The sequence below is a fragment of the Amblyomma americanum genome, chromosome 5 (assembly GCF_052857255.1).
Source record: "Amblyomma americanum isolate KBUSLIRL-KWMA chromosome 5, ASM5285725v1, whole genome shotgun sequence".
NCBI lineage: Eukaryota > Metazoa > Arthropoda > Arachnida > Ixodida > Ixodidae > Amblyomma > Amblyomma americanum.
Genome location: NC_135501.1, coordinates 57,972,115 through 58,043,974, shown reverse-complemented (window position 1 = coordinate 58,043,974; position 71,860 = coordinate 57,972,115). Strand labels below are relative to the sequence as shown.

The following is a 71,860-nucleotide window of genomic DNA, read 5'->3' as shown; positions in this document are numbered from 1 at the left end:
TCATTTCGGCACAATTGCGGTTGCCGCTGCAGCAAAGATAACCATGCACCTTATAGATGAATAGTAGCAGAACAGGCTTTGCCAGGTATGGTTCGAGACCCTGAAAACAGAAATGTCAGCGGCCCCAGGTAAAGGTTCGAGAAAGGCTTCCGCAATTGCGCCCATGTGTGCCTGTATTATTAAGACAGATTATTTCATGACCAAGAATCCTTTCATTGAATATACTGAGACCTTCGGGTGCTGGCGACGCTGTTTTGTTTGAATAAGCTTCAGTACAGCGTTGTACCACCTAGCGGCAAGAGAAGCAGCGTACGCTGCTTGTGAGTGTGCGCGCTAATCCGTGATCGTCTTTGTAAGCATGTAGCAGTACCTGGCCACTGTGTTATACAAGTGATCGAGAAGCAGATGACATGGTGTTGGAGACTGATAGCAGTGCATTGTGTAGATTGGCTTGAGATCACTGTGGCAGCCGATCTAGAATCGTAGAAAATTACGGCAGCATTTTGCTTAAGCTGAGAGTTGGCAGTGCGCAGTTGAAGGACTGATTTCTGGGGCAGGCTTCTGAGGCAGCTTTGCGCGCAATAGGGCAGGTCTTCAGCTCGGAAAATCAGCTGAAATCGTTTGCTTTCCTTACACATTTGGTGCAGTAAACGTACACATTCCTTAGCCGAGACAAGCGAACGGAGTTGATAATAATATTACCGACTGAGTAGCCTGATTAAAACAAGATATGCGGCCTGCTTGCATTCAGGAAACATGGTCGGGCAGGGCTTGCAATTGCTGTTGGACAAAAGCGAAGTTGTACTCATTTGCAGCGTACATGTCAGGTATGTTCTCGATAATGTCCACGAAACTTTCAATGCGTATTCATTACTACGTAGCAAAAGTTTTGAGCGTTTCTTTTATCCTGGCTCCGTTATACAAATAAATGCGGATTTGTACTTCCCGAAGTGGGAAAGAGCAGGGGGTGCCTAACTTCAGGATGCGTCATGATGTCAGCACTGATGCGGGTGCCACACGTTCAAAAATTCCTCCATGCTTTTGCGCTCATTGTGTCTTCCACGCATTTTGCAAGCGCTTCTGTTCTTTAAAACCTGCTCCAAATTTACATATTTAAATATTAGTGGCAGGCTGCCTATTACGTTAGGCTACTGAGACGAACTCCCGGTGGAAGTAACTGCCTTAATTCAAGCTTTAAATAAAGAAAAAATGCAAAACGCGCATGATTTCACATCTCGTTACAAGTTAAAAAACCATAGACACACTTAAGGAGTGAGAACCCGCCCCCTTCCCCACACATACACTTTCACACACAGTTTAAAGGATCCCAAATCCCCACAAAGTGGTGCGACTTGTAGCCCACATAATTGCTTTGTTACGCCAATTTCGAAAAATCGATCCAGCGCACCTTGGCTTCGTGCATAGTTTTAAGCATTCGACAATACTCATGGCCATCAGTAATCTGAATTTCGGGACCGATGATGCTCTTCCCAAGGAACCTATCCCTACCAATCATAAGTTCAAATTTCACCTGTCACGGTGGTCAGTTTTCTCTCCCCGGTGGGCAGGTTGTGATGACACCGCACGCTCATGTGACCGAGGTTGCCCACTTGTCTCTTCTGTTGCTCACTGGGCACCATCTGCCAGAGACACGACCGTGATTTTAACACAATATCCTTCAAAGCCCCGTTACGCAGACAACCCGGCAGGGCGTTGTCGGCGTTGTGAGCGGTAAGTAGGGTGGCGTTGGTTGGTCCAGGTGTCAAACCGCCGAAGAAGCATCCTAGGTGGGCTCCATAGCTCATTGGACCTTGTGGCAACGTACCAACGTACCCACCGGATTGTGGGCAAGCTAGCCCCCTCTCTGGTGGCAGTTAAACGAACGGCTGATCACGAAAGGTTGCTCGCGACGATTAACCTGGGTCGTGTGAGACCCACCGATGGTAGCACATATCAGAAAAAAACAGCGCACAAAAGACAGAGAATCACAGGAAAGACAGGGGATGAGCGTTGACTCAAAAATAAGCCTTTGTTCATAAAGCCTCGGTTATATAGAGAATGAAGGATGGCCGCACCTGCCATCGCAGGGCAGCAGTACTTCTCAACACCTCTGCACCATTGCGCAAGGAATGGTATGAGGACGCCCAGGGACATATGAATGCAAAGTTGAGGGTGACCAGTGGCGCATATAAGGGCATTATCTCATGAAAGTCATAACGTCATATCGTTAAGGCGGAGCTTAAGTGTCGTTTTCATTTTTTTTTCGCTCACAACGCCGACGCCATCAGCGCCGACACGGGATTTCCTTTGTAAAGAACCTCTACGAAGACCTAGTGGGTGGATACGTGTCTGCTTCTAGGTCTGTGTTTTCGCTTTTCGCTGTCTTCTCGTGTGTGGCGTGGGTAGGACAGTGCCCTCCGTGCGACCGAATGCTGACGACGCCCCTACGGAGAAATTCCCGGCACGGCGGGCGCATTCTCAAGTGAGAAAACCCAACCGGAACCCTCAGGGGCAAGCTAGGCTTAGCTCGGCGCTGCCGAGCGAGGCCGCGCTACGCGTCTGCATGGATTCTGCGTTGTCGACGACGGCTACGCGGATGCCCGCTGTGTTGCCACCTGACGCAGCCTCCACGTCCACGCAATCGTCAGCGCCTCTAGGCCTCCAGCCTGCGCCGTCTTCCGATGCTACGACTTTGGCCTGTGACATGGACTGCTCTACCGCCTCCGTGCCCGTGGCACTCCCTCAAGAAACTGTGCCCGTCGCGCCAGTTCAGTATTCCCACCAAGGGCCGTCACCAGCGTCTGAGCCTCCTCCACAGATGCCTCCCGTGAGTCAAGGCTCTCTTCCGCCTGCTGCGAACTCGTTCCGCGTTACCATCAAGCCTACATTGCGCTTTGATATGACTGCCATCCCTGCCCGGAATGTTCAAGCCACAATTGACCATGCCCTTGGCTCTTCGAACTACTGCGGGTTTGTCGTCCATCGCCCATCGAACACCATCACGGTAAACTTGTCATCCTTGATGGACGCCCAGAAACTTTGCGCAGTTACGCGGATCCCCCTGGATGACAGCAAGCATGTCCCGGTGCAAATATATTTTGCATCTGGTCCTGACACACTCCGCTGCATGGTTTATCATGTCGACAGCACGAGCCCTCCCGAGGAGGTGCGCGCAAATATTCGCTGCTCAACTCATGTTGTACTGCAAGCACGGCCTATGGGTCGCCGGGGCTCATACCTGCTCATCCTGCAAGGCCCGTTGACTCTCCCGAAGTACCTTACTTACTACGGTGCGATCGTCAAACCACAGCCCTTCCGACCTCGTCGTATTTTTTGCTATCACTGCCACAAAGAAGGACATATGCAAAATACCTGCCCTAATCCCGCAGCTGTGGCCGACATGAATGAACCAACAGCTCATTGTGCCCTCTGCAAATCGCCGGACCATGACATTCGCTCCCCCGCTTGTCCAAAGAAGAAGCAAGCGAAGAAGTTTCACAAGTCGCCTGCAAAAATGGATGTCCCTACAAGTAATCGCTTTGCAGCTCTCGCATGTGACGACAACGACTTCCCTGAACTTCCTTTATCTGAGCCTGCTGCTCACCATACGTCTCCTCGCCAGCGTACATATGCACAAGCGGCTCACCTTCCCGGATCAAATGGTACGCCCAAACGTCCAGTGCATCCATCACATGTGGATACTACAGATGAAGACACAGCTTTAGACAATGCAATCGCGGAGGCTCGCCGCCGACTAGACGAACTCACCCAGCGCCGGGAACAGCGTCGTTCTCAATCCTCTCGAAGAATTCTCATAACTCGGGAGCAATCATCAGAGGAATCACCTAGGGTAAGCACTGGCCCACAATCAGGTGCCGACCACCTGTTAGCCGTGACTACCCCGACAGTGGACAAGATATTAGCGCTGATGAAGCAGGTGACATCCCTCATCGTGGAAGCTCTTCGGCCTCGTCATGGATAGCGCATCATCATCGGTGGTGGTGCAGTGGAACTGTCGAGGTTTCGCTAATAAGGCCTCTGAAGTGAACATCCGCCTTCGCGACGGAAAGCTGAGGGCATGGGCGTTCCTACTGCAAGAGCATAATGCACTCCCACGCCTTTCAGGTTTCTGCGCATACCATTCACCATCTATCCCTGATCGCCGTTGCACCGCCTCCTCCCTCAGCCCAGGTAAATCTGCAATTTATATTCACAGTTCAGTTCCGCACACACCGCTCGACCTTTCACGGTGGTGCAACACACGTCAAGAGGTTGTCGCCCTTCTCGTAAAACCTGCACGCACACCCCTTATTCTAGTTTCTTTTTATACTCGTCCTGGCTCCGCATCTCCCAATCTGGGATGGGTTCGTTTTCTACGTTCTACCAACTCGGGTATCCCTATTCTAGTTGGCGGTGACTTCAACGGCGCACACACTGCGTGGGGTTACCCATCGGATTCCTCAAGGGGTTCACACATCCAAGGGAGCTTTTCAGATCATTCCTTTCAACTTTTAAACCACCCGAATACTTCTACCCGCCCACGAGGTGGCCCGTATTCACCTGATTTGACTTGGTGGTTAGGCCCCGGTAACCCTCGTTGGGCTGTTGATTCTGATACTTGGGGTAGCGATCACAGCCCTATTTTTATCTCCCTCACGCCTACGCGTCTACGAAAAATACGCCGCACTGTACGAATAACATCATGGGATTCTGTACGCGCAGACAACCATTTATCTACATTCAACCCCTCTTCAGCATTGTCTACTCTATCTGATGTTCTCGCTACTCACACTATTACCACTACTGTAAATGAAGATGACCCAAACCCGGACATACATCTCTTGAATCTGTGGGCTCTTCGTCGCCAGGCGGATCTTTACGCTACTCGTCACCCCGATGACCCTTCGGCTCTTCCTACTCTTCACCGCGCTACCGCACGGGCGCGACGCTATGCAAAGCGGCTAGGCAGGCAACGCTGGGCTGCATGGTGTGCCCGCCTGTCCTCTACGCAGGGCAATCGACATCTTTGGAGAGTGTTTCACGCCATGGAGCGCCCTTCTCAGGTTGCAGATTACACAGAGAGCATTCGCCTCGCGCTAAATGTGGATGAGGACACATTTGCACAACAAGCGGCCCGTCAATTTTTTCCAAACCATGACTGCACCGCTACATCTCCACCAGACTTATCGGTAACAGAGCCCCCCGATGGGATTACTTCTGACCTCACCATGGCAGAGCTGCTGGCCTCCATTGACCGTTTAAAAACTACTACTACTCCCGGGCACGACGGCATACCTAACTCCTTATTCCGTAACTTGGAAGGGAGGGCTTTGGAAACCTTACTTGCTACTTTTAACGAAGTGTGGCTTTCTGGCATCATGCCGGGAGACTGGAAGCATTCTATTGTGGTTCCAATCCCCAAGTCAGGTCAGCCTCCAGTATCTCTCTCGGCCCTTCGTCCAATTTCCCTTACCCCTACCATCTGCAAGCTTTATGAAAACATTCTAGCCGCACGCTTATCATGGTGGCTGGAATCCCATGATTGTTACCCAGATTCCCAAATTGGTTTCCGCCCACATATTGGAACGGAGGACGGCCTTGCTACTTTGGCTGCTGACGTGCTTGACCACTCTCCACAGAGTCACCTTGTACGAACCGTAATCGCTACAGACATAACAAAGGCATATGATAACATCCTTCACTCTGCCATTCTTGCCTCCCTTCAAACTCTTGGTCTCCCTCACCGGTTCCTCCTCTCCATTCACGCCTTTTTAGCAAATCGAACCTTCAGCGTGCGTGTCCACGGAAAGCCCTTTGGTAATTTCACTTCCAATAGAGGAGTGCCGCAGGGCTCCGTTCTCGCCCCCACATTATTTAATGTGGCTTTAATTCCTCTGGTTCGAGCCCTAGAGACCATCCCTTCTATCCGCGTGCTTGCATATGCCGATGATATCACCTTGTGGTGCTGTCATCCAGATGCGTCTATTCATCAGTCGGTCCTTCAATACGCGCTGGATGTATTGACATCTCGCCTCCCACCTTTGGGTCTAACACTCTCTCCTACTAAATCATGTTTCATTCGAATTGGAAATAAAGCCGCCTTACGGAAAGCTCCCCCTTTAAATTTTACGGTACATAATTCTCTGATTCCTCAGGTAGAAACTGTTCGTATTCTTGGTCTTCTCCTCCATACATCTGGGACTGGCACCCCGTGGCTGACAGCCACCCGTAAATCGGCTCACGCTACTCTAGGTCTGATTCGTCGCATAGCTATGCGCTCTGGTGGCGCACGTGCTCATACGGCCCGCCAGCTTGTGCGCTCTATCCTTCAGCCACGGATAGTATATCAGGCTCAATTTCAACGTCTCACCCGCAGACAGTGGGACTCCCTTGAAGCTATCAATCGTGAGGCTATGCGCGTCATAACATATCTGCCTCGTTTAACACCCATACCTGTGCTACAGGAGTTCGCCCAACTTAATACACTCAGTGAGATCATCGACCAACGGGTGGCAAATAGAGCTCGCAAACAGTCTCTCAAACTTCATCGTTTAAAGACACTTCCACCGTGGTCCTATTGCCAGCTCACTGACAATCGCCCCACTGTTTCCCCGTCGGTATCAGCAGCGTATCTGCCTGAAGGGTGCATATTATACACGGATGCATCTCATTCTGCAGAGAGGGGAGTTACTGCTGTGTATAGTCCATCTCATCCGCATCTCAACTCTCGCGCGACGTATACTGCGGATACGTGCACTCCCCTGGCATTGGAACTTCAAGCCATTTACAATGCCATTGCTTCCCTTCCGCTCGTTCCAACATTCAATACAGTTCACATTTACACCGACTCCCGCGCCGCCCTTAAACAGCTGAAGGCTGTTCGACGAACGTTCCAGATTTCACAATCTATTCATGTGCTCTGCGCAAAGTATCCATGTCCTGTGCGCATACACTGGATTCGCGGCCATGCCCAGGATCCACATAACATTCAAGCGGATGCTATGACTCATCTTCATACATTAGACGATCCGCCACCTTCCCCTCTTCCCCCAGATCCGTTCCTGTCCCACGTTTCCGATTCCGAAGTTCTGCGCCAGCGAACACGCGCTCTAATTCCTCCGTGTTCGCACCCTCTCCCCCGTAGTCTTACTCGGCAGGAGGAGGTATCCGTGCGCCGGATTCGGGCAGGGGCGGCTCTGACACCATCTGTCCGTCATCGGTGGCGTGCCAAAGATCTGCCACTACCTGACAGGTGCCCTCACTGTGGCGCTGCACCGGACATATGTGATGTGCGGCACTTGTTGTGGACGTGCCCAGCGACGGCTGCTATCAGAAAACGGCTCCTCAGGGAGGTTGGCCTGCGGTGGAACCGCGAAAGTGACTTCGTGAAGTGGACAATGGACAACCGTTTCATTAACAACCTCTGCGACTACCTCAGCGCAACGGTTCTTCACTCCTTCTTTTAACTTTCAATCCCGTGCATTCCTTCCCCCCTTTCCTTTTTCAACTTATGCCTCATGGCACACTTCTCGAATAAAAAAAAAAAAAAAAAGAACCTCTAACGCTGTCGCATTTAAACTTGCTTCCCTTCTTCCCTTCTCATTCCGTGCTTCATCTTTCAATGCCATTCTGCTGAAGATACTGAGATAAATTGAGACCAGCGCTCCTGTTCGTAGCACAAACTTTACGGCTCCCTTTCTGCCACCTATGGATGTCCTAAGACTAGGCGGATGAATTCGTCATCACCAGCCATGAATAAAATTAATGCAAGCCCACTTTTAATCCTGGAAGAAATAAGAGACTGCAGAGAGGGAAAGTCGCTCTAGCTTCAAATTCAGATACTACCACTGCTTGCCGTTGAAGGCCAACAGGCCGCCCGGTAACCCTGGCATCATCCCGTCATATGATGAGGGAACAGTTCTGCTGAGGATGGCATTGGTTTTTCGCCTGAAGCCACTAAATGTTCTTCCCAAGTCATTTATAAGGAAGTAGGGCCTGAACCACCACCACTGTAACTTGAGACGCGAGTTGGGTTCACGTGTTTGACTGGAGACGTGTGCCTAATAGCAACGTTTCCGTGGGGCCCACATGGCACTGTGCCTTGCGTGCTAAGTGCTCGCACAGTAATCCTGCATCTCATTGTTAGCAGTACATAGCAGTGTCTTCAAATCTCTTTCGGAACTTAGCTTACGCCTTTCTTACAGCCTCGTGCATTCCTTCGCCCTTATTTTCGAACGCGCAATGCCCTTGCAAGCTATGCAGGAAACGATAAGTTTGTTTCTTTCTAGCCAGTTCCCTCCATATCTGATGATATGATTTTGTGTCATTAATTTTTGTATGGGTTCTTCTTACGCCTATTGAACAACGCACGTCCGCCGGGGTATAATTAGAACGAACGCTCGAGCGGATGGGGGCGGCAACCGGTATCAGCCATAAACTCAGAATGGGCGCTTGACCTTGCGAGCGAACAACTTCTGCATTTTCAGACATTGTGCTTATTCGTTACATAGCTGCAGCTGAAAGAGGATAGCGCAGTTTTCATTCTCTGAGTAAAGCGGCATGCCTGCACAAAGTTTTGTCGGTATGCGAACAGTATTTTGCGCTGTTGCATTCGTGCTAAACTTCCATGCCATCATCACCGCCGGGGAAGGTGAGTACTATGAAGGGAAAGTCGCTAGGTGAGGTGTTTTTTTCTGGGATAACTTGTTACTTGAACAGAAGGGAACTTTCACGATAACTGACAGTTCATGTGGCTAGAAAACGCACAAATGTGAGCAAATAAGTAACTTGCGTTTAGTAGGTCCCTGCCAAGAAATGCCAGTACAAAAGTGGCGAGAAGAAGATATTTGTTGCTTCTGCAACGCTAGCTCAGATATCCTTGCATGAGCATAGCATAGCAACTCCAACAATGAGATACATAGTTTTGTTTACACAAAACCATGCTTTCAAATACTAAACATGTATATCAGTATTTTCTGCCTGTATGAGTCTATTTTAATGAAATACTGTGGATCTCTTTATAAAATCACCGGGTTCTAAAGCAAACGCTCGTCCCCTTCCGGCGTAGATTTATTTGAAAGATTCTCTTGAGGATCAACTTAAGCAGTGGTACGAGAAGACATTTTATAACAAGGAAATGATATGCAATTATATTAAATTCAGACTTAGTAGGTGAAGCTAATGGAACTGAGGCGCATCATTATTAAATTTTGAAACATACTGCTAGCGTCTGTGCGAGCAGAAATTGCATGCACAAAAGATGTAAAGAAATATTAGAAACGAAGAGTAAAAAACCGCCTGCTCTAAAGATGCAATGAACTATTCTAACAAAGGCAAACAAGAGGGGGTACACAAGACTTCGGTGCTGTAAGTTAAAGCTGCAACCCTCATATGTTGAAAACCAGCAATAAATATATGATAAAGGAAAAATTGGGAAACACTACAAGCTAAGTTCCAGCGTCGCCACGAACTGGAGATGGTAGGCAGGTATGTCATTGCAAACAAAGATCGTCTTGAGGGAAAAAGAGAATTCGTGCTGGTAAGTCCTTAAAAAGAATGGGGGTTAAAAATACCAGACTTGTTCAGAGTGACAGATATATCCAGTAGCGAGGGGACAGAATTGCGCGCTCGGACCAATCGCAACGTGTTATAGAAGTGCGCCAGAGAACCCAAAGGCCTTCGTCTTGATGGAAGTTTGGTAACTCGTTATGTCATATTATATCAGTCACAGTACCTCTTCTAGTGTACTTTGAGGGAATAAAATGACCTCCCACATCTGAATTTTCTGGAGAGTATATATATTGCAAACTTCGTGGCCCCCAGAAAATACGGGCATACCCTAACTTAGGATTTGTAAATAATGTAGATGTATGTTGATTAAATACCTGGAAATAGTTTTCAGGTTGTACTCTCATGATCCTAGTTATAGAGTGGTAGAGGAACACATGTTATACCCAAGGGTGTTTTCGTTGCAGTGACTTTAAAAAGTCGCTCTAAAATGCATGCACTTATTGCTGACTGGTAAGGGGAGACCTAAATAAAATAAGAATATTGGTGGAATGTTTTCTCAATTACAAAGTGTACAAAATATATATCTGCATTAAAGTTAAATGCCCTTGTACTGCCTCCAGGCCTGTGTATTTTGAACTCCACCGCTATACGCCTGCTGGTATTCAGTTCCTCTGATTTCATTTAAGACAGCGCATTCGTCGGCAGTGAGTTGAATTTTGACAGGTCTGTCGATGATAATAAGAATCTGTTTACCAACAAAAATAAAGCAATGGCCCGACCTCGGCACCCTTTATTACACGTGAATAGACGGGGAGTGCCTTTCGGAGGACGGCAGGACTTATCATTTAATGAACAACGTTTTTGTGACATGCAGAGGGCCAGCATATATATATATATATATATATATATATATATATATATATATATATATATATATATATATATATATATATATATATATATAATGCCACCTGGTGTTCTCAGGTGGCGCTGAAGTGTCTTCGAAGACGTTGAAGTGTCTCTCGCTGGCTGGCTGGCTGCTTGCTGTATTCTGCTGGTTAGCGACCTGTCTCCCTGTTTTCCGTTACAATATATATATATATATATATATATATATATATATATATATATATATATATATATATATATATATATATATATATATATATATATATATATATATATATATATATATATATATACGGCACACTGTCCTTTCAAATGCATGAACACCATGGGCTACACTCACAGCCAAAGGAAGAAAAACATATGTAACTTGGCACAAAATTCCACTTTTCTCAAAGATAAAATCACTTACAGCCCAAAGCGTATTACTATTTTGTTGCCTGGGCAGACAGTACACGATATTAGAAAATTTATGAAATTAAAATTGAACATCTTCAGAAATGTAAGTTCCGTGTTAAATGCAGAGTTGCACCAAGAAACCAAAGTAAAAAACAAGGAAAAGATTTGCCAGGAACAGCAAAAAAAAAACAAGAATAGGAAGGAAATACAAGAGAGCCCTCAATCTTTAGAGTTCATGCCATCCCCTCTCATCTATCAGTTTCTTGGGCAGCACATGTATTTCTAATTGGCTTTAATACCTTATTTCTTGTTTTAAAGCAGCACATATTTCCTTTCGGCTTAGTTCGCTGAATATTGCATTTAGGCAACAATTTCTTCTATTGTCCTCGTGACTGGTAAGTGGAGTCAGTTTTAGATAGTTTCGTTGTCTATTTTCTTTGATGCTACATATTTCTGTAAACCTGCTCTGGGAAGTTGTGGCAAACTTTAAGAGAGTTAACTGCTCATCTAGTTGGTTTTCAAACATATTAACGGGATTTTCAGTGCAACAAAGACAAGCAGGTGTTGTCCTCTTTTTTGTGTGCGATTTCGTTGCGTTGAAAATCCCGGTAATGTGGCAAACATTATTGTGTTATCGACGCGAAACAATTACCGCACAAGTTATTTGATCCAGTGGACATCCGGCTGTCTTTGTTTATTCAACGCCGCATATTTTTTAAAGGAATATATCACCATATTACGACGCGTAAACAGTCTGACACTGAAGTTACTTACACACCATAAGGCATTGCATCAAAAAAAAACCTATTTTCTGCTTCATCCCAGAAAAGCATCTATTCATGATGACCGATATACGCAAGATTAATGCACGTGCCAGAGAACCGCAAGAGTGAAACAAAACGGAGTGTGGACTAAACAAAAGTAGTTGTCCATTCTTAGACTCTTGCGGTTATCTTGGACATAGAGCGGGGGGGGGAGGCAGCTTCTTCCAACCTTAGCCATTCTTTTTTAGTGCTGAAAAAGAAGCGGCTTACTTTTTACAAGGCCGTTGCTTTCCAGCAGCGATCATTTAGCCACCTAATAGGGGACGGTGCTCTTTACGACGGGCGCTGTGCTTCTAGTGCCGTATTCTATAAGCTGTTCATTTTAAAGTGGCCATTTCACGGCCGTCTGGACCTCTCTCGTCGGTCACTGATATATTGCCGCGGTTTCCATGCGTCTGGTGAACGCTACCCGGTCATTGAGTGGTTGGCGACCATACCTACCATTGGCTGACATTGACTGTAATATGCAGCCATAATAAGGTGAACTGCAGGTGAACGGACCTGCCCACTGGCTGCATATCTCAGCCAACGGCAGCCAGTTGGTAGGTCCGGTTGTCTGCTGTTGACAAAGCTCTGCCTCACCTGTAGATGCCTATCCCAGTCAGTGCCAGCCAGGGGCGAGGTCCGGTCGCAAACCACCAATGATTGAGTTGTTTTCCGCGCACGCTTGAAAACTGCGGGTGTATCTGAGTGACCAATGAGAGAGGACAGGACGACCGTGAAACGGCCATTTCAAAAAGCACAGCTTATGGAGTACAGCATGTAGTAACTAAAATCAGCATACAGTAACGCCAGAATAATTTAGCACGTCTGACACAAGAATGAGCAAACGAATATGAGGAATAAGGCTGCTTTTCTTGCGGACATTTCGGCTCCATTTGTGTCACGTGAAAGTGCCCCAATCAAGATAATAATGTTGTCCACGGATGATCAGTTTGCATTTGTCAGTCCACTTTAATACCCATTATCATACTCTTTTTTTCCCCTTCAGTTCCCCAAAGCACAGTAGCAAACCAAATAATCGGTCAGGGCAACCTCTCTTCATTTATGTCTAAATAAATATTTCCTCTTCTGCGTAAAATGGGTTCATTTATTTCGAATTAGGCAGCGATTGACCTGTTCATTTATCCCCCAGCATGGTATACAGCATACTGCATGTACATCCCTGTGATGTCCTTGTTTCAGCTCCGCAGTTGACGGAATGCACAAAAGAGGGAATTTATGACTGCTACACAGGGTATGACAATGTATTTCAAAGGCCTGAGCTTCAGAGGAATGACGAAGGCCAGTTCAATGAGGAAGCCTACAGAGAAGCTTGCAGGTAGTCATTTCTATTATTTTTTACATCGATCACTGCCTATATTTATCCCGAAAAATGGGCGGAATTTTCTGACTCCTGCTATTGAGCTTGCTGAGCGCCTCAAAGTCAGAAAAATAAAAAGGAAATGTGTTTTTTCTTTCCTGAATGCTGCCACCTCGGCACCAAACGGCATGTACGAAAGACAAAAAGAGGGGTATATGGTGTGGTAAAGTTTTGGCTCCTGCTTTTTCTTTTGTAATGGCATTGTAATGGCATTGTGAAGCACAACTGTGTTGTGCAAAGTACAGCACAACAACAGAACACCAATAGTCCGGGAAGCCGGGGGTGGCATATATTTAGCTGGCCAGAATGTTTTATCACAACAATGAAGCGAAGGCGCGCAAGAGACTGCTGTTCAGAAATTATTTCCAATGCGTTTCGTTTTGCGATTGCTTAATGCGATGTGATAAAATTAGTTTGGCCATCAAGAATGTGGCTAAATAAAGCGATACGCTCACGAGACAGCAAAAGTAGCAAAAGCTTGTTTTTTATTTCACATAAAATTTTTATCTTGTTTCAACTTTTTATTGTTTCCTGTAGCCAACGCAATCAGGCTCTCGTTTTACGCATCAATCAGTTCGCAATACGAACAGATGTTTTTTAAGGCTGTGTGTTGAACGCGAGTGAGATGTGTGCCGGAATAAGTGCTGCATATTTCAGTTCTCCCTTCGAAACGCAGTTCGTCTCATGCGAGGTGGAGTTGAAAATTGTGATTGTATTTTGAATAGGGGAAGAAAAAAAGTGCTTACGAATTGCCATGCCTAATACCTGCTAAAGAAAACTGTATATTGGAAATATTGCAACAAAAAAAAAACGAATTTTTTCTTGGAACACGCACATGCATCTGTTTGCAAAAAAAAAGTTATTTCTGCAAGTGTGAAAACGTCGTGCTTGAAACGAGCGTAAAAAAAAATGGCTGTGGCTCAGCTCAGCTCAGCGAGGTTATACGGAGGAAAAGGCGACCGCGCCAGTGGCCGATGTCGACAAGGAGATGTTCGCAGAATCCGCTGCCCTTTACCGCTTGAGATACTGTTGTTGCCTCCCGTTCTTCATCGGTTTCATCAAATCGACGAGCCCGCTTTCGCGCTTTATCTTTAGCCAACGAAGTTTCGTTACGCTCTCCATCGTAGGGATCTCTACAATAAGCCCGGCGCCTCCAATGCTCAGTCGAAGAACGCGTCCTGGTGACCGGTTCTGACTGCATGTCTGGGCGCTGTTGTTGCTGTTGGTGCGACTGCAGGAAGGATGAAACGGAAATTGCACAGGCCTGCCCACTGGCTCAAGCATAGCCACAATCGCTGCCACGTGCAGACAGTTGGAGAGTTGAAAGAGATATGATAGGAAATATTGAAAAAATGTACACGCATTGCAACAACCGTCTCATCTGAAGCGACGACAACGGTTTAACAACAGATATCCCCGGTGACATAGAGCCCTCACCACATGTGTGAGGGCCCTTAGATCCCAGCCCCGTAAGGCCACGAAGCCACCCGCTCGTCCGAGGTATCTAGGCGGCGAACGCTGGCATTTATTCATGAAGAGTTAATCACGTGGTTAGTCACGTGGCACAACTGGAGAGAGAGAGAGCGCTCGAAGCGACGTTCGGCGCAGCGGCGGAACGAGCGGCAACAGCTGCGACAATTCACGTAGTATGGCGTCAGAGCCACACCTGTGGCGAGCCTCCAGTTAGAGGTCAAATCCAAGCGTCATCCAAGGCGCTGAATCACACGCTCCCGACATGCGGCGGATGGAAATAAAGGGACAGATAGAACACAGCAAGGAGTATAGAAGGCAGCGATTGACCTAGAGAACAGGGGATAGATTCATACACGGTGTAAAATATTTACAATAATATAAAAATATAAACAAGTTTTCGCTTCAAGCGCGAGAGTACAACGTGAGTGTCCAGGTACTGTCAGAATTCTAACCGCGCGGGAGCGACCACTGCACATATTTGCGACAACATAGAAATGCTATTTTAGAAAGGAGTGCGCGCGTTGCGTCCTGTCGCTAATTAACCGCGCGCGCGGAGCACTGTACAAGCGGCCGGGGTGACACTGCGCGTTCCCGTCAAGTGCGCACTACCTGGCGATGACCAATCGGGGCGTGAGGCCCGTCTGCTCGATATGCACCAAGGCTCACCATTGTTCTGTCGCGGCTGCGCGCACTCCCACACTGCCAGAGAAGTGTCTGTGCCTTGTGATCTTTCAGGATGATTCCCAGCGCCCTGTAAGCCGCGAGCATCTCGCGATGTGCCTCTGCGAAAGCAGAACATCGCAGGAGAAGGGATCAAATGTTTTCACCGCGCCGCAGTCGCTGCACTCGTCACTGAGCGAGAGTCCGTGGAGCACCTTATTACACAAATTCTCCGGTGCAATAATCTACACCCTGTTTCTTCAAGAGAGATAAAGATATGTCCTACCGCCCGCATATCAATGTAATGTTCACCAGTGCATTACGTTTTTGAACATCCGGTAACGACACAATCACTAATAAAATGCGTAGCAAGTACAACCTGTTGTTTGTGCCGCAAATGTTGCCTCACCTTTCCGCAAGTAATTTCCACGAGCTTAGATGCGAGCAGTAACTGCTTACTGGCTACTAGTCCCATGCCGTCACTCGCTTGGCTTCGCAGAGCGCAATCAAAGTTGTGTAATGAATTTTAGTTATTATTTTCTGTATCCTTAGTACTACCTAATAACGCCTAGCGCATCGCAGCACCGCGTGAGAAAAGCACGTGCCATGTACTTGGTAAGCAGCGAAATGGCAGGAATAGGCGTAAATTGGAAATAAACTTTCAAATCGTTATATCAGCAGGTTCCTGACTACACGTCAAAGAACATTTCGCACATTCAAAGTTTGTTTCTACATCTCAGCGTCTCATTTGAAAAAGCTTCGAGACGCCACCTAGTAAGGACTTCTCGCCCGAATAATAAGCGCACACCCTGCACCAAGACGTTAGTTTTGGCACTAAATGTTTTTAACACGCGATACTATTGTATCGCAGAAGCAACGGGACATTTTGTGGCAGGAATTTTCTGTATAAGTTTCTTTCGTAGCTTTTAGATAATGCATTCTGAAATGAAGCGTTGCTTATGCAGTTTATTAAAAACCACTTATATTCGATCATACGCATAATTTCGCTTTGAATGAATATCGGCGCTGCAGTGATGAACACAAGTCGAAAAAAAGAGAGACGACAGGAAACCTCATAGTTCATTTAGTTACTAACCGATGAAAAAGTCCTAACTTTGCCTCACAGTGTTAGCTTGCAGATGGAAATAATTCACTAACTCTTATCTGTATGATCCGCCGTGGTCATCACGGAGATGCAGGATTTACAATGGGAAGAATTCTCCGCAGTAGTATATTTACTTTAAACATTTTTAGGCTGCTCCTGTGTGTGTTGGAAAGAAAGAGGAAGAACTCGAGAAATAAACAAACGTTTTAGTGACGGAAAACCAGAAACCATCTTTTGCTATTGCTTTTGACAGGTCACTAGTTTTTCAATTATATTCATGCAGGCAAAAAACGTTTATTCGCCTGGCATGAAATAAAATCGTTCATTTTGAAGCACTGACCACTTTTCGTGAAGGTGGTACGAAGCTTGAGCAGTTTAATATATCATTGCAGTGGCTTTACTGAGACGTCTTCCTGCTACGCTGGTTTCACTCACTGCCCCGAGTCCATGAGAAGCAACTTCACTCGAAGGGAGGGAGGTTACAGAGCGTTTCGCGCTTTGGTCTGTGATACTGAGGCCTTGAAAGGTGAGACTATGAGCCCATGTTGCCGCTTCTTTCGCTTCATCAGGTCTAGGCTGGGGCTCGCTTAACCACGAACTGTGAGTTCATATTTCTTAACCCAGAACATCGATGATTTCTTTGACTGATATTCTTGGTGTGCTCAAAATTGCAGCTCATGTTTGAATCCAAAATATGTAAAATTATTGAAATTCAAGCGAGTAAGAAGTTTATTTTATTGAATTGGGTGCCAGAGGACCAACCCACCTAGGAAAAAAACTGGGAGCAATGCTGAGCTTGAGTTGCGGGATCTTATTATTTCTTATGGTTCAGCGCAATACAATTTTCAATTGGTAATTAAGACTAAGTTTCCTGCTAATCACAGGTTAAGTACTTAGTATTTTCTTGTGCAAAATGGTGGTTAAAAAAGTAACTGTCATTCTTCCATTGAAAACACTGTTGTTCCATGTGTCGCCGTCATTAAAAGGCGGTCGTAATCGAATCGACCATAAATAAGGCAATGAGGTTATTTTTGGTTGCTATGTAGCGGATCAATCTCCACCCAAAATGGCTTATAGCTAAAACAATAACCAAATTATATGAGTACACGTTTCTTAACCTTTTAGAGAAAATCCCATTGTGATTGTAAGTTCAGGAGAATCGACCTGGGAGAATGTTATTACGCGTGCTAACCTTCAGCCTAAATTTTGCCTCATGAGTAAACACGCACCGCATTGGACCAAGTATTGTAGTTTTGTGGAGTATTCTTATGAAACAAGGATAAGGTACACGACAAAGCAAATAAAAATAGTCAGCGGTTACGATAGCAACGGTCGTAAGCGTTACGTGTGCAAGCCCCCTGGCCTATGACATATTAAGCTGATATTGCTGCTCACACATCGGTACCTATTGATATATATATATATATATATATATATATATATATATATATATATATATATATATATATATATATATATATATATATATATATATATATATATATATATATATATATATATATATATAAACATAAGGATTAGTAAATCATGGTGCGCAGAATACAGTGAGTAAGTTATAGAATGGGCACATCGCAGGCAAAATAGACCGCACACCAGGAGGAATGCAGAAAGAGGCAACCTAGTTAGATTTTTCACATTTCTAGATGCCTCATTCATAGCTAGTGGGACTGAATTAATCGATAAATATTGCATTCGCTGATACACTTCAGCACTCCTGCCAGCGGACTTCTAGCTCTGCCACCTTTCTGCATGTGAAAGAAAAACTACAGCTGCCTTCATCTTCGCCTCTTTTACACAAGGAGATAATGACAGCATCATTACTGCGTAAATTCTGGCGTGGAGGAGCCGTTTTAAGGCACAGAAGAGGCGAGATCAGTAATCTGCTCAATTCGTCATGCAGGGTGAGTGAATGAGCAGGCCAAAGTCATATTGATGAACCTTGCAGTAATACAGTACCGAATTATCACGAATTCCAATAAAATCATTATTATTTATTTATTTGTTCCTCAAAGGTCCACGAGGGACATTACATGAGGGGTGGGCTGAGAAGACAATTAGCATGATTACAGATGATGTTCGAGGGCGGTTTTGAATCTGCTGTAGTCGATGATGGTTGCCACTTCGGATGGTAGGTCATTCCAGTCTCGGGCTGTTTTCAGAAAAAAAGACTGGTGATATGTCTAGCCGCTGTGATGAGCTGTGAAAGGATTTCCTTTATTTAAAAAACAACCGCCTGCCTCTAAAAAAGCAAAGCAGCTCCGGTATGATGTGGTTTTCTTGTGACTGTTTTCGCAAAGGAGTTATCGAGCTTCATTGCTTTGGGCAGATTTCTTTCCTGATAGACACGCCTATCGCAGCCACAAAGCAAGACAGATGCTGCAGGAGTATCACTGATGTACAGAAAAATAAGTTTTATCTCCAATACAATGCCTGGACTCCTCACGAATTACTGCATTTTGTTTTCAAGAATTCCTTTATGCGCGTTTTGCACAGTTCTAAGGCTTTTGAGGGGGCCGTTAATGAAGACGTTGATTGAGAATACCAGAGTCGGAAGAACATTGTGGGCACGGAATTCATTCCGAAAATAAAGATGAACTTGCGCAATTTTTCCTGCAGTTGCGATCTCAGCCAAGAATTGCACGGATCCGATTAAAATGCGGGCATGCATGTCGGAGCATCACGGCAACTTAAGTGGCAGCCACGCTCGGTTCGAGGAAATACTGTGCAGGTAAGTGTTGCAACAAAAATTTGTGCCAAGAGCGGCATCGCTTGTCAAGTGTCTTCCCTTCTCTTTATTCTGTCGTGCTTAGTGCAGCCTTCGGTGCCGTCAGTCACACCGTGCCAAAGGAGGCGAGTTTGACTGGAAAAGAAACAGCTTCTTTCGTGACTGGAAACCATACCTGTACTTCCGTGTATGATATCGAAAGGAGATACCAGTCAGGAGTGAGGATTGCTCATTATAATTGGAGCCTTATATAACTTTGCTGAATATATGAGAGATGCCACTTTTAGGTCACTGCTCTACCAAGCGAATTTCTCTGACATGGAAGAGCTGGAGTTAAAACAATCTCTAATGATAAACGCAAACAAAGGATGCTAGTAAATGCAGTTGACAGGAGTAACTGATTGAGGTCTAGTATATACTGTTGCGGGAAAGAATATATTTAAAGTTATTTACAAAAACGAATGAACAGCTACGGGCGGCACTCGGAACACAGCCAGAGATGAGTTCTCGTCTTCTTCCTCGTCCACTCGTTCACTCACTCAATGTCGTCGTTGTCGTCTACCCGCTGCAGGACCCCCGGCTGATGAAACGCCGTCTCGGCGTTAGAGTGGTGGCGTAGGAGCGTCGTGATAAGGTTTGAGGCGGCATACATGGACGACGTCGGTAGAGGGGCCAGAGGACGATGGCGAGGACGCAAGGGGAGCAATTTCATAGTTCACGTCGGTGACTCGGCGCACCACACGGTAAGGGCCACGGTAGTGAGAAAAGAGCTTCTCGGAGAGACCGACGCTGCGCGACGGCGTCCAGAGAAGGACGAATGATCCGGGGTGATATTCGACGGCCCGGTGCCGGCGGTCGAAGGCGGACTTCTGGGAAGCTTGAGAGGCACGGAGCCGACTACGGGCTATTTGGCGAGCCAGCGTGGCCTGGGCGATGGCGTCCTGAGCGTAAGCAGTGGTGAGGACTGAAGAAGGCGGCATGAGTGTGTCCAAAGGCAATAGGGGGTGCCTACCAAACAAAAGGTAGAAAGGGGAATAGCCTGTTGTGTCATGCCGTGAAGAGTTATATGCAAATGTCACATAAAGCAAGGCTGCGTCCCAATCGTGGTGGTCCGGTGAGACGTACATTGCTAGCATATCGGTGAGCGTGCGGTTGAGCCGTTCCGTAAGCCCATTGGTTTGTGGATGGTAAGCTGTCGCGAGCTGGTGCTGCGTGGCACACGAACGAAGAATGTCATCAATCACTCTGGACAGAAAATAACGACCGCGGTCGGTGAGCAGTTGACGAGGGGCGCCATGGTGAAGAATTACGTCTTGGAGAAGAAAATCGGCGACATCGGTAGCGCAGCTGGTGGGCAAAGCACGCGTGATGGCGTACCGAGTCGTATAATCAGTGGCGACAGCGATCCACTTGTTACCGGAGAGGGACGTGGGAAAAGGGCCAAGAAGGTCGAGGCCAACACGGTGAAAAGGTTCCGGAGGTGCGTCCATGGGTTGTAGAAGACCGGCAGGCAAAGTGGAGGGCCTTTTCCGGCGTTGACACAGGTCGCAAGTGGCAACGTAACGCTTGACGGAACGATACCGACCAGGCCAAAAGAAGCGGTGCCGCACTCGAGCGTACGTGCGGGACACGCCAAGGTGGCCGGCTGTCGGCAGATCGTGCAATTCCTCAAGGACAGAAGAACGTAGATGTTGGGGTATGACGAGGAGCAGCGGAGGACCGTCGGAGCGTAGGTTGCGGCGATACAACATGCCATTCTGGAGCACATAAAGTTGCAGAGACGGAGATCGGTTTGCAGAGCGGAGGCCATCAAAGATAGGTTGTAAAGATGAGTCGTTGCGCTGTTCGTTGGCGATATCGGTGAGAGCAGTGATAGCTAAGAGGCAGGGTAGGGTTTCAGCGTCTTCGAGGTCAGGTGGCTCCACAGGGTATCGGGATAAACAGTCACCATCCTGGTGGTGACGACCGGACTTGTACACGAGAGAGTATGAATACTCTTGAAGGCGCAAAGCCAGCGACCAAGGCGACCGGTGGGATCTTTTAGTGAAGACAGCCAACAGAGAGCGTGGTGATCAGTGACGACAGTGAATGAGCGGCCGAACAGGTACGGGCGGAATTTAGCGACAGCCCAGGCAAGGGCGAGACACTCGCGCTCAGTAATGGAGTAATTTTGCTCTGCGGCGGAAAGTAGGCGGCTGGCATAAGCGATGACGCGATCTTGGCCCTGTTGACGTTGGGCTAGCACGGCACCGATCCCATATCCGGAGGCGTCGGTGCGAATCTCTGTGGGAGACGACGGGTCAAAATGGGCTAAGATGGGCGGAGAGGTTAGCAAATGAACGAGGGAGGAAATGAGTTTTCTTGAGCAGGGCCCCAGATAAAGGGGGTGTCGTTCTTAAGAAGGTCGGTGAGGGGGCGAGCGATGCCAGCGAAATCTTTGATAAAACGTCGAAAATACGAGCACAAGCCGACAAAGCTGCGCACATCTTTCGACGACCTAGGAAGAGGAAACTCCTTCACGGCTTGAATTTTGGCTGGATCTGGGCTTACACCAGAAGCATCAACCAGGTGTCCGAGAATAGTGAGTTGGCGGCGACCGAATTTGCACTTCGATGAGTTCAGCTGGAGTCCGGCGTTACGAAACACTGTCAAAATACTGGAGAGGCGTTCGAGGTGCGTGGCAAAAGTAGGCGAGAAAACCACAACATCGTCTAGGTAGCAGAGGCAGGTAGACCACTTAAAGCCGCGAAAAAGGGAGTCCATCATTCGTTCAAAGGTAGCCGGCGCGTTACAGAGTCCGAATGGCATGACTTTAAATTGGTATAAGCCATCAGGCGTCACGAAGGCGGTCTATTCACGGTCCTTTTCATCTATGGCAATTTGCCAGTATCCCGATCGAAGATCAATTGAAGAGAAATATTTGGCGCCGTGGAGGCAATCTAATGCATCATCGATCCTCGGGAGAGGATATACGTCTTTTTTTGTGATGCGGTTTAGGTGCCGGTAATCAACGCAGAAGCGCCAGCTGCCGTCCTTTTTTACCAGGACAAATGGAGAAGCCCAAGGGCTTGACGAGGGCTCGATGCTGTCTTTTGCGAGCATCTTATCGACCTCTTGATTTATGACGGTGCGTTCAGCGCTGGACACGCGGTATGGACGTCTGTGGAGAGGAGCGGCATCACCGGTGTTTATCCGATGCGTAACCACCGAGGTACGAGTCAAAACACGGGCATCAAAGTCGAAGATGTCGCGAAAAGATGATAAGAGGCACCTAAGATCGGTAGCTTGCATCGCTGGTAGGTCAGAACAGATCATGTCGGCGTAGTCATCCGTTGGTTTCTCTGGTGATGTTGCCGCAGGCAACAGGCATTGATGAGTGGAAGGTAAGCAGCTGTCCACCACTGATATGACACATTCGGCAGCAGGGCACAGCGTGGCGAGTGAGATGCCTTGCGGGAGCGGTTGGATAGACGAGCCAAAGTTCAGAACCGGAAGGTACGCACGGTTTGCCGACATTGTAAAGACAGTGTGCGCAAGCGCAATACTTCGCGTGAGGGCAACGTCAAGGTCCGGAGTGACTACGTAGGGGCCATCAGGGACAGGGGGAACAGATGAGAAAGAAATGTAAGTTGCGGCTTGAGGCGGTAGACGGACAAATTCGACAGCACAAAGACGAGGTACAACTGGGGACGGCGACTCAGCAGAAAGAGGAAGGTCAAGCTGGACAACACTGGTGGCGCAGTTGATGAGGGCTGAATGCTCAGACAGGAAGTCGAGGCCAAGAATGACGTCATGAGGGCACTGGTCCAGAACAGAGAATAGAACGGATGTATGGCGGCCGGATATGGTCACACGGGCTGTGCATAGTCCAACCACAGGAGGCGTTCCGCCGTCGGCAACGCGGAGAACGGCTGTGGGTGCAGGGGTCAGTACCTTTCTGAGGCGGCGTCGTAGGGTGGAACTCATGATGGACACGTGCGCGCCCGTGTCGATCAGGGCTCTCACAGGGACTCCATCGACATGAATAGCGAGCAAATTTTGGTGTGCGCGAAGGGCTAAGCGAGGATTTTGGGACTGGGGCTGTACTGCAGCATCACCTCCAGACACTGCAGCGTCTAGTTTTCCGCTTGCGAGCGTCCGTAGGGGCCAGGAGAGGAGCGACGGCGTAGGGGCGAACGAGACTGCCGACGCAGGGGGGACGGGGAGCGGCTGGAGCGGGAAATCTTGCCGTCAACGATAGCACTCTGCTGGGCTGGAGGGGGCGTGAAGTGGCGGGGCTGGTCATCGTTGCGGTGAGAGCTTAGATGACTGTATGTGCTACGACGAAACCAATAATTGCGACAGTGACGGGAGATGTGGCCAATGCGGTGGCAGAGGAAACGAATGGGTCTGTCGTCGGGTGTCCGCCAGTCGTTAGGGTTACGGCGACGTGGAGCGAAGTAGGAAGGTCGTTCAGGAGCAATCGCAGTGATGTCGGTGGTGATGAAGGACGCACAGGGCTGACGGGCTGGAGACCAAGGTTTGCAAGCTCTTGACGGACGACGGCTTGTACCATCGAGATGGTGGGCAAGTGGTTGTCGCCATCACGTAGAGGCAGGGAGGCAGGGGACATAGCTTCGAGTTCGCGTCGAATGATGCGGGTCACATTTTCTGGAGGCGCAAAAGTTTGCCGGTGCAGCAGGTCTTCACTGGAGGAAGTCGCAGCCGTGTTGGGGAGGCGTGTGTACGGCTGACTAATACGTCTGCTTTTAGCTTCCTCGAAGCGGCGACATTTCTTAATAATGCCGTCGACTGTAGTGCAGTTCTTGCAGACGAGCAGGTTGAAGGCGTCGTCGGCGATCCCCTTCAACACGTGACCCATTTTGTCAGATTCGGGCATGTTATTGTCAACTTTGTGGCAGAGGGCCAACACGTCCTGAATGTAGGAAACATAGGATTCCGTAGACGTTTGAGCTCTGGACGCAAGCTCCCTCTTAGCGGCGAGTGTTCGACCGAGCGGCCGTTCAAACAGCTCGCGCAGTTTCTGCTTGCAGACGTCCCAGCTGGTCAAATCATCTTCGTGAGTCTCGTACCTGACGCGGGCGGTGTCTTTTAGATAGAAGATGACATTCGCGAGCATAAGAGTCAGATCCCAGCGGTTGTACGTACTCACGCGTTCATACATGTTGATCCAGTCGTCCACGTACACGTTGTCGGTGCCAGAAAATGTCCCAGGGTCACAAGGGGAAGAAAGAACGAGCGATGGCATTGCCGATTGTGATGTTTGCTGGGAGGCGTCTTGGGTCACGGTGAGCGAAGTCAGCTGGCGGCCGCTGCGGAGCTCCTTCTTCGGTAGGCGTAGAGGAAAGCCGCACCTCCACCAAATATGTTGCGGGAAAGAATATATTTACAGCTATTTACAAAAACGAATGAACAGCTACGGGCGGCACTCAGAACACAGCCAGAGATGAGTTCTCGTCTTCTTCCTCGTCCACTTGTTCACTCGCTCAATGTTGTCGTCGTCGTCTACCCGCTACAATACCAACATCAGCCTTTGGCATAAATGTGTGCAAAAAGAAACTGATGATTTTATAGAGGTTTCTAGGACAACAACGAAATGTTTGAGGTCTATTGTATTCACCGTGAAACGCCTGAGCGCTGGCGGATGTTATACCTTTACGACGACTCTGTAACCTGGGTTATTGCACTGACTTCCACTCATCACAGAAATATTATGCAGCCAAAAAATATCAAATTCACGCTAAAGCAGCAGGAGAGAGGCAGGAAAGGTGTACAGCCAGTAACATCTCATTAAAATAATTATTTTTTTCTTCTGCCAAAGGTGTCCTTCCTTCCTCTGCTACAACTCTCAGCAGCGAATTCTCAAGGAAGAACTCATGCTGCACATAACTCGTGGTTTTAGTCAAAAATTCGACGAAAGTTCGTCTGGTCAGGCATTAGTTGAAGTATAACAGTCACTGACCAAGCCAAAGTAAGCAATGACGTTTCGGAACACCTACGTGTTCCTTGCTTTCAACGTGTCTAAAACGACAGCGAGTCGAAACTTAAAAGATCAAACTTAAAAGATATGACGTAATGACTGCACGAAGACTGGTGCCATTTTCCCTTCCTTCCAGTTAATGGTCCCAGTCGATATGCGTTTTTTTTTTCGTGTGCGTGCTCGGCAATCGCATTGAAAGTGACTGTGTGGTTTTGGACATCACGCCGATGTTCTTTGATTCTCCTGGAGATTTTTCCTGTTTCGCCGATGAGGCTTTTTTGCAATCCCTTCAGGGAGTTCGATAGAAAATACCGCAGAAGTTTTTATCTGGCAGGGCGTTCTTGACATTCATAGTAAAGCATATTTCGATATTTGCTAGATGGCCCGTGTCCGATGCGTAATTTATACTTCACGAAAATGGGCACATAGTACGCACATACAGAAAGCCAGCAGGGGCAGAGAAAACCCTACGATTGGCCAAGCTGCATTGAAGGATCTGTTTTTGAACCCTTTCCACAAAGGGGTGGGGATAGCCGTGAAAGCTCTCGCCGAACCATTTGATTAGGAGATGGCGAATCTTGTTACTTTTTTGCAAATTCGCGTCGCACGCGTCACCAACCACAGATAAACGGATCTTTTGCGAGCAACCGGGTGATTCGAATTAAAGCCCAAGTACTTCACTCTGTGCATTGGCTTCCGATATACATTGAAGGAGAGCTCACCGCTCTTGCGTTGTACAAATATGCCGAGGAACGGGAGACAGTCGTGTTGTTCATTCTCGACCATGAACTGCAGTCTTGGCTGAAATGCACAGTTGTTGCAGAAACCGGGATGCGTCCCGTTTGCGTAAGATGGAAAAAAAACTATCAGCGTAACGATAAAAAAACCTTGGGTTGCGTTGTAAAATTGCTGAGAGCTTCCGTTTCTAGTGCTTTCATTGCAACATTTCACACCAGTGGCAATCTGATAGCGGTGGAATTGATAAATTTCGATGTGTTAAAACTGAGTTCGCTTTTCCAGTGCCATGAGGGAGATCTAAGCCCACCTGTTTCGGTTTTTTCGTGCTGACTCTGCTTAATATGACACGATTTTTATTGCTTCAGGTGGCTTAAGGCTGAGCGAGTTTGCTACGATGCTTCATGGACTTCCGAGTGCCCTTGGTCTCTCGAATTTACAAAGACATTTGTTACCAGGACTTTAGATTCTGCTGACGTACTCCATGATTGTGAAAGGTATGCACATTAGGCGTGAATTTGATCTGTGTGTATGTGCATCACAAATAGTTGGCAATTTTTTTTGTCAAGTGGGCGCGTATGATGTAGAGAAGTGCTTGATGCTAGCAAGCGTCTGAGCCGGCGCTTATGAAAAGTTATTAGCAGTTCCTGAAAAGAAATACCCTTATGCATATAAAAATGCAATTCACTGCTGTCTTGTAGTAAAGATAATAGTGTATAAAAATGGTAAAGACATCGCTAAAAACCTTGAAGAGAGGGTAATCTCTTTTCCGGCTTCTTTGTTGACAGTCTGCAGGCTGCTTCGTCATTAGCGTATTATGCATGTTAAGGGACCTTGTATCTCTAATAGAGGCCTGGTATTGCTGTCCTTAACTTGAATCCATTTCATTAGCCTCCTTGTTTCTGCCGCATAGGTAAGAGCGGGTAAGATACAGCGGTAATACATTTTCTTTTGAAGGATATTGGTAAACTGCCATTTATGGTCTGAGAGAACCTGGCAAATGCGCTCCACCCATTATTGTTCCAGATATTTCAATCTGGTGATCCGGATATGCGGTCAGCATTTGCCCTAAGCAGACGTATTACCTTACCACTCGCAGTGCCTCCCTGCAGTGCCCATGAAGGCTATAAATAGGGCCTTAGTATACTGTGCATATTACTTTATCACCTGATTGATAGTATGAATATGGTCTACAGCCAGTACCCTTTACGAAAGCATGCCTGATCATTTGGTTGTTGGAAGTCTAAGGTTTTCCTGAGTCTATTAGCGATTACCTCACTAAATGCCTTATATTCAACGAAGAATAAGCTTATCGGTCTGTAATTTTTCAAGTCCTTGACGTCTCTTTTCTTGTGGATTGAGATGATTTTAGCGTTCTGCGAAGCTTCCGGTACGCTCGAACTAATCAGGTATTTGGTATACAGGGTGGCTAGTTGCTAGATAATGCAAGTAAAATGCACTGTCTCACTCTTTATCACCTTAAAAGCCCTTCTCTGGGCCTCTTTTAACCTGTAACCGAGAATCAACGAAGAAAGAAAGGAAGAAGGGAAGGAAACAAGTAGGAAAAGAAAGGATTAAAGCTTGATTGGCGGGAAGCGTTCGCAAGTGCTATAAGGGCCACATCAGTCATTTTACCATGAATCTTTCTAGCCACAATGGCATGGACCCTCATTGAAGCGGGTTTATCAATATTGTACGGTCTAACCCAAGTAGCAATGTTGTGAAATGGTATGATGTTGAGTAGGTATGTGCACGTAATTTCTGCAGCATGTATCCCCAAGACGCAGAGTCCATCAGAAACAATGTCGCCGCGGGAGGCGGAAGCGATGCGCCAACCCATGGACATTTCGGCGGCAGTGTGGCCGGGAAATGAGGTCCTCCCAGGACATCCTCCTGATATCTCTCCTCACCAAGAATGTCAGCGTGTTGTAGGAGGCGATGGATCATATTCTCGGGGAAAATGCCAAATTATTCATACAGCAAATGACTTCTACTGAAATACTCATGGGAATTATGCAGGCTGTAAAAGCAGGTAGTACAGCCCCGAAAGAGAAGTCATGTGGCCACCACATTAGTGTACGTGATTGTGGCAGTCACGAAGTACGCACCGGTTTAGTCTTTGTACTACTACATGGTTGATCTTTTTGAGTGCATGTCGATATCTACTCTAGTGGTCTGAATCTGTCGTATTCAGATAATTGTCTACTATATAAGAGGTTTGAAGATAAATAGCCGTGCAAAGGTGTTTGTCCCCATAGAAACCTAGACAGCCCCACTACTTGCTTCAGCCCAACCGTTCTTGTATTCTGTGGCTACCTGTGTTGCCGAATAAACAATCATATTATGTCTAACAAAATGCTGCTGGTTGAACAATATATGAAACTTTTGCAACACGCTTTCAAGATTTAGAACACTTTTCAATTAGTTGTAGCGAAGAAACATAACATTTCCTTCAACGATTGATTGTTTTTAAGCTCGCGCCCGCTAAAAACGCCGCGCAGGACGCTACCGAAGTCTGCGCGGCAAGACTTCCCCGCCGTAACATGGCCCTTCAGTGTGGCAGAGTTGATAATTATCACACATGGCCTGCGAGCCTGTGTGATATTGTTAGCAAGGCTTATCAAACCCTGCCGGGAAGCCCGTTCACGGAGGTGTGTTTTGCAGCTCGCGCCAGTCTCATTTACCGAGCTGCGAGAGTAGTTTATTCACTGTCATCATAACCATCAAAAACTATTTTTTTCTGAATGTCATTATGACGTTGCGAACCGCTAATAGATATCAGTGTCGCATCTGTTAAGAGCCAGAGCAATAAAATATATTTTATTGCCCTAATCCACCCGACCGAATTGTTGAAGGCCTCCTGCTACGCTTGCGTTTGCTTAGAACGCTCTTTGCTGCATTAGGTGACCATCGATTCCCCGCCCGTGGCCCTTTCTCCATCTTTATTTGATCTAGGGTATAATTAACTCACGTTTTGTTCCCTCACTCACACTTCTCTCTTGCTGTCTCTTCAAGTTGCACCTGTCATTTTCCATTCGATAGCCAACTGCGCTGTCCTCAATTTAATTATAATACTCTTTTTCAGCGCCGAAGTTCCCCTGCCACCGGCGTGCGTACTCGCCGAATTTTTATATACGTTATTCTGTAGATATACGTCTAAGCTGCTATTAATTCGCTAGCAGTAGAGTGCCACTAAATGCTCTAATTGGCGAAACCTGGGAAATCTAATAACGAATTTTAAGATATTTTGAGCAGATTGGAATGAAAACGGAGGGAAGAAAGGAGGGGGTTAAAATAAACTAATAAAGAACTGTAAGGAGAAAGACGAACATTCTTTTTATCGACGGCATTGCCATCGCTGCGCTTGCTGTGTGCTCGACCCGGCTAACCACGGACTGTTGCCGCCCCTGCTCCTAAGGTCCCAGTGCCTTCAAAAAACCCCCGTACTACATTTGGTCGAGGTCCAGGGACCAATATCGGCTCTGGGACTCAGAAACCGCACTATATCGACGCCTGCGATGCCTGAGGACATCCAACATGGAGCCGTGCAATCAGGCCCGCCGGCTGTTATCTACGCCGGCTCCTTTCGCCAGCAGGACCCGGCTATCTTCAGCGAAGCACAAAAACATGACACGGAAGATTGGCTAGTATCTTGCGAATGGGTGAGCCTGCACAAGAAATGGGATGACGAGAAAAAGCTGAACATTGTCATTTTTTATCTTACCAGTGCCGCAAGCTTATGGTATCGCAACCACGAAGGGGACGTTGGAACTTGGTCGGCCTTGAAGCCGAAGTTCTCCGAAGTCTTCAGTCGCCCAGCTGTTCGACAACTACGCGCCGAACAGCGCTGGCGTGGACGGTCGCAGCACGACGGTGAAAGCTCTACTAGCTATATAGATGTCATCGACCTATGCAAACGAGTGAACGTCAGCATGTGAGAAGCTGACAAGATAAAACACATCTTGAAAGGTATTGATACCACGCCTTCCAAATGCTGCGAGCGCGTGGCTTGTGCACCGTTTCACAAGTCATCACGCCCTTCCAGAGCTTCGGGGAGCTGCGCAAGAGTAGTGTGCTGACTCTTCAGCACCCTGCTCCGGCTGGACTGACACTTGCAGGTGATAACTGCTCTCTATTGCAGCAAACCACCAACTTTACAAGTGAGGAGATGCCACGTCAGATTTCCCTTTTGCCTAGCCCTCAAGGGTCGCCACCATATCTGGCTCCGTCTCTCCAGCATGCTATTCGAGAGCAGGTTGTTGAGGCGCTTCCGTTCGAGCATTCACCATCACCTCTCGTTGCTCCGCTGACATACGCTAACGCCGACCCAGGACGTGTCGCCACTCCACTGGATTACACTGACATCGTCCCAAGACCTGTTGCCGGTCCACTGATTACGCCGAAGTCGTCGCACGAACTCCGCCGCCTGCGCACCCTACAAAGTCAATGTCTGTCCAAGTGCCGGAACCTTATCTCCGACCCTCTCCAAGAACCAGAGATCCCTGGCGCAGAATGGATAACTGGCCTATTTGCTGCACTTTCGGACTCCCCAGTTCACATTGCGCGCCTTTGTCGTAGCTGTCTCCCAGTTTCGGCAGCCTCTGCACAAGTTTTCGGGTACTGGCCTCCAACGCGTCATTACTCTGAGTCTGCTGAGCCCTGTACTTCGACTCGTCCTTTCTCCACGTCCCTTTAGCGCTTTCCCACCGCCGCTCCCCTTCGCCGCAACGCCACTCCATTCCTCCGAAGCGTCGCCGCCCTAATGATTCTCGAGAGGAAAACCAGATGACACAGTTCCTGAGGGAAACAGGGCGTCCGCGTTGACCTACCAATTGCCTCAGCTATCACCTCCGAAGCTTACTGACGTTTCTGCCGAGGGAATTTCTGTAATGGCCCTTGTCGACACTGGTGCCGCAATTTCAGTAATAGACGGAAAACTTTGTCTCCGCATGAAGAAAGTTAAGACGCTAATTGCAGGTCTCTCGTTACGCACGGCCAGCGCTCAGCACATCAAGCCGTCAGCAGCTTGCACCGCTCGAGTCGTGATTCAGGACGTCCTCTATACGATCGAGTTCGTCGTCCTGGCGTTTTGTTCCCACGCCGTTTTTTTAGGCTGGGGTTTCGTGTCTCGTCATATACGCTGTAATGGATTGCGCTCACGCTGAATGCGCCCCACTGTTATGCCCCACTCCATACCGGACGCTGCTCCTTCAACGCCATGTGTTAAAGCCCCCGCCGCCGAAGACATCGACCTGCCTCTATGCTCTTCCGTCTTTGCACGCCTCTCTTTTGACTCTCTAAGTGATGGCATTTTCCTCTTCACGCCAGCCCACATTTTTCTTTGCCGCAAGTGTCTTCCCTTGCCTTGAGAAGTGCTGAATATTTCTGCTTCGCAGTGTGGGTCTGTAACCCGTTTTCCTGCCCTAGTGCTTTGCGCCGTGGCGAATGTGTCGGCAGTGTCCAACACATCATGTCTATCCTAACCCGTGAGGAGACTGCCGATGCGCCGCACATCAATCAAACTGCGCTCAGCCCACCATCTTCTACACCCACTCTTTCCTCTACAGAACTTTTTCTTCCGCTCACTGACACATATCTTCCTCTGCCGCAGCGGACGCAGCTTCTCCACTTGCTCCATCATGCGACTGTTATCACAGCTCATTGGGCCATACATCTAGTGTCACACATCGCATCGACACAGGCGCCCATGATCGACTACGGCAGCGCCCCTATCGAGTGTCGGCAACCGAGCGCCAAGTTATCGAAAATCAAGTCAACCAAATGCTCAAGAATGGCGTCATGCAGCCCTCAAGCAGTCCTTGGGCTTAGCCTCTTGTGCTCGTCAAGAGCACTACTGCCGCCTTCACAAGATTACGCGCAAGGACGGCTATCTTCTGCCACGCATCGATGACGCGCTAGGCTGCTTGCGAGGTGCCGAAATATTTGGTCTTTAGATTTATGTTCCGGATACTGCCAGGTACCTACAGTAGAGGCCTATCGGCCCCATAACCGCATTTGTCACCCCTGACGGCCTATATGAATTTACTGTGATGCCTTTCGGCCTTTCTAATGCTCCTACCACCTTTAAGAGGATGATATATACCATTCTGCGTGTACTAAAGAGGAAGACCTGCCTGTGTTACCTCGACGACATCGTCGTTTTTTCGCCTTAATTTGACACTCACCTCTACCGCCTCTCTGAGGCTGGCCTCCCGCTCAACATAGAGAAGCGTCCTCTCGCCGCACACCAACTTACCATTATAGGTCACGTTTTCACCAAGGACGGTGTCCTTCCGGTCCCGGCCAAACTTCGTGCTGTGGCTGTGTTCCATCGACCTACTTCTATGAAAGAACTTCGCAGATTCCTAGGTCTGTGCACCTACACCCGTAGGTATATAAGCAACTTTAGCTCAATTGCAACAAGTAATCCGGCCCTGCACTCAAAATTTCTTGCAAAGCACCATGGCCCCTACCATGCCCTGGAGCGCACATCTCCTGTTAATTACACAATAGAACCTCTCACCCCGACTTCCTTTCTCCACCGACGTGCACGCGAGACTGTTCACGTCCAGCGCTTCAAGCCATTCTACGACACTGCCATCCTTCCTGCTCTCTAAGTCGACAAGGGGCGCCTTTTCTCTCCGGAAGCATTGTAAAGACGAAGACCAACATTCTGTTTAGCGGCGGCATTGCGATCGCTGTGCGTGCTGTGTGCTCGATGTAGCTGACCACGGTCTGCTGCCGCCCCTGCTCCTGAGGTCCCAGTGTCTTCAATAAACTCCCGTTTTACAAGAAGTGATAATCAAAAATAAATAAATTTTGATAGATACTCTCACGCTGTGCTTTATATGTCACCTTCGTCAACTTCCATCCGTGCGCAGGAGCCCAAAACCAAGACCGCGCGGCCAACTTCACGTGCTAGACCAAATGCAAACCCGTGGCCGCATTGCATGGTGTACTAGTTGTCACCTTTTCGCGCACTTATGGTGTGCACTTCTAGACACCCTTACAGCGTGTGGTGGTAGCGGTCTCGGTCTCAAAGGAGATACACTCGACTCAGCGTGGCAAGCTCAGCCAGAAACCAGCTACCAAGTGACGAAGGGGATGGCAGTTTCGTGCCCAGCTTCCACCCGTCGCAAGCCAGAGAACGGGTGGCAGCCAAAGATTCAAAAACAAAACAAAGATTATACAGCAAAATGCAAATACAGAGGATTTCACACTGACTCGTACGAGCACATAAAACGTGATTTACTATACAATGCAACTCATGCATTCATAACATAAAATACATTCATTACATTCGAGGGAGACAACACAACAAAAAGCCTTGCACCTGAAGAGCACTAATACGAGGAAGAGACAAACAAAACACAATTTGTTCACCGGGCACTGCGACAGTCCGACGACCACAGGACCACGACGGAGCCGTCCCGCAGGCTGGCGCACGCTGCCTCACTGGACAGTGGCTGGGCGAACGGTGTTGACCCGGTAGTCAAGAGGACGCGCTTTACAGAAGCTTAAACGGCGGCTCGGGCTGACTCACATGGGTCAACACCCTTAATATATAGGTGCGCGCCGCGTCTATTCGTTCTTCGCGCCAACGTAGGCGCGCACATACACCCAGCACCAACAGTACTACTTCCTACGCACTCTTCCGCTGGGGGAGCATCCCCATTGGTAAGGCGCGGAGACCGGCGCCTCCGCACCTGACCTAAGGTGACGCTTCTCCGGCTTCCAGAACCTTCCAGTTTTTGTAACCAGAGCTAACGGGGCTACCAGTCGAACATTTCGCGGTGGCTGGGAGATGCCAGTTGTGCGCATGCGCCGTTACCATGGCAACCGAAGAGCCGAAGAGGAGCAAAGTGTGGCCTGCGCTTCGCCGTCGCCGCGGCCGCGCGCCCGCTCCACAGTCAAAGCCGAGCGTGACGTCACGCGGATGAGCAGTTGTGCGCATGCGCCGATAACATCGTAACCAGGGGGACCCCACAGCTGTGCCGCGTTCTTCGTCGCCGCCTCGCCGCACGCCGCTCTATCACCCGATCAGCGCGTCGCATGCGCAGCATTGCGTATAAAAGGCAGAAATGTATTGGGCGGCTGTATCACGTTTGACAAACATGAGAGAAGTGGAGTCCAGCCGCTGCTAAACGGCGGTATAGACAAGAGAAGATTAGCTCTTCCGATCCTCGGGTAGTTGCTTGGCAGTTCGCTTGAACCTTATATGAACGCTGGAGTCTCTGTGTACGTGAAACAAGGTATCACCGCTGTCAGACATCTCCTTCGATCGCGGTGAATCATGGTTAAGCCCGCTGTGTTCGGCTTCTGTAAAGCGGCATTATCCAAGGAGTCTGCGTTGCATTGGGAATTTCTGTCAAGGAGACGATTGATGTGGTTGCCATGTATATACCAGCCTACGGCACGGTTTCACAGTTGTGTGTGACATTGGGTGATTTCAACAGGAAACAGGACTCTCTTAGTCAGTGTATGAAAGAAAAGTTTGACATAAATTTAGCTTCAGACACTCACGTCCAGACTACACAACGGGGAACTACTATAGAGCTTGTGTACTGAAGAGGCTCTACCAAATCGAAATGCTGTATCCACAAAATTGAGACATCTGCATGCTACTTCACAGATCATCAGGCAGTCTTCTGCTCTGTCAAGCAAAAGGAATAAATACGGAATGTCTCTCAATGCTAAACATGCAGTGACCACAGCAAGCTCAGCCAGAAAAACGTACGTACCTCTCGCTACGTATATCCTGGCATAGCCGAGCTACGCCAGTGCCAATTTTTTTTTTGCGATCCGCCCCGCAGGCGCGCGTGTAAAGTGGAGAGGGCATTGCTTAGCACGCTCAAAAGCCCCTTCTTCGTCAGCAATGAGAAGAATTTTCTTCTATCTTCTGGATCGTTCGGCGGCGCACGCTGACACGTTTTCTTTGGCGAAGCGCTGGCTAGCGACGTGGAGAGGGCAGCACACAACATTAGGCGCACTCAGGGGCTTGTTGCTCCACAGTTCTTGATTCCTCTACGGCGCGCGTTGGCGAGGTAGCTTCGGCGCCGCGCCGGCTTCGTAATATGCGCTGAATTTTAAGGCGAAAGCCTTTAGTGGCTCATCGTTGTCCGTCTGTCCGTCCGCGAAATCTGTCACACGATGACGTCATCAATGGCATAATTGCTAGAACCCATATACTCTTAGTAATTACCAAGTAATGCACAATTAGTAATTAGTCATTAATCGCTAATTAGTGAACTATTTGCAATCAGACATTAATCAGTAATCAGCTAACGTAAAAATAAATTAGAAAAACAAAAATAAATAGCTAAATAAAAAATATGATAAATAAATAAGTATACTGAGAAGTTAAACATAAATCTTAAAAATACAAAAATTAAAATGAAAGAAAAGTTTAAAGAAATAAGCATAAAAAGAAATAACAATTAAAAACTACAAGAATTAAAATAAAAAGTAAAAATTAAACTATTAAAATTAAAACAAAACGATGGGGGTGCGGAAAGGCTTTCGCCTCGCGCACTTTAGATTTGCCAAAGTGCGCACTGAAATTTTTGTCACAGTGGTGAAATCGCCAGTTGGCAGGTGGCGCAGCAGCTGCGTTTCTATGGAGGCGAAACGCTATGGCGCCCGTGTGCTGTGCGATGTCAGTGCACGTTAAAGATCTCCAGATGGTCGAAATTATTCAGGAGCCCTCCACTACAGCGCCTCTCTCTTCCTCTCTTCTTTCACTCCCTCCTTTTTCCCTTCCCTTACCGCGCGGTTCATGTGTCCATCGATATATGAGACAGATACTGCGCCATTTCCTTTCCACAAAAACCAATTATTATTATTATTATTCAGTTGGCAGGTGCTCCTGGTTTTGAGTGGACGTGCGTCATGCCGCCCCGGCGACAAGTGTTTAGCAAGACTATGCTATCGTCTCCATGAGCAAAGAATGCGGCGTGTGCAGTATTTGCGAACTCAGGTCGTCCGCTCTCATCCGCTGGTTTGGCTTTGTAATCGAAGAGGATTGGTTGAAAGGCAGACGGCTGTGGGGTAGTAGCAGCACAATTCCCAAAATAAGTGACACATACACATAGACCGGGGCAACACCAGCGAGGAGTGCCAAGCTGCCGCACTACACTCTTGAGGTGACTTAAGCGTCCCCGTATTTCTTTTTACTGCATGAGAATGCCTGGCAAATGCATTTTCTTCCTTTTTTATTCCACTAGGAATTTGTGTAAATGACACTATCGCCTTCAGGGAATTGTTTTTTCTTGTATACACAAGCACTTCTTTCTTTCGTCTTTGGCTCTTCGACGTAGGAATTAAACACCTCATGAATGCTCCATTAATTTGAAATATGAAGAGATCATCCTGTTCATTCTGAGCGGAACCTGCGTGCCGCGCTAAGAACACAATAAGAGCGAGTCAGCAAAAACAGTCCAGCGCCTTTTATTTCCAGCATTGATGCGCATCTCACCCGGACATGAGGTCTCTGAAGAACTTGAAAGCGAAGAGTACGTACCTTACATCAGGCGACCAAAGGTAGCAGTTCTGCAGTGAGGGACAAATGCAGTGTTCATTAAAAGAAACACGCTGTTATAGCAAGAGAGATGATTTTAAAAACCTATCTGCCTTGATATGGCAGATTGTCTGAAGGGTGCAGTATGTCACGCTACGATTGCTCATTTCCGGAGTCTAAGTTACGACTTTTGTTTCAGAGTATTATGTCAGGCTTCCGAATGAAATATGTTGCATTATTACCTGCTGATTTCTACACTGTAGAAGAAGCGTTCATTCCAGCAAACCCACACCCTCAGAAAGAGTCACCATACGTTGAAAGCGTGCCGTCGAAGGTACAGGTCGTGGACATAATAATATGGACCGAGCCTCCGCGCTCAAGATTTTTCCTCGTATTGCGTAATGAAAACTGAAATGTTTGCTGCCATTATGTGCAAGGGCAAAGGTAAATATTTCTGGCACGTGCATCAAATATGCTTTACGTTTCGGTAGGTAACGCGTGAAAAGAATGACCGTGGAAGCGTGGTTCATATTTTTGTGTCCGCGATTGTACACATTGCTTATACCAAGAACACGAAGCGTTCGCAACTTCAGTGTGAATATTTGGAGACGGTCGTTGAAGAAAAGTGGTCGGAAAGGCGCTGAATACATTAAACTTCAGAAATTATCGACTGCTTCTATGGATTGATTTTGGTATACCGTAGAGTATCTAATGAAATAATCCCTGGTTCACTAGAGGTAAGTAAAGAACCTGTAGGCCTGAATATTTATGAGAACGTGCGTAGGCCGAAGCTTTAAGACAACCGAGGGCCGAAATGTTTCAAATCCTGCAACAGGCCACGACGGCTGGAGACATTCAATTAGGAAACCACGGAGTTTGATACAAAGGAACGCCGACTCCACTAACAGCAAGGGATCTGTTTTGTTACACAGGAGAAAACTTAGTGTGGACCATGGTCGGAGGCGCTCAGATATGGCATTAGAACTAGTAAAGCGGTCCCACTACGCCGCTGCTCCGGGGTTATAGGTGCCCCCTTATTCTGGAAGCGCGCACATGCGGCGTGACATGCGTCGTGGCTGCCTGCACCAGGGCGCTCCATATGAGCATCGCTTGTTTCTACTGCGTCTCTGGTCGGAACAGCATTTCGTTTCACAACAGTTATAAGGAAAATGTAAATAGGATGCGAAGCCGGAGCCCGATTGAGGTCTAAAACCAAGCGCCAACGATGGCACATAGGGTTATAGAACTGGGGCGCCAAAATTATGTCATTATCATCAGCCTCACTACGTCCACGGCAGCTCAAAGGCCTCTCCTATGCCTCACAAATTAACACTGTCCTTTGCCAGCTGCGCCCACCATATGCCCGCCGATTTCTTAATCTCATCCGCCCACACAACCTTCTGCCGCCCCCTGTTACGTTTACTTTCTCTTGGAATTCACTCCGTTACCCTTAAGGACCAGCGGTTATCTTGCCTTTGTATTACATTCCCAGCCCTAGCCAATTTCTTCCTTTTGATTTCATCTCAGCTATCATTAACGTGCACTTGCTCCCTCACCCACTCTGCCGGCTTCCGGTCTCTTAACGTTACACCTATCATTTTTCTTTCCATGGTTCGCTGCGTTGTCCTTTACTTAAGCTGAAACCTTTTCGTTAGCCACTGCGTTTCTGCCCCGTAGGTGAGTACCGGTAAAGTACATCTGTTGTATACTTTTCCATGAGGGATATTGTTAAACTGCCATTCATGATCTGAGACAACCTGCCATATGCGCTCCACCCCATTCTTAGTCTTCTAGTTAATTAACTCTCATGATTCAGATCAGCTGTCACTACCTGTCCTAAGTAAACATATTCCTTTACCACTTCCTGCAGCTCGCTACCAATTATGAACTGCTGTTTACTTGCTAGACTGCCGAGCATTACTTTTGTTTTCTGCATGTTAATTTTAGACTCACCGTTCTGCTCTGCCTGTCTAACTCATTGATCATGATTTGCAGTTAATCTCCTGAGTGACTCAACAAGACAATGTGATCAGTGAATTGCTAATTACTTAGGTATTCTCTGTTCACTCTCATCCGCAACTGTTCCCAATCCAGGCCTCAGAACAGAACACCTCCTGTAAACAGGCGGTGAATTGTATTGGCGAGATCGTGTGTCCCTTCTTTATTGGAGTTTTACTGCTGACTTTATGATGAACCACGGTAGCCGTGCAGTCGTTATAGATATCTTCCAGTATTTTCACATATGACTCTTCTACACCTTGACTGCGCATGCCTGCATGACTGCTGAGGTCTCCACTCAGTGGAATGCTTTCTCGTAATCAATGAAGGCTGTATATAGGGGTTGGTTATATATGCGCATTTCTCTTTCACCTGATTGATCAGTGCAAAAACAAAAATACGAACAAAATAATCGGTCGCTCATATGTAAATTTGTGGCCTTTTCAAACACTATTCTGTTTAATTGTTTTGAAATGGTTCAGTTAGGCACATTTTGTTTAAGCACATCGCTTTTTTATAAACACTTGTTTATGTTCGCAATCCTTTCGAGCAGGAGGACAGCGCTCTTATGACATCCAGCTCGAGTACTCTGCGGTTTGCTAGCCGCTAGCTGGCGGCCTTGGCCGGCGTATCTCGTTATATCGTGACTTTCTTGCGTGAGCCTGTATGCCTTTTATTAGCATTAATTTCAAGCGCTTGGTTACATTTGTCTCTAGGGCTTATTCTGGCCGGCTACGTGTACACGCTTCTTTTTTTGCAGTCTCGGCCACAGTTCGAGTCGTACGCTTTTGACGCTGCCGCCTTCGGAAAGACCATATGTGGTTCGTTGGGAGGTCGTCGTGCTCGTCAACTAATACTATCATCGAACTAATATAGTCTCCACACGTACCGACGTCCTAGCAAACCGAACCTTGACCGAACAAGGCTGAACACATGATGTCGCCCGACTGCCGAGTTTAACTACGTTAAAACGATACTAGTTTTTACAGCACTATTATCATTTATGCACAGCAGGTAACTAGCCCTTTCTCTGGGCCTGCAAATTTTAGACTTGTATCCTGCGTTATTTCATCGAAATCTTTGTGTGTGACTCTTCAGAATCTTGTGTGTTTGGGTTTTAACTAACAAATTATTACTTTTAATAAAAAATTGCCTTATTGCCCCTTTTTTTGTAAGCTAAACACGATAGACACAATTCTATCCCAATCTATTAGTCACAAACTCGCGTTTAAAATAAGAGATCCCATACGAGAGGCAGTAACTATACCTCTACAAGTGCACCCCTCGGGAGTTGAGACAAATTTGCTAACACCTTGAAACGTCACGTACACTAGCGCCTTAAAATTTGATCAACGCGGCACAACGCGCGAGGATTAAGGCAAAAGCCACAAAAAGCGCTGACCAGCAAAAAGTTCCATCGGCAGTGTCCTTTCGTCATGCTGCCCCTTTGTTTGATCTTGTCTCGTGTGTCGCGCTGAACCTCGAAACCCTCAAGGATTTAGCCTTTCCGCTAGAAGTCACCAGGCTATAACGTTACTTTTTAATGCGCAAGCATTCATAGTGGCCCTTCCCCGCATTTATCATTGCGCGTTTTTCTGCGTGCGTGCGTGCGTGAGTGCCTGCCTGCGTGCCAGCCTGTCTGTCTGTTTTTCTGTAGCTAGTTTTGTGGTAAGTTGCCCACTACATGATGGACAGGTGAGCAGCTTGCCTACCTTGTCAGGCAGTGGCTCAATCGCAAGAGGCTGCTCGGGAACTGCAACCTGGATCCATCACAAATACGAAAATAGACCATTATTTTTTTTTTGCTCCTAATTATCCTGCCAGCGTTTAGCTGTCCACTCATTTGAAAGAGGCCCTGGCTCCAATTCACAGGCCGCCATGTTTTGAAAGTATGGGCATATATGCAAGCTACGCTACCACTGTACATCTACCTTAGCAGTGTCAACGTGTGGCCCATCAATGAGGCTATATATCTCAGCGGGGAGGGCGGCGAAGAAGGGAAATCATGCATTAAGCCTCGCAGGCGAGCTAAGAGTGGCTTAGGGATAAAGTACAGCGCAAAGCAGATTGTTCGACGTGCACTGCGCATTCGCGTTGTAATCTCGCGTCTACAGATTGCATTACGGTGCCAGAGTCGGCGTTCGTTTGTATCCTAGCCGCCGCGGTGATTCAGTGGTTATGGCACTCGACTGCTTACCTAAAAGTTAGAAGACGCGTGTTCGATCCTGGCAGTGGTTGACGCACCTTAATGGAGGCGAAATGCTACAGGCCTGTGCACTGTGCGCTGTCAGCACACGTAGAAAAATCCCAGGTGGTCAAAATTTCCGAAGGCTTTCACTACGGCGTCCATCATAGCCTGAGTCGCCTTGGGGCGTTAAACCCACAAAACCAAACCAAACATTTCTATCTTACTCCGTGTTGCAGACTACAGAGCGTGCCGTCCCAATTTTCTACAACTAGTAGCTGTTGACGAAATCATGTTCCATTAACACAACACCGAAGAAATAGCTCGCGCTTTCGCAGAAATAATTGTCTCTACTAAGAAGTGAGCTCGCAGCCGGTACGCAAGTATTGGCCATTGTCAGGGTGTTTTTGGGCTAACAACGAGAGGTAATTGCTGGCTGACTCAAATATCAGCCAGTTATTGCAGGCTGTAACTACGACTAGTGACCCTTACAAAAACTCGCGAAATACAGAGTAAATACAAGGCTGTGAAAACGGCTCTGGCGAAATACAGTCATCTGCTTACAGAGCTCGCAAGACGATCTGCATTCTGAAAAAAAGTGGAGTTCGAGTAACACGGCTTTACTCATTTTATTTGCTCAACCTTACCACTATATGCTTCGAAAACTAACAAAATATTTTAAAGGGATACCTTGCAATCATCCATAAGTTCCTGCCAAGCTGAAGCACGATGCACTGCAGTGAACAGAATACTGAATTCTATTTAAATGCGAACAACTTGATACGTGGTGAGCCGATCTAAAAAGCTTCCGCGTATTTAGGTTAATATAAATCCTCCAATGGCGGTAATTAATTCCTCCTTCATCCCCCGTATTTTTCTCTACCACCTCGAATGTCTGCATGACATGATGTTTCCGTGGCATTTGTCAACGGCGCGGGCACCATTGGCACCTTGCTATCATAGCCTAGGATTTGTTGCTCAAATGTTTAGTAGTTCGGTGCTAGAGTTACGGACTGCAACATTGACTTAAACGAGACGCGGACAGGCACAGCTTGTTGCTATACGCATGTTGCTCCCTGTGCAAAGAGTAGCTTACAACTGTATCTTGAAGTTAACTGCGCAATATGACACACACACACACACACACACACGCACACACAGAACCAAAAATGAGGACGAACACAGCACTTACTATAAAGCGAATAATTTATTTCTGCGACATCAGTAATAAATACGCAGTATGGCAAAATGATTTAGAGCGCCCATGTCAGGGACAAAAATATAGCAACAGCAAAACCAAATGGTATGCACAAAGCAACACAATGATTATGCTTCCCAGTTTCTTGTCCAGCAGTGTGATTTAAGGAGTGCCGACGCACGTATTGCCAAGCCTTCTAATCTACAGAGCCTCGATTATTTCACGCGTGCATTTGTCCCGATTTCTTGCAACCACTCGGAAATCACTGTACTGTGGTAGGCATTCTTTTTTTCCTTTTTTCTGCCTCTTCGCAATCTCGGCAGTGAATGCCGAGGTGACCAGATTTAGCTTTTCAAACTTTGCAGCCGTGCTCTTTTAATCTTTAAGACACCATCCAGTCTGCCTTATATAATGTGCACCATAGTACAGCGGGATTAAATACACAACAGCCTTAGCACAAGCGAAGAAGCCATGTTGGTGCTTTGTGGTGCACGAAGCCTGATAGCCATTTCGCTTGCAGCTTTTGTTGCCTGAAGAGAGTCATCGAGGACACGGTCACATTCAGTAAGAACATTTAGGGTTGTTCACGATTACCTTGTTTTTACCGACTGTGCTAGAACCGAACTTCCAGCTCAACTTAACTTCTTCCGTCCATTTTTTTTTTCTGATTGCCTCACCCCACTTGAAATCGCTCACGAAGTTCATCTTCATAACCCCATCAAATTTCTAGTCCTTGGCCTGTACTTTACCTGGTAAACATGTTCGTTGGCCTCCGAATCCGATGGTAATAAGTCCCTGCTCCTGTACGGATTTTGCCATACAAAGGTAATAAATTGAGGCATCATACTATCGTGCTTAAAAAGTTTCACATCTAAATCTTGCTGTCATAAACAGCTTTTCAGCTTCACTGAACAGGTAAAAAGACTGCTTTAGGTTGCTAGCCCACTTGAGCTGCTAACATCTGTGGAACACGCGAAGGCTTAGAATCGGGCAAGTGTTGCAAACGTGTCTCAGTGATTCCATATCTAGATGGCATATCCCACAGCCTGGAAAAAGTTAGAAAAAAAGTTGGCGTAGGTGTGGTGTTCTCGGCGCTTGATCGTTTGGCAAGCTTGTTCCGAGGCATAAACAGCTAAAATGTCAAGCAGGTTAAGTGCACCACGAAGCATCGATTCGGGGTGCACTCAAGCGTCGTCGCTTGTGATCAGACTTTAGTTTATTCAACTCCGCTGTCCTGTGGTGCACAATATAATGGGCAGACTGGATGGCCTCTTAATGAAAGAATAATTGAACACCGCTGCAAAGTTTCAGAAGCTATGTCTGGTTACCTCGGCATTCACTTCCGAGATTGTGAAAAAGCAAGAAAACAGAAAAAAACAATGCGTGCCACAGTACAGTGATTGCGAAGTGGTTGCAAGTGCTGACAAATGCAAGCGAGAAATAATCGAGGTTCTGAAGATTAGAAGACTAGAAAATTTATGTGTCGTCGCCCCTTCAATCACAGTGCTAGATAAAGAACTCTCACTTCTGGGGCAAGCATAATGATTGTGTTGCTTTGTTCTGAGGATTTGGTTTTGTTGTTGCTCTATTTTTGTTCCTGACATGTGCGCTCTGAATGCTTCGCCTGTCATCTTCGTATATATTACTATTGTCGGGGAAATCAATCATTCAGTTGATAGCCAGCGCTGTGTTCATCCTCATATTTCTTTACCTGTCTCTGTGTGTGTGTCCCAGACTGCGCTGTTAACTTAAAGATACTTCGTTACCAATTAGCCCGCCAAAATGTCTTTGCAACTGTAGTTTGTGTTGAAAAACGAGGTAACCACATTTGCAGTGTTGCACAAGTTAATTTGTTTCCGTTTTTTTACATTTTTTATGGGCAATATTTTTACACGTAAACTTCTTATGTACTATTGTTTTTTCTGTGTCAAATCATGACGTTCGTTAGGAACCTCACACGAGTCTTGAGCTAACTTGCCCACTAAAATGCGTTGAGATCTGAAAAACAGCCAAGCTCTTAAAGCTGTAAACTGCACGTCGCCTAACAAAACGTGACGAAGATGAGACGACCGAGTTACTTACATTGAATCTGACCAATGCGTCGCCGAATACAATGTTGTACTCTTCTTTCCAACGCTGAAAAAAAAACACACACTTCACTACCCGTTTTGTCAAGAGGGTTCATTATCTCATATGGTTGCTTGGATTGGAAAGTTCGCACACTTTCGTGAGACAATTCCTTGGCCTCCTCTGAAGTTATTTCATTATGATTGTAGTTCAATTAGTGAGTTGCCAAACAATTTTCTTTCACTCACCCTGCTCGCTGTGTCCGTGTACATGCCAATCTTGAGCATACAGTCTCCCATTGCTGTATCAAAAGCAGTCCTGTTCTGCCGAGAGAACGAAAAGCGAAATGAATATTACCCAGGAACTGGAAATTGCACCGTGCAGAATAATGCTATTGTGTCGAGGTCGTGACGGCAATGCACATTATTGACTGCGACAAGAAGAGCACAAGAAAAACCGATTCTTAAGCATTCCACTGATTGCAGCACACATATGCTACGAAGCATCCGCTGTGCGCGCAAAATCAGCAGCAATTCCCGAAATGCGCGCAAGAAGACGAATGTTTTGCCATCAGCTCTCATTTGTTTAAGGCACAATTCCGAATTTTTCTCTCTTTGCCGGATGTTTTTTGATGTTGACGTGAACTGGTAGAGGGCTTGCCTCAGAGGAACCATGGCGACATACTTCGCAACTGATGACTTCAGGTAGGTGTGTTGGTCTTCTGATAGTGAGACACTTGAAAGCCTTTCCTCGATAAGTTATTTATTACAATGTGCACAAAACTTCGTTACACCTGCGGAAATATCTCGGACTGTCTGCTATAACTCAAGAAAGCTCAATCTTCCACGATCCGGACCACCACCGGCCATCACACGGCCAACCTGACCAGTCGCCGCTGAGGGAAACTTCGTCTTCCACCTCCACAGCCCCGGGTCCACCACCGGTCGCAGACAACCAATCCGGCCGGCTCCCACACAAATAATTTATCACGCACTCCTTCACGCGCATCTGTCCCTTTGCATTCCCGCCAAAACTTCATCATCAGCCAATAGCCAATTCTACCACCAAACTTACTCATTAGCCAATAGGTTACTCTCCCGTCGCCTTTCTGACTTAAAGGCATCACAAGGAAAGAGAAAAGTACACAATATCAAACGCATGCCTCGCTGTAAGCCGACGTGGCTAAGTAAAAGACACTACAAAGAAAAAAAAACACAATTGCACACACGCATCGTTGTTAGCCGCTGTGGCTAGCCAGCCGGGAAGAATAAAGAGAAACGTACAGCGCCAGAGTTCTGTGAGATCTGTGATGCCGATCATTATTTTGACGTCTTCTAATGATTCGGTGATCCGGCGACACGTTGCATAAGACTGGACAACGTCTTAACGACAATATGTAAAGTTTATTACATGTACCAAACAAAACAATTACACTATAGGCAAGAGTAGTACTGGCGCCACTCTGACCATCGCGACGGGTTTATTCGCCCGTCAAATTCTCCATGAACGAAGTCTCTTTCGGAGTTCCCCGAGACCCTCCGAGCCTCCTCTCCAGGGTCCATCTGCCCTGGCCCGGCCTACGCCGGTCTCTACCCGGTCTGTACCCGGTTTTTGCCAATCTCCCATGATTCCCCTTCGGTCTCCGTAGATATTTCTCTTCCCGCCAAAAAGCCGCTCTGAAATGTCTTCGCCCAGGATTCTGCGGACACTTTTAGTAGCCAATAGGAAATGCGCTTGTCAGAGCCAATCAGAGTAATTTTGTTCAAAATGAAGGACCGAATATCACGCCGGTGCTCACGGAGTTGCCTCGCAAGCATCGCCTGAATTCCGTGAAGACGTTGTGCATTTCCGTGTGCAGTTACGGCACACAGACACAAACGCATAAAAACGACTGTGAAAGCACAGTGAAGGTGAACGCACAGTGCGAACCGCACGCACTGCCCTATTCGCGCCCATTACCCTTTGCTGCCCGTCTCTGGAACATCCGGTTCGTCACGCGACGTGCCATCGAAACCAGTAACTTACGCCCACCCCCTCGAAAGACTAGGGTCGGCTCCGCGCGTCGGCTCCGTTTTGCGGCTCGAACGCGACCTTGCAAGGCCTGGTCTGCTCGAAGCCGGCTCCGTTGCAATCTGTTATCCGCCATTATCGGATTCACTTTACCACGCTTGTTTAAAGCAAACCCACTGGAACGGCGCCGTCTGCGTTGACTGCTAACGCGTCTTCCCTGTCCCGGATCTCTGACGAAGCGGAGCGAGATATGGCAGCTTATTTGCCAGCCGCATAAATGATTCCTTCAGTACTGAGACTGACATCACGTATCATAAGGTCATATGATTGCAATACCTTAAGAGCATACATATTAGTCCCACTTTGATATAAGCGGACACAATTCCTTTCTATAATTCTGAGGACGTGCAATTCCTTTTTTAGAATTCAAAGTGAAGCCAGCGTTTTCTGCCTTCTTTTTAGGCGAGGAAGAACGCTGCTTGCTTAAATCATTCACACTGACGAGCAAGGTCCCCTCGTGTATATGCCGCGTAAGGGTCCTCCTCTATTTCGTAGGAGGATGCTTCTTGCAGCCCTGCGCTCGAAAGTTGAAGTCCATGAAATCTCCGAAGCGAAATGCTTTTAGCTCCCATTCTCGGAAGCCTGAAAGCAACATCGCGGAGAAACCGGCACGAAGCCCCGCTGAACCTGAAGCCTAAATTTTCTGCCTGTATGTTACGCGTTGATTACTCTCTACTAGTAAAAGCACTGAAGTCAGGGAAAGGTGAGGCGATGAAGCTGTTCAATGGCGGCATGTGCGCTAGGATTGGCAGATATGTGTAGCCTTTGACCGTGCACAAGTGCGACACTCTCCCGTCGCACGCAGTTTTACCGCAAAGCACAGAGGTAAAACACGTTGAGATCCGCCATCAGGGGAAATCCCGACTCAGGCGCTTACACAACTCCTGTTGTAGCGACACCGACTCTTGTTTGAACAATGCTATGTCGTACACCGAGCACGAGCCGCCAAATGGATTCGCGCGCATCTCAAGCTCGTAGTAAAGATTTCGCTGTCTCACATGGAACTCCGAGGGCTGGCGCGGTGGCTCAGTTATGGCGCTCTGCTGCTGACCCAAAAGACGTGGGTTCGATCCCGGCAGTGGCGGTCGAACTTCGGTGGAGCAAAAATTCTAGAGGGCCGTGTACTGTGCGATGTCTTTGGACGTTAAAGATCCCCAGGCGGTCGAAATGTCCGTACCCCTTCACTACGGCGTCTCTCAAAGCTTGACTCGCTTCGGAACGTTCAGACCCCCATAAAACATTGAATTCCGCCGCTTCTTAACCGGCAGCAACGGCGGCTTGTAGCTCGTCCCAGCAATGCCTGGATCACTCGTCGACGCCGCTCCTCGCCGGCGCTTCGATGCTTCCGCTGCTGTCCATCCATCGGGGCACGTGCCTCCGCATCCGACGGATTCCTTCGCTTGCCAGGCGGCTTCGCTGCGGCAGTCGACGGTCCGGGCTTGGCCAATGTGCCCGACTAAGTCTCCCGCTCGCGCTTTTCTCGTTCACTTGGAGCACTGGCTTGCGTCCGACAGCGACGCTCCATTTGATCCCTACGCCGACCGGCGTCGCGTTAAGCAGCGTGGACGGCTCGATACTTCTTGTACCGACGCTTGCTGTCTCTCCTCTGAGCTTGGCTACCAACCAGAACCCCCGTAGCTGCTTCCTCTGTCTTCCTCCTGTTGCTGCTGCAGCGTCTGTGAGCCTGCCATGGCATTCATTGAGAATTTGCTGCACCAGCTGACCGCACCTCGGGCAGGCTGCGTCATGTCAAAGTCTGCGCTGCTTGGGCAAACAAGGACGTGTTAGACAGACAGAGACGTTAAGCGCAGTGTGCCAACTGAGGTTTCATTCCAGAAGATTAGAACGAAGAAAACAAGTACACGTGACTAAGGTGCGACGATAAACAAAAAACGCAATAAGCCATCCCCCGTCATCGCCGTTGTCGTCTGCCTATACGCGGAACCAACTGCTCGAAATGCTGCATGCCATAATGTATAATCAGCCACCGGGTGGAGCTGCCTATACCAGCTTGAACAATAAACACTTTTTCCATCCTTGCTCCCTGACTAGGAATCCATTGAACACCGGTGCAAATGCAGCAGCTTCGTTTCCTCGGACCGCTCATCCATGACCGAAAGGTTTCGCGGTATGTGTTGTTCTCCCAGCAGAGCACTTGCTAACGGGTGAAACGTCTTGGGTGCCGTCATTCTTTATCTTTTTGTTCTGTGCTTTCTAATTCTTGGCACCAGCAGCCCGTTCGCTGTGCTGCGCAATGCAAACAGCTAAGTCAAGAGATAGAAAGGCCCGAATATGCAGCGAACAGCACATTTGTTCTATACTGCTCGACACTCGGGTAAGAAAGAGGCCAAGGCACCAGAAGGCGGCGCTAACGCGAAAGTGCGGACGTCGGCTAAAGCTTGTCAAGTACAGAATGTGGTGAATTAAGCTGAACGGCCTGTCCAGCTAGAAAATGAGTTCTTAAGATGAGAGGCACGTCTCGGGCTCCTTACACAGCACTCACCTTCCGGTTCTTGTCGTTGTAAGCGTGGCACAATCGTACAGCAGCGCATGCTTGCGAAACCTCCTGTCCGGAGAAAAAAAAGCACAAACAATGGATAGTGAAGATGGTGCTCTGAAAAGTGGGTCGTAAATAAAATTACCCTTTCCATGTCTACTCACTCGCCCAAGGCCGTTTATACATCCACGGCGAGTAAGAGGCAATTGCAACGTCCCACATGACATGCACGCGACAGTCGAACGTTCGTCGCGAAGTGGAAACGGCGCATAAAAAATACGTTTACTTCTAAGACCAACATGGATGCAAGGACACTCAGAGCCGTGATGATTCAGTGCAGAGGAGACAAAGATAAAGTTTTATATAATATAAATCTCACGAAACATTCGGACACAATGCAGTAATTTGTGAACATGGTCTTCAGCGATTCCTTGCTGCTAGGAGACCACCATACTACTGGTAAAAAGAAAACTTGTAATAACGTGTCCCGCTTTCCTCAGCTTACAAGCACTGATAATCAAACAGTTAGAAACTTCATATCTGAGATTTTCTAGACACCGGTGCCATCTTATTCAGAACTTGTCTGGAGCCTTCGGATTCTTGTGCAGCCAACACTTTTATTTAGGTAGTATACAGTGTTACTTTTTTAACCTTTCCAGATTTTTATTTTAAAAAATGTGAAAATTGTGTCAGTACGCTCTGTCGACCTGGATTTGACAGCAAGGCGGCCATTATGTACCTGATATGGATCAAAATCAAAAGATTGCTTAACTTAAATTATCTTTTTCATTTTTGCTTTCAGTTGGCAGGGTTATGCTGCGATATTGATGGCCGTCAACATCGAAGGTGAGTTGTGTTTAAAAATTTTATTAATCGTCCATGTGTTTCTTAATCGTCAACCTCTTGAGTTGGCCTTTCTGCGTTTCATATTTATAAAATGGCGTCTCTCGCACTTCGTATGTATCAAATACAGGCGCAGATGGTGTATTTGAAGATGTAGAAGAATTTAACTTGATATCGGCGACGGTGTTAAGCGCAGCGATGCCTTCAGCCGCTGCCTACAACGGCTGAAGACGACGTGCATGTGTTACGTCATAGCTACCTTGTACGCATGGTGGCGGCTATACGGACGTAGAGAAAGCATATGGCGTCACATGCAAAGATCCTTGAGAACATGTAAGATTTGGGCCTTTCGTTGCAGATTACGAAAGCTGTACACAACCTGCTGAAGGACGGGACAATCTAAATTCGGCTTATTGGCGAACAAATATGCCATTACACTTCAAATAGTGGACTGCCACAAGGCTCAGTCTTAGCACCTTTACTATTTATCATAGCTTTCATACCATTGGTTTCAAAACTAGGAGAAATGCCACATATACAGATTATGATTTACGCAGACGACGTCACGATGTGGTTCGCTCATAAGCGCACTGAGACGAAGGATCTTCATTTAAAAGAAGCCTTAAACACAGTGGAGGAGGATGTACGCGAAGCGAGCCTGGAACTGTCGCCACAGAGGTCAAGCTACATTCACGTGGCTAGCAATAACGGAAGAGAGATATTTCTGTCCACAAGGCTCGAGCTTACGGCTCGCAACCATACATTACAAATGTGGATGAGCTGAGGGTCCGTTGGCTCGACATACATAATCCACGCAAAAGAACACAATGGCCGCATAGAAGAAAGCAGCAGCAGCACCAGCAGCAGCACCAGCGGCAGCGGCGGCGGCGGCGGCCAATCTTCACTTCATCAAGTGCACCTGATCTAGGGGCAGAGGAGCTATGACTGAGAAAATCATACGTCTTCCACGTTCAACACTTTGATCAAGGATAGTATACAAGGATCAGTTCCATCGACTGAAAAGACGGCAATGGGCGGCGCGAGAAACAATAAACAGGAACGTAATGCGCACTATCACGCCCCTCCTAAAACTCACGCTCATCTCGATTTGCACGAATATGCATAGTTGAACACACCGAAATTGTTCAACAGTGACAGCGAGCAAGGCATCTGAAGAGAAAATACCTTACATCCGTTGGAGCCGCGCACAGTAAGGTGACAGCGCAGCCGCCAAAAATCGTACACCGCCTCTGTGGGCATACTCTACAATAATTACAAACAAGGTGACCAAGCTCCATCGCAAAGCAGAGTCGACAACTTGAACAGTGGTCGACAAAAGTCCCGGAACATGTATGCCTTATAAGCGCTCATCGGTGTAGAAAACGGCGGAAGAACGGCGATTACAAAGCGGAAGTGAAGCAACCTTCAAACTCTCCGCCACATTTCCAAAAATAAGTCCAATTGGTTGGCCCGGTATTGCACTACCTCCGGGATCGGCCTTGTCTCTAGCGCGTCTTTACTATCCTGTCTTTTTATCCCATCTTTCAAATCTCCTACTATATGCACGTGGTAGCGATTGTGGCTCGGCTTGAGCCAGTGAGCAGGCCTGTGCACTTTCCTTTTCTTTCTTCCTGGCCACAACAGACAGACAGGCAGACTACAAAACTTAACCATTCCGAGGTAATCACACATCGTAAATACTTCCGCACCATTCGGAACCGGTTGTAATAGAACGTCTATAAATTAGCGCCTCTAAAAGAAATCCATATCTGCCCAGACTCAACAGCGGCTATTAAACAACTCAAAAGAGTGACGAAGGCGCTAATCATTACTCAGGAGATACATGCTCTTCGTATGAAGTTAACGAAATGCATTCAGATATGTTTGACACAAGAACACACTCAGAATGCTGAGCAGAGGACAGGTGACGACCTTACACACCAAGCAGCAAATACTAATGCCTCCCGCACTAGCCTCCATTTTCTTCTCCGCTCCGCTCTTCCCATTTTGCCGTCCTCCATGAGGAGAAGTACACGTGCCCTAATTACCCCGTGCACTTATCCCCCCCCCCCCCCCCCCCATAACTTAAGGGGTTTCGAGGACGTATCCCTTAGAAGGATGAGGGCAGGGGTGGCTCTTACCGCGTCGGTCACGTGCCGATGGGGCTCTCAGGCAGATGCAGTGCCCAGAACATGTCCAATTGTCCCAAGCCGGCCACTGACGTGGATCTTCGCCATTTCAGCGAAGATCTACCCACGAGCGCAGGACTCAAGAAGAAGACGATTGCTGGAAGCTGGACTTACGGCTACAAGGAACACCTGCCCTTGTGACTAACGGACAACGCTAAGAGCAGGTGCCAACTCGGGTTTCTGGAGCAGAACAGTCTCCACGACATACTTCAGCTTATCGACAGCCCCTGTTTATGCCACATGGCAAGTCTTCGAATGACAAAAAAAAAACAGTTCGCAACGATGTATCTCTCACAGTTTTTAAAATAAATATCTGCAATGACTTAAAAAATCACCCTCTATAATACCTGAAAAAAGACATTGGCTGAGGACGAATCCAAAGCTTCCAGACGAATTTTGAAAAAGATGCCCGTGCTCTATGGAAAATCTCACATACGGAGTTTTCAACTGTTTTGAAAATATATGCTTGTGAGCTCATTAAAGGGCTCGCGCAACCCGTTATTTGAAGTTTTCAGTTTTCCGACAATATGGCCGACTTCTAGCAAGAGAAATCTCTTAGTGCGTGCTCACATTATGCTGCACCGTGTTGTAGTTTCGTTGCATTTATATATCACATCAACCTTTGTCGCATCTCCACTGAATCACAAAGTACAAACAAAATCTTTCAATTGTTGAGATATCCTAGTAGTTTATACGCTATGAATCGTAGCGTGACTTGCTATATTATTCTGTCGTACGGTAATTCTCGAGTTGCATGTAATGCGCTATTTCGAACTTAATGACAGGGGAATGTAAGAGCCGTGTAGCACTGCAAAGATAAATCCTCACTGTATTAAACAATATGTTTAATCTCAAACACAATTAATTCCTCTCCAATAGTGGTAATGTTTGTCCGTAGGGAGTTCATTAATTTATTTAGAATACTCTCAGGCCAAAAATGCGCCATGCGCAAACTGCCCGCCAATAGTGCGTTTCGCGGAGTATTGTGGGCGTGCTGAAGTAAAGAATTCCGGGGCTGTGCAAGCACTCGCCGTGGCATGAGTGTGATATTGAACGTTAAACTTATTAGAAATACACGACCATGCACATATGTGCTGTTTTGTCCACTTTGAGGTTCCTGGGTCTGCCACATTCTCTCTCTTGCATCATTCAGACCAAACGACCTGAGAAAAGGGTTCTACAGACCTTGATGAAGCCTGGACGAATATTCAGGTCCATAATTGCCTTCTTACAGTGAAAGAATGCGTCAGTCGCTTCCCTGCCTGCCTTGGCCCTGTCTAGAGGATCTGGAAATGAAAACGCAGAGACGTTACAGGCACAGGAGAAAAAAAGAAAACGAGTACAAACGAAAGATTGGATTTGGCCTGTATCGATATATGTACCACATCGTCACGACACTGACTCCGGTCTCACCTAAAACAGATTTTTAATCTAGAAAAACCGAAAAATAAAATTAGCTGTTGTCGTCCCTGGCTTATTTTGCAAATAAGCCGACGATGACATTTCCGATGCAGATCCCTGCAGCTTGGCTTCATCGCCAACCGGTCAACAACGATGACTGCTTAGCTATTTTCGATGTAGTGGTGGTAAGTTTGAATCTCTTACCGGGAATCAGTATTGGCAAAGAACAAGAATTCTGCAGAGTTGTCTAAAGGGTTCCTTTCAATTTTCGGGAGCCTCGGAGCCACAGGCGTTTATCTTAGACCTGCATTGTAACGGTGAAATCTGGCTATGGCTGGCTGAAACCGGCATTAATCATAGCCATTATTGTGTTTTGTACTTTGAGTGTTGTGTCCGTGTTTTTATCAAAAATGACTTATCCATCAATATAGAGGTGCGAGTCGACACTGTATGCGGGATTTTGAACGTCGCGGTCAGCGGTGCACACATGTGCTTGAGGCTGCCGCTCTGGCAATGCGAATCTGGACCTTACGTTGTGTTCAACAACACCCGCATTGAAAATGTTTATTTCACGTATATTTTATTCAAAACGTCACCTTCTCAACAGTATTGTTTATTAATTATGAGTACATAACAATGCAGCCTGATGGGTCGCCATTTCCACATCGGCAGTTCTTGTCGGCAAGGGTGCAGGTGCATGTTCAAAACAATGTGTAGTGATCAATGTGCCATCCGAAGTCATGCAATCTGCAAGGCTGCATTTCGTGACACTTCGTTTAGCTTTCCATCCTTGTAGCTCTTCGTCACTGGTCAAGTCCATCTCATTTTGTCATAGAACTTGTCACATTATGCGTTCCGGAATTTTCAAAGCGGTCAAAAGTTTATGGAACGCTACATTGCCAAAAAAATAATTTTTTCGTCTTGTTTCCCTGCGTACAAGCAAATATATTCGGAGCCGAATTGCGGTTGTGCAGATTGTGCAATGTGGTACTATATCTACGGCGATGTGCATCGGATGAAAATAAATTATATTGCGTCGTCAGAGTCACCGTCTGTAAACTTTGACGCCTGGCGTACATTACCGATGTTGAATTCAATTTACATTTTTTTGCTCATAGTGCAGGCGTAAGTTTCCCGTTTTAGGCCGATGTCAAATTCCCTAATTTCTCCGCACATACATGTTCCACTGCAAGATCACAACAATTTCGAAAGCCATTCCTTAGATTCTTTGCGGAATGTCAAAGTGAATTGCAGGAGATTTGCAGGTGACCCCCGTGTCTTTACAAGTGCATAGTCTCGCGTAGAATTTCGGGTAAGCGCTAGCTATTAATTTTTAACATGCTGAGAATTCCAAGTTGAGTTGCGAAAAGCAACAAATCACTTCGCTCTATGCACACTTCTATTTTTGACAAAATGGTGAGCTCCATCGCTGCAGCTCTTTTTAGTAGCACATTCTGGCCCTAATTCTGCTGCTTAAAATAGGCAATTTCTGGCGAAACTGGATCTTCAACGCACTGTTCGCATACTGCTGCCCATTATACAACATGCACCCTATGACATCCTCTTCAGGAGTCCTCAGCAGTTTCCTCTAAGCGCGCAGATAATCACAGCGAGTGCCTGACATTGTTTCTCCCAGCTCACACGCAAACGAATAAAGCAGCGAAAGAATGGCCGTGCCATAAAAAGGTAGGTTTTCAAGAAATATAAATTTATTTTGTGCAGAAAGAAGCCAGTCATAGGAGGAGTCGCAGTAATAATAAAAGAGCAAACGAGGCAAGAACGGTACAATTTTTAGGTATTTGGCAGTGGTGTGTATCCCAGGTAAATAGTAGTGTAGAAACAAAGAATGTCAAAGACAATAACAAAACGACTAATTTTTTACTTGGTCGTCTAAAGTTATACCTATATTATATTCTTTATTCACATAATTTGCGCATTTTTGATATCTTTTTCTCTGCTTCTTGAAGCAACCGTTGGTGACTGCGAGGCACAGCCGGTGAATGTGCTCCGGCAACAGGTTAGCCGTAAAATAGATCAATCAGTTGATCACTGTCAATAAGATTTTATAATACCTATTACTAGAGACGCATCAATGTTTACTTTATGAATATTTTGTGTTCAATAGTTTCCGGTATGTATTCAGCGGATTTCATTATTGTTTATTGGGCCACAATTTCCCCTGCCTTTTGTTTGTTAACACAGTAGGGTTTCCTCTGTTTATTTGCATTATGGACGGAATTTAGGCGAACATGCTAACTTCAATAATGACCATTTTCATACTGTAGGTACCTCAATAATTAATTAATCTTGAATCTTGCAAAAGCATTTATTGAATGATTGCATGACAGACACCAATATCATAAAGAAGGCGCATATATTGATGGAACAGGTAATGCAGGCTTAGGAATTAAAATTGAAAAAAAAACGTCGCGCTATCTTGGCAGGGTTTCAAAATGTTTTTCGTTTTCCACCGTACACAATTAATTCATAGAAATATAACGCCGGCATCACTTTTGGAGCCTAGAATTGCTTAGCGCCAAACAGGTTACATTAAAAAATATATCGTTAGAAGCGGAAATTTCAATCTTGAGCGCACATCTGCAGGAATAAAATAAGAGCCCTTACTCATTTTGTAATCACAAGGATCCATCGTTGAAGCCGCCGCTGGTAGTGCTGCAATGAATAGACACAGTCTAACCGATACCTCCATTATTTCAAAAGAACACTGGGTTGCAGTGGGCTCGGACGGATTGAGAAACTTTAACTTCCCACTTTTTAGGCGCTTGCTAGAAACGCGCCGTTGGAATCCCAGGAAAGGCTTTCGCATGACGATACTGCGTGACGGTACCTGCCATCGCTCTCCGGCCGTTGCTGTCACAGGTCTGTTTGTTTTACAGCAGGCCTTGCCCCTTAGGCATTCGATTACAGATGGCTGTCACGATCGCGTTTCGTGATCTCGAATTGGAAGTTTGCCATTTGTTTGCAAAGGGGAAAGAAATCTGTGATTTATTACAAATCGTAGAGCGATGGATGACTTGAGGCGCGTGCGCAAGTGTAGTTACGCAGCGCATATGTATGCTCATGACGCTCGGCATCGCGAGCAGATTCGTCCTAACAAAGCAAATAAAACCATGACTATAAAATTATGAAAAAAATTTCGGCGGCAGAAATGCGCCGATTTAGTAGCTTGTCGTAGCAAGAAACACCAGCGCTTTGGAAAATGTCTCTTGCGCCGGAAGGCAGTTAGCAGGGTGCGGACCATGTGCGTCGGTGCTTGAATTTCAGTGAGGTGACGAAAAAGGTGTGGCGATACAAAATTTGCCATTATTTACTTCGAGGACAAAAATTCTGGCAGTTAAAAGTTTATGCATAGATGTATAGGAAATCGTAACATAACGTAGGAATTGCAGGCACGTTAGCCGTTATGTCATAGTAATAGTGACTACAATGCACATTGGCTCTCATTCAAGAGCACCAAACACTATTCCTCCCCAAAAAGAAGATTACTTGTTGGTTAACCATAGCTTTTGGACTAAACCTTCCAGCGCCACCACACGGACCTTGAAAAGAAGAGGTTGTCCATTATCCACCTTTGTCCTAATCTATACGAGTCTGCACTGTTAATTTTCGCGATTTCTCATCAGGTCAACATTTCGTTTGCTTAGCAACATCGCGTGATTTCTCAAGTATGTTCTGTTAAATATCTCGAAATTACATACGACACCTCTCTCTCTCTTTGTGGACACATATAGATCAGGTTGCTGCGAATGGAGTTCGGGTGGTGGACTGCTGCGCAGGCTCAAAGCCCCTGCTCTGCCCGCGCAGACTCTCTCTTTTGTCCGTTCGTAAAATGCACATCCACCCCATTAGAATTTGGCTGCGTATTGTTCCCTGGAGCGCCTGCATACAAAGCACGCCCTTTCCTCCTCTTAGAACGAGCAGCACTGTGCATCTGTTTGCGATCCCTAAATTGGTGGCCAAGAATGTTTTGATTCTTGACGCGCCGCTGGTGTCTCTTACAGCAAAGTTTCACCTTCTGACGGTCCGAACGTCCTTAATGCTATGCGATTCGGGGAAGCATGATGAATCATTATGAAGCAATTGATTTTCCTTCGTCAGCCACGGGAATTGCCTCACGTCGGATGGTCTCGTTTTCACTCTTCAGATCTGTTTTTCTGAATACTTGCTCGAGTCATTAAACGTACGTAAATCTAAAATTCTTCAGGTGCGGTTCAACTCATTTGTGGATGTCTTTGATGGTACCAATCCACGCAATGCCAAATTAATGCATCCGCCTTTGTTAAAGGTTATGTTGACAAAGTACCTAATGTTCTTTCGCTGCCATATTTCAAATGTGACAGATTCCTCGCTGTGTAAATAAAAGGCAGGTTTAGGCGTTTTCTGTCAGTCTCTTTAAGGGTATTTTTCTCTTCGTCGTCCAGATTTCACACCTGTTTATTTGACTGAGATTCTAGCAGTCGGTCTTGCCCAGCAAAAGTTGTCGAACTGTTTTTGTGTGGTAATGATAATACGGAATTATTATCTTTATGCAGTTTTTATCCCCGTCTACTGAATGGCAGTAATATTATGGGATAAAGTATTTCATTCCTCCTCAGGTTCAATCAATTCGATTTGTCTCGGTTCTTGGCCACAAGTGCTTTCACTTCAGGGAACTTGCTAATCTTTTAGCGAAGGCATCTCTGAGTGGTCCAGTCGTTGATCTCCTGCTGACCTGTGCGTACATTATGGCGACCAGGTTTCGTACGTACACATTAGTGCGAGAATTTGCCGCATCAGCGCTTACTTCCTTAGATAATTTTCAGCGCCTGGTGTTCTCTTGGAGGGGTGAAGTTTGGCGATCTCGTAAACTTGTGGTTTCCTTTACACGCTTAGCTGTCGTGTGCCGCAGTTAAAATTTTACCTCTATAAGCCTCGCCTTGCAATCGCACCTTTGTATACATATAGTGCTGAGCCAGAAGCAATACATCACTTCCTTTTCTTTTGTCCCTGTTTTATTCCTACAAGGAGGCGACTGCTTGAAGTTCAATTCCAGAAACTGATTTCGCGCCTGCCTTCCGCGCTTGTTATTTCCCATGACGGTTCCATGCTTGCACACAGCAATGGAAGTGCTTGTTCGGCCACTCAGAAATTTCTTCTCGAATAAAAATGCCCTCCATAATAATTTATTGTTCTTCCTTTTTATTTATATATTTCGCTCTTATTATCTTTTTCTGACTTTCCTCATTTCTTCTTTGCCTCCCAAAATTTTGGGTTCGTTAGTCCCTTTACCACTCTCAACCATCTCTGTCACTGAATTTGAGTTGATCCTTGTTTTCTGATCTCAGCTCATTTCCGCAGCATACAATAAAAAAAACTGGCCACCACCACCTGGTCGTGAACATTTTCCTTCGTGAGTATGCGCCATTATATATGATGGACAAAAGCAACAACGATTAGACAAGTTGGTGTTTTGTTCGCTGGCCACGTCTGGTCATTGCGTCGCAATCTGTCTTCAGTCGTGGCCTGTGTGAAGCGCGCGCGTCCGTTTCAAGCCGTGAGCAATGATAGCGATTTGTATCCGGAGTTGATCCTTGTTTTCTGATCTCAGCTCATTTCCGCAGCATACAATAAAAAAAACTGGCCACCACCACCTGGTCGTGAACATTTTCCTTCGTGAGTATGCGCCATTATATATGATGGACAAAAGCAACAACGATTAGACAAGTTGGTGTTTTGTTCGCTGGCCACGTCTGGTCATTGCGTCGCAATCTGTCTTCAGTCGTGGCCTGTGTGAAGCGCGCGCGTCCGTTTCACGCCGTGAGCAATGATAGCGATTTGTATCCGGATAGTCGCCGAGCGTGGTTCTAGAAGCTGCCGCTCCGCGCACTGATTGCCAAGACACGCTTTAAGAGACGACGGCGCGTCGGCACAGCAGCTAACTCCCGCGGTAAGTCGCGTTCGAGCTTTGTCGCGGGAGTATCGCGCGGGCATTTTCGCGTGTTTTGCAACCTGTGTTCTGAAAATTTCAAGGAACGCTTTTGCACAAATTTCTCGTTCTTTGACGCTCGTGCCCTGCTTGAATTCTAGTGCTGGCACTGGGCAAAAATGGTTTGGTTCCATATCTTTCTGCAATTCCACATGGTGATGACTGTTCTTTTCAGGCGTGCTGCCGCACAGAAGCGATGACAGCAGCTTCCTGCACATGGCTAGCTTGGTTGCTCGTATAGTGGCAAATAAAGAATACGCAAACTGGATTACAACAGTTGTCGCAACCAAAACATCGCGATAATGTTCTTGCGGGCTAGCTCACATCCGTCGTCGCAAGATCAAGTTCGCGCAACAATATCAACTCCATGATTAGTTGCTGAGCTAGTTGTACTGAAGGGGCTCCTTGAATCTGATATTAATGTTTTGCTTAGAAGAAATTCATTTCCTAACCTAAAGGCTGCATGTCTGCCTCACTTTTTGCGGTCCTCCTTCCCACATTGCTAATGCAACACACATCACAGCCGCAAAGTGTACACGGTGGTTATCATCACTGGCAGATTTGTGCGGGGCCTTACCAGTAAACAGAGCGATTATATTAGCATATCTCAAGGACAAGAAGCCGCTGGTGGTCGTAAAGGTTGACAGTAAATAAATAAATATATACCGAAGACGTGATGTTTGTGGTTTGTCAGGTAACTGTCCATCCTGCTGCCGTTTCGCATTCGGGGCCAGGAGTCTACCATTTTCTGTTCAAATTAAAAGCTTCGTTGAAGATTTTGGCTCGCGCGTTTCGATGCTTTTTCTGCGCACGCGAAGTCACAGATAAGTCCACCACAGCAAATTCAGAAAATCGCTTGCAGTGAACACAAATGGTGCCGCGCTAGGTTTTGAATGCTTACAAAAATGCTAACTCCAATCTTAGACATATGGTGTTTTTGCAGTATCTTTAGTAAATCAAAGATATTGTACAAAATACGCCGCGAACACATATTAAATCATTAACTGCAGCATGCCGCTTTCGTTATTTGAACCGGAGGACATCAACACATCCGTGTCCCGAGAAAGCGGACGGCGCGCACAAACACATTTTTACACAGGCGTAAAACGAACCGGCGCGCTACAGATCGGCCGTGCTTCAGAAAATCTGGGACCGCGTCTAGGGTACACCTTATGCCGGCCTTGCACTGCCCGTGTATGTGCCGGTTCCCGGCATGGTTTAGCGGCGACTCTACGTACTGCTGTCCTACTAAGCCAGCCTCTGCCAGCTGTCTACCCGTGACGTATTGGACTCGCCTCCACAGGCATCTTTCGAGCAAGGCGCGTGCACTCAACTGATACCCACATGGCACGGCTTCCCTGAGCTGTCTGACGTAGCGCTTTCTACGAAAACAATGCGCCTATATGATTCCTTCTCCTACAGTGCCATGTCTATGTCCATGATGTTTTAAGTCAGCTCGTACGCAGCTTTCTGGCCAAGAGGCGCCTCCCGAACAGTCTCTTCGAGCGGAACCCGGACTTACGCTGAACGACGACCTGAATGCGGTGGTCATTACTTTTTACGGCATTACAACAACGCCTTCACACCCTTTTGACACTTCCCCCGCGTTCAACGGACAACATTGGCTGTCCCTTTTTTTTTTTGTGGAGTCGTCTATACGGTCACGACACCATGCACCATCGTTCGCAAGCCGGCCTGTGCTTTGAGTCGTTTGACACCGTCGCTCTGGACACCAACCCCTTCCTCGATTACTAGCCGCAAGCAGAATGTTATCTGCGGTTTTGTTACACCGCGAGGGCTATCATTCCACTATATGCACTGACCGCAACACCCCTTCTCTGTGTTGCGAAGCCGGGGACCACTCATGTCGCTTTGTTGGTCCGTCATGCCTTCTCCGCACCTCGTGCATACTGCCGTCCCGGCGGCGTATTTTTGGCGCCTGGACACGAATGCGCCGCGAGAGAGAAAGCAATGAAGCGAGGAGGAGAGGACGCTGCCTGGTTGGCTGCGCGATTCTCGCGGTCGGCTGTTACATACAGTGGGCAGCATCCCATTTTCCCCCCCTCCCGCCTTTCCTTTTCTCCACATTACCGCCCATAAAAGAAGTTTTGAGTCCGCCGCGGCTGCTTTGGACATTTTTTATTCGAGTAGCGTGTTCCATCCGTGAATTATGGCGGCATCATCGCTGCCGTTCGAATGCGAGTTGGACAGTGACAATTGCGTCGAGAACGTGAGTTGTTTTCGTGTGGCTCTGAACACCGACGGAGACGCGTACGAGTGGCTCACCAGCTACGGTGTTGCGACGAGAACCACGTGGATCGTTGACTGGGAAGTTGCAAAGCCTAAAAGGTATGGGAGATTTTGCATTTTATTCACCCATGCACTTGATGTATTACTCTAAAGAGCGGTCGTCTATTCATAATTGTTTCGCAAATGTGGACTCTGACAGACTTCAATTTTCAGTTTTTTTGCTAGGCTGGCTTCACCGCATGACAGTAATGTAGTGCAGAAAATTACGCAATATTTACATTATTGTTACCAGTGTTTTTCTAATGTAAAATAGACTAAAGCCAAAAGATGAGCGTTATTCTGAGAAGTGAAGTCATTTGCATTTGTTTTAGAATTGCGGAATTGTGGACTGTGACAGATTCCAATTATCAGTTTTGTAAGGCTGGCTTCACCGCACGGCAGCAATGTCTGACAGCACTGCGCAATATTTACATTATTGTTACTAGTGTCTCTCTAATGTAAAATATTCTTACGCAAAAATATGAGTGTCATTCTAAGAAAAATCACTTGCATTTGTTTTTTACTAGGATCGCATCCCACAAGAAGTGGAAATGCCAGCACTCGAAGAGGAATAAGATTACTGGCCAAACGGCCACCAACTGTCCAGCCTTTGTGGACATCACAATAAAGAACATTACTAGGGACACAAAGAAGCGGGACCCATACCTGAAGAGGGCTACGCCGTTGCGTGCCATTGTGAAAGTCAGGGATGACCATAATCATGCGCTAGACTGTGCTGATGCCTTACGTCTCCTGCGCACCACAGCTGACACTCGAGCTGTATTCCATAGCTATTTTCATGATGGCCTCACACCAGCACAGGCCATAGCTATGCACCAGCAGAAGCTAGAAGCTGAAGATGACGCCGCCGAGAAGCTTGCCAGTGGTGCCGTGAATCCAAGCGCAGGCACTGTTTATTACTGGCTCCGGCTGTGGCGGGATCATCATTATGGCAGCGCAGTGGACCCTGTCAGCAAACTTTCAGAGAAAGTGTCATGCTATCTTGACAAGGGTAAGCTGCAATATATCTGAGCAGTGTAGTTTCTTTTCTTTGAAATTCCTGCGACTTCTTGAAAGGACTGAACTGCAAAGGTTTTTTGGGTGGTTAACTGTTTGCATTTGCACATATTTGTCTGATTATTTTTATTTTTGTGGTCTAGGTATTTCATAAATATTTACCTTTTGCTTCACCAGAATAATCACCAAATGTTGTAGCACATCATGCTGCCATCAGGGGTAACCTCTCGGCTAGCAGTAGTTTTTCTTTCCTCATAGAGGGACCACCTGAGGCTTTCGAGTATATTCATTCAAGCCACAGTGGCTCCTTTTTGGTGAAAATAGTGCAGGATGAAAAGCCATACGCATGTCTAAATCAGCTTACAGCAACCTTCTCTGGTCTGCATTGCCAAAGCTGTGTGGTTTACAACAAAAATCCCATCCATGATGAATACTTCCTGCATTGTGAAACAGTGAGTATGCTACAGTGTCTACTTTTCATTATCTGTATTATCGAGATTTAATATCCATACATGCCAACATTACTCTGCCCAGTGATACATTTGCCTCACCCTAAGCCCGAACCATAGCATTACAGACATGGGCATGCAGGTGCAACCTACTTGGACCCCATCGGCAGCATGTGGTTGTCTTTCCTCGTGCGTTCTGTCACGTTATGTTACGCAGTTATCCTACATCAAAAAAAAATTACGCTGTCACTAATTTCTCAATACAGTTTACAACATTAAAAGAATAACTAGAACAGTATTCCCCTATGCTTTCCTGGACTTTATTGATCGTTTCTTGTGTACATATTAATGAACCAATCATTTCCCTTCCCTTGCTTGCTAAAAAGCATAAAGAAGGTATCTAGTTCGGCACCCTTGATGTCATAAACAGGCATAAAAAGGTTCAACATGCGAAGTGCACGCTAGCAGAGGTAAACTTGATAGTAGTAGTGCCATAGCTCGGTTGGTCGAGCACCATCTGCAAAACGTGGAGGTCTTTGATTCAGATTTCAGTGGAGGCATGTAACTGCCTTTTCTCCTACGTTGTGTTGAATTATCTAACATCTAACAAATGATTCTGCTGCTCCTAATTTGATGAATAAGAACATGAAACTTATTTTTTGAAATTTCCGATTTGCTTTGACTGCCGGCAACTTTTAAATGTATATCTTAACAAGCCCCTTATTTACCTTTGCTTCTCTGCTTAATGCCGCTTTAAGTAGGAGTCCTATAATGCCTTTTGCAGGGGCCGATGTGAGGACCACAAGGTCAGAGGATGATGGTACCTGCTGGGCAGTTCTTGTGGTGACGCAGGTCATGAAAAGGACACAAGGACTGAGTGCTGCTAAGGAAATAATATTTGTAGACTCTACAGCCTCATGGATGAGTCACAAAGCAGTCTCACGGTGGTACTTACAGCAACTGCAGTTGGCGCAATGCCTCTTGCTGTACTACTACATAGTTCTCAGAGCAGCGAGAGCTACAAAGCTGCATTTGGTTTGCTGAAGCTGAGCTACCCAACCTGCTTTGGTGGCACTCATGTAAGTAAAGAATAATACTCAGGACATTCATGAGCTAACAAATTATAATTACAGCAGTGGATATAAACAAGAGTGGCCCATCACATGCATTTTGTTTACGCCTTCTTCTGTTGTATTCACATAGGGGCATGTGTGGTAAATGGGTGGGGGGGGGGGGGCAGAATGACATTTGCATGCTTTTGTTCCCGGTGGCCACATGTTAAAGCTGTCATTTACCCATGTGCATAATTAATAGAATAATTCATAAAATAATCTTACTTCAGACGGCAGAACAAAAGTTAAAGCATCAAGGTCATGTCCATATCAATAGAGTGCTATGTGAAGGTTCAAGAATAAAAATGTTGATATTTATTCCTTATCATTTCTGCTGCGATATTTGGCCGCTTGATTTATGGCTCGATAGGAGAAGATAAAAGCACATACAAACATTAGTGTCTCTTAGTTGTCATTGTTGCTCAGTTTCAAAAATGCCGATTCATTACACCATTCAAAGCCCAATTACTTGTCAGTGTTTTTGCCGCACATAAGATGAATGGCTGTTTGCTCCCCAGTCAAGGACAAAAGGAATGGTGTCTTAAGCATAAGCTATGACCACTAAACTTCATGCTCTTTCTGCTGGCATAATGAAATATTAGCACCACATTTTCATGCCACTTTTTTAAAAGTTTCCCCAATAAAAAATGGATAAGAAATCTTACTTTTCCAGTTTACCGAGCTTCTGGTCCACGAGTCATGGCAGACACTTGCGAGTCCTGCAATGAGTCCCTGCCAGATCACGGCCAATTCCTGATGTGCAGCGAATGTGAGTCCTCCTATCATATTGGTAGTTGTTCTGGCTGGTCGGAGTCAACATTTAAGGCCAAAGGAGAGAGCGGCCGCAGAGCATGGCGATGCGTGGCATGCCGTCCATCTAAAACCAAAAGTGGGGACAAAGGGAACATGGACTCTGAGCTAACTGTTTGCCTGGCAGATATAACTCGAAGGCTTGATGTTCTAGCAGGATTGCCTGCTCAGGTTGGGGAAATTAAGGACTCCATCGAGTTATTGCCCCAGAAGTACGACGATATCCTGAATCGACAAGTTAAACAAGAGAAAGACATTAGTAACTTGAACAGACGTGTAGACAAGCTAGAGGCTGTATGTACTTCAAGTGACGTTCACCAGCTGAAAGCAACTGTCAATGATTTGGAATTTTGTAGCAGGAAATTGAACGTAGAAGTTCATGGCATCCAAGCTACGCCAAATGGGGACTTGATGTGCAAGTTGAATGCTGTGGCTAAGACTGTTAACCTGCCAGAGCTGACGGCAAATGACATTGGCGCTATTCACAGGCTTCCTTCCAAACCAAACAAAACGCCTGGAATTCTTGTTAGGTTTGCCCAGCAGTCAACCCGAGATAAATGGCTGGAAAAGCGTAAAGCCCTCAGAATTGGTTCATCTGGAGTCTCCATCACTGAAAACATGACACACCAAAACAGAGAGCTGCTCCGTCGCGCTAAGGAATGGGCAGAGGACAACGACTACCGATTTTCATGGCACTGCAATGGCAAGATTCTAGTGAGGAAGAGAGAAGGTGATGGCGCCGTTGTCATTCGTTGCGTGGCTGACCTTGATAAGCTGTAACATAGTTCAACCTGAAAAAGCCTTCCGTTTATCTTTGTTTTTGCTCCGATCATGCTTGATCCTTCGACTGCGCACGTAGACGTTGCAAACCTTAAATACTTTTGCGATACTAGTTTTCAGAAGTGTCTTAGTTGTGTTCACTTTAACTTGAGGTCTGGTAGAAATAAGCAGGATGCACTTGACTATTTTTTCGGCGAAGCGCAAATACGCTTTAATGTCATGATGTTTTCAGAAACATGGTTTGCCTCGGAAGAGGATGTGTTTACACCTCCGACGTATAAATCTTATTACATGAACCGCACAGGCAAAAGGGGTGGTGGCGTAGCAATGCTAATCTCTAACTCGATGGATTCTGAACTAATGTCAGAATTCAGCTGTATCACTCCTTTTTACGAAACGCTTGCTATTAGATGTGGTACTTCTGTTTTTTGTGTTTGTTATCGCCCGCCTTCAAATGACGTTCGTCTGTTCTTGCCTTTTTTAGACTCTTTCTTAGAATTTGTCAGTGAAAGAAAATATACATTAATTTTAGGTGGTGATCTGAACATTGACATGTTACAGAATAGCAGGGTTAAATTAGAACTAGAATCATTATTAAGCTCTTACTCCTGTCAAAACTTTATAACGTCTCCTACACGAATAACTGCACAATCAACTACACTTTTAGATCTGTTTGTCACCAGTATTGATCCTTCCCTTGTTAGAGCTGGCACTTTGATTTATGATATCAGCGACCACTTGCCTATATTTATGTTTGTCAGTCAAGTCGTTAACACGCCTACACGAATGCGCTCAGAATTTTCATACAGGCGCATTACTCCTGATACGCTCTCCGCTTTTAGAGACTGCTTAAGCAGAGAAAACTGGAACGATGTGTTCGCAGTGAGCGATCCTAACTTAGCGTATGAGTTATTTATGAGCAAGTTCTGTACGGTATACCTTGCGTGTTTTCCTATCAAGACGTTTAGAATTTGTAAGAAAAGTAGGAAGCCTTGGGTGGATAAAGAGTGCCTTAAGCTTATTAGAAAACGGGACCAGTTGTTTAAGGCATTTATAGAGAGTAAGTCCCTTGAAGCCCTCAAAGTGTTTAAGAAGTACAGGAATTTAATCACAAAACATCTTCGTAATGCAAAAAAGCAATATTACTCTAACCTGTTCGAAGCAACACAAGGACGCACAAACAACGTTTGGAAGGCACTAAACACTGTATTTGGTAATGATTCAGAAGCGGTAACCACAATCGTAAAAGATTGGATAGAACTTCAAGGCACTAAGTTAGCTGACGCATTTAATGACTTCTTTTTATCAATCGGTGGTGCAACCAGTAGAAACCCTGATTTAAGATATATGAAGGAGCGAAGTAATCCAACTATATTTCTAGACCCAGTCGCTAATAGTGAGCTTGTAGCGACATTTTTAACCCTAAGCAATAGTAGAGCTGCTGATGCGGACGATATTCAAGTGAAGCCTGTAAAATTTGCCATTGATGTATTAGCACCTTGTCTTACCCACATTTTTAATATGTGTTTGTCCACAGGATGCTTTCCTCAAAAAATGCAGCGAGCAAAAGTGACAGTTGTGTTTAAGAAGGGAAATAGAAATGACATGTCAAACTACCGCCCCATATCCGTTTTACCTGTATTCCCCAAAGGTTTAGAGAAAATAATTCTGAAACGCTTGACCTCTTTCACTGAACGCTACAACTTAATAACATCTGCTCAGTTTGGCTTCCGCAGGAACAAATCTACGGAACTCGCACTGCTGGCCCAAAAGGAGTTCATTCTCGAAAACTTTGAATGTAAAAATATGGTACTTGGACTGTTTCTGGACTTCTCCAAAGCCTTTGACCTCATTAGTCATGAAATTCTCCTTCAAAAACTCGATCACTATGGCATAAGAGGCATTTCCCATCAATTAATTGCGTCTTACTTACAATACCGTATTCAGTTTGTCGTCATTGAAGGAAAACACTCCACATCAAAGTCAATCAAAACAGGTGTCCCACAGGGAAGCATCCTGGGACCATTTCTTTTCATTCTTTATATTAACGAGATAGTTCGCGTTGATGCAACGGCACATTATATAATCTATGCTGACGACACAAGTTTATTCTTTTCAGGCAAATCGTGTGTTGATCTAGGTATCCGAGCGAATAGAACGTTGTCCGAGATTAATGCCTGGGCTCAAATTAACTGCCTAAAGCTAAACATTAATAAAACGAAGGCTATTTTATTTCACCCCCGACAGACACATGTCCAGCGACCTTCTATTTTTTTTAAATAACACTGAAATTGAAGTGGTAACGAGCTTTAAATCACTGGGCGTGTATTTCTCAGAAAACATGACATGGGATGATCACGTAAACTATATCGTTGGTAAGCTATCTAGGACAGCTGGCGTTATGCGCCGTTACTGCTACAATTTTCCCATACCTGTTAACATGCTCATATATAACTCTTTATTTTCGTCTTTATTAAATTACGCGTTTTCTGTATGGGCAACAACAACAGCTGGAAACATTAGCAAACTTACCGTCTTGCAAAAAAGGGCTTTACGCCTCGCCTGTAAAGTTCCATATCGCTTTCACACAGCAGGCCTATTCAAGAAGTACCACATAATACAAGTTCCATCGATGAGCGATCACAGACTGTGCCGCTTATATAAACTCAGTTTAATAAAAAATAATGATGCCATTACTAGCCTAGCAAGGCTAGAGAAAAACATTTCTGCTTATAATGTGCGCCATCCTGAGATGTGGTATGTTCCAAAATGCAGAACCAATTATGGAAATCAAATGATAAAATTTAAATTGCCTACACTTCTGAATCACATGATACAGGATGCTAACATTGACATATCAGATATATCACCAAAAGAACTGCGTTTGTTGTTTGTATAATGCTGTGATATGATTTTCTAGTTCTTCTTGCCTGTTTTATACTAACGTTTTCAACGATGTTGCCATATCCGACTGTGTTCTCTTGCTGCACGCTTCTGTCCTACCCCGTGTGTTGGGGGGTCAGGGCTTTTCAAGCTGTTCACACAGCTTTTCTCCTGTCCTCCTCGCAGCATCTTTTTGTTGTGGAATAAAATTTCAAATTTCAAATTTCAAATAAAGTATAATAAAATCATGAGAAGGAGCATCTGGGCAGTCAAATTCAATTTTTACAGAAAGTCTCTGTGTTTTTTGCGCCTCAAACTTTGCAACACAAAAGCCTCAAATGAAAAGCAATGTAGAGACTTCATACTATTTATAATGAATAATAAAGTTGTTTACTTACAGCAACAAAGGTGCAAAATATTGCTTCTGATATTCCGCACGCACCGCAAGCATTTATGACGGATAATTCGGCAGCTGAGAAAGCTGCTTTGCAAGCAACATGGTCCGAAGGCAAGCAGCTCCTTTGCCACTTTCATGTGGCTCAAGCCGAGTGGCGCTGGCTACATGCATCACGTGACACCAGCAGGGATGACAAGCGAGATTTGATGACTACATTTCAGAAGGTGAACGCAAATGAAGCATGCATTACTTTTAGTTCTGTCAATTTCTTCTTGAAAATGTGGCTGTCAGATATTGCATTGCATCTGGTAAGACAGTAGAAAATAATTGGTCAGTGATGAGTGATGCAAAATGCCGGCTGTTTGAATTCTTACAATAAAACAGCATGAACTATGTCAGACTTATAATGTCCAGTAACGAGTATTAAAGGAATGTGCATGAATGGCTCAGAGAACCCAGTGAAGGTACTTCGGTGGGTGCCTTCAAAGCAACACATGACTGCATCATGGGAGCTTCAAAGAGCACACGTTCGTGCCAATGATCCCTCTGAAACAGTATGAAATAGTTGCACATTTTATCTGCAACACTGTAGGGTGTTAGGTTTCTGAAACACTACATATGGCAAGTTTTTTTTTTTCTCTTCTACAAAGATTTTTGTTAAAAACGCAGAAAAGAAACATTTCTATGGTCTGTGCAAGTGGATTGCAACGCAAAATAAACATGATGTCAATCACAGAGTGCAGTTAAAAGAATTCGACTCATACTTTTTTGGTTTGCTAAGGCATAGAGAGATGATGGAATTGTAGAATTGATCGCTATCAACTCTGAAGGTAAGGCAAGTTCTTAAATTTCTGGCATTGGCATTGTGGTTCATGATATCAAAGATGAAATTAAGCACGCTATTGTGCTGAAATCAGTGACAGATCTGCAGCAAAAGTAGTATAGCATCATTTCTTGGCATGGGGGCGGGGTTTAAAAGTATAAGAATGAAGCAGGTTTTCTAGGGCACTGGGCCGGTGTCTCATTTCTTTGTGCCCCTAGAGGCAAATTATGATTTCATTAAATTAAATGAGCATGATTTCGCAATCATGTGCGCCTGAATGATTGTGATTGCTGCGAAAACATGCTGTAGATGTAGTGAATATTGTGGATTTTTTTTCATGCACCAAAGGAGCGGTACCAAAGAACCCATTTCTTAGCCACGTGCCCTCCTTGCACATATTGCTATGATGTAAAATTATTATAAAGTATTTTCAGTTGTTACCACCGCTCTCTGTTCATACTTCACTGATGCATAAAACAAACAAATGCCACTTGTAGCGAGACCTTGCCGCTATATCTGTGTATCCCACGATGTGACCACATCTCAGTAAAATATTTTATTTGTTGAGCGTAGGATTTATTTTCTCTCTCGGAAGTGCTCGTCATATTTTAGTTTAGTTTACGCTCTCTCGAATGCGTCCTTCGAAGAAAAGGAACCCTCCCTTCGCACTGCCAAGGAGGTGCTTCAAGCTTTTGTCACCAGATGCCGCTAAAGTGTTCTGCATTTGTTGGTTGAAGCAGTAATAAAAGTTTTGTCGACAAGGCGCACATCACTGCGCCATAACAGCTTTTGGTACGGAAACTGAAATGGATGCTGTTCTATAGAAGAAAATGGTAAAATTACTGCCTGGCAGTTGTGATCTTCACTCACTAATCATGGTTTTCAGCTTCTTCAGGATACATAAAAACTGGCATTCGGTGATCAAAAAGCTTTCAATTACAATCTTCTACAGCATTTCTGACAAAAGTGTTGTGAAATTGAGTACCTTAGAAACACGTTTTCCATTGTGATGAGAAAAATTGCATGTTTAAAGTTCAGTTGTTGGCGTGCTTACAGATTGAGAGACAAGTAGAGTGCTGGGAAGCATGCAGGTTCTGGATGCTTGACATTATCATACTGAGGACAACTCTGTAATGCATACGACTCATGCGTCACATACTCTGTGTGTATTTGACAAGGTCTAGATCACATGAACTGTCAAGAGAAGCAGCTGTGGGCATGCTGCGCTGATGGTTTTTATGCTGTAGATCATCAGGTGTCCCAAGTCAAGCAGCAAACAAACAGGAGGGGTGTCCTACCAAGGAGAGGGTGATTGCAGCCCTTGCAAAACTCCTGAGAACGGTGTTGAAGAGCCCCAGAACTCTCCATCAACACCAGCCAGCAACACTCTTGATGGTGCCCCATCACAACCATTGGCTACCAACGAACCCAAAAGACATTACAAAGTAATGCAGGGGGCCCTTTCAACCTTACCACACTAAGCTGCCTACACCCTGAGTCAGGAAATTATTTACAGAAATTCTGCCCAGGATGGTATAACGGGCCCTCCTGGCTTCGGTGCAGCACTAGAAAGAAAAAGATATGGCGCGTTGCTTTTCTTATGCAGCTTTCCCAGCACAAAAAAAAACTGATTTATATTTTGTACCCGCAGGTTGCAGAACATGCAAGAAAGTATCAGAGCCATTTAACCGTTTTGACCCTGGTGTCCTCGCGTGAGAGCAAAGATTTTTTCATGTCCTATATTCACGAGTCACCGAGAATAAACTTGCAACAGGTACCGAAAAAGCCGCCTTGTTTATATGCGGTCCCCATTTCATGCTGTTGTACTTTTTGCTGTGCTTGAAATTGACAACAAAGATGGGGCACGATATAAATCAACAATGTTGTGAGGTGCAAATGTTCCAACATTGTTTATTCTCTAAATAATAGCTTCACTATGCTAAGAATTTTGTACCTTTTCTTCACCCTTACTGACACAGTAACCGTACCATAGAGTCTTCTGCCTGACAATAACAACAATATAGAGGACCATTGTTTACCGAACCAGAGAACAGGCCAGTCAGACAGAAGCTGACAATATTCAACTCCTTGTGCAACAGGGAACAGATACATTGCTGAAACTTGCTGATATGCTCAACACGATGGAGTCGATAGAGCAGGAAATGAGCATTCACAGTTCAAGACAATACAATATCTTAGAAACGGCACAAGAGCAAGCTGTAAGTTGCCAGCATTGAAGAATCGATGAAATTTTTATCAGGGCAGTACGATGATATCATGGAAAAAACTGCTGAAAATGAAAAAAAAAACATTGCAGAGTTTTTTAAACACATGTGCGAACTTCATGAACAACTGGATAAAAGTGGCCATGAGACGAAACAACTAAAGATAGCTGTAAATGATGTTGAACAGTATTCATGGCGCAAGAACATTGAAATACACGGCATCCCTTTCAGAGAAAATGAAGATATCAGTGTTTTGGCATTCTTTTCACAAAAGATTGGTTTGCCCACACCATATTCTGAGAGTGTTGATGCTGCTCACAGGCTAAAAGCTAAAGAAGAAAAAATTCCAGTATTGGTCCGCTTCAATGATCGAAATGTTCGCAATTCATGGGCCGCGAAGAGAGATGAATTAAAATCGGAAGAC

At 46.2% G+C, this 71,860-nt stretch overlaps 3 protein-coding genes across 3 annotated transcripts; 2 read left to right on the top strand and 1 right to left on the bottom strand.

Annotated features, from left to right (window-relative positions):
• The first annotated feature begins 8,418 nt into the window (after positions 1 to 8,418).
• Positions 8,419 to 28,051, top strand: LOC144134721 (uncharacterized). The gene is made up of 6 exons (XM_077667567.1): positions 8,419 to 8,650; positions 12,825 to 12,960; positions 16,633 to 16,766; positions 18,878 to 18,989; positions 26,070 to 26,198; positions 27,469 to 28,051. Exons 1-6 carry the CDS (start codon positions 8,560 to 8,562, stop codon positions 27,572 to 27,574), a joined length of 708 nt encoding a protein of 235 aa, XP_077523693.1. The 5' UTR covers positions 8,419 to 8,559; the 3' UTR covers positions 27,575 to 28,051.
• An 8,089-nt stretch (positions 28,052 to 36,140) lies between these two features.
• On the bottom strand, positions 36,141 to 52,526 carry LOC144134720 (uncharacterized). The gene is made up of 5 exons (XM_077667566.1): positions 52,450 to 52,526; positions 48,239 to 48,301; positions 43,914 to 43,988; positions 43,681 to 43,734; positions 36,141 to 36,249 (listed from the first exon to the last, which is right to left on the bottom strand). The coding sequence occupies exons 1-5, from the start codon at positions 52,480 to 52,482 to the stop codon at positions 36,172 to 36,174; spliced, it is 303 nt and encodes a 100-aa protein (XP_077523692.1). The 5' UTR covers positions 52,483 to 52,526; the 3' UTR covers positions 36,141 to 36,171.
• Positions 52,527 to 60,821: 8,295 nt separating this feature from the next.
• LOC144133900 (uncharacterized) lies at positions 60,822 to 61,972 on the top strand. The gene is made up of 2 exons (XM_077666960.1): positions 60,822 to 61,000; positions 61,468 to 61,972. The coding sequence occupies exons 1-2, from the start codon at positions 60,822 to 60,824 to the stop codon at positions 61,970 to 61,972; spliced, it is 684 nt and encodes a 227-aa protein (XP_077523086.1).
• Positions 61,973 to 71,860: the final 9,888 nt, after the last annotated feature.

Excerpts from the sequence above, each read along its gene's own strand:
- LOC144134721 (XM_077667567.1), top strand. The coding sequence starts at position 8,560 with ATGCCTGCACAAAGTTTTGTCGGTATGCGAACAGTATTTTGCGCTGTT. Across the intron at positions 8,651-12,824 it reads CATCATCACCGCCGGGGAAG|CTCCGCAGTTGACGGAATGC; the intron begins GTGAGTACTATG and ends TCCTTGTTTCAG. Across the intron at positions 16,767-18,877 it reads TGATACTGAGGCCTTGAAAG|TTGCGATCTCAGCCAAGAAT; the intron begins GTGAGACTATGA and ends TTTTTCCTGCAG.
- LOC144134720 (XM_077667566.1), bottom strand. The coding sequence starts at position 52,482 with ATGGACCTGAATATTCGTCCAGGCTTCATCAAG. Across the intron at positions 48,302-52,449 it reads TTCGTCCAGGCTTCATCAAG|GAGGTTTCGCAAGCATGCGC; the intron begins GTCTGTAGAACC and ends TTCTCCGGACAG. Across the intron at positions 36,250-43,680 it reads ACGCATTGGTCAGATTCAAT|AACTGCTACCTTTGGTCGCC; the intron begins GTAAGTAACTCG and ends CCCTCACTGCAG.
- LOC144133900 (XM_077666960.1), top strand. The coding sequence starts at position 60,822 with ATGGCGGCATCATCGCTGCCGTTCGAATGCGAGTTGGACAGTGACAAT. Across the intron at positions 61,001-61,467 it reads GAAGTTGCAAAGCCTAAAAG|GATCGCATCCCACAAGAAGT; the intron begins GTATGGGAGATT and ends GTTTTTTACTAG.